This window comes from Bombus pascuorum, chromosome 7 (genome assembly GCF_905332965.1).
Source record: "Bombus pascuorum chromosome 7, iyBomPasc1.1, whole genome shotgun sequence".
Lineage (NCBI taxonomy): Eukaryota > Metazoa > Arthropoda > Insecta > Hymenoptera > Apidae > Bombus > Bombus pascuorum.
In genome coordinates this window covers 6,242,072-6,314,160 of record NC_083494.1, presented here as the reverse complement: position 1 = coordinate 6,314,160, position 72,089 = coordinate 6,242,072, and the positions used below count along the sequence as shown (strand labels likewise).

The 72,089-nt window shown below is 34.7% G+C and overlaps 5 protein-coding genes and 1 pseudogene across 6 annotated transcripts; 5 read left to right on the top strand and 1 right to left on the bottom strand.

The window, feature by feature from the left end:
• The first annotated feature begins 19,313 nt into the window (after nt 1–19,313).
• On the top strand, nt 19,314–20,789 carry LOC132909105 (glucose dehydrogenase [FAD, quinone]-like). Its single transcript, XM_060963695.1, has one exon. The coding sequence runs from the start codon at nt 19,314–19,316 to the stop codon at nt 20,787–20,789; it is 1,476 nt and encodes a 491-aa protein (XP_060819678.1).
• A 1,667-nt stretch (nt 20,790–22,456) lies between these two features.
• On the top strand, nt 22,457–43,927 carry LOC132909346 (glucose dehydrogenase [FAD, quinone]-like). Of its 2 annotated transcripts, none has more exons than XM_060964126.1 (4): nt 22,457–22,509; nt 40,766–40,978; nt 41,423–41,593; nt 42,196–43,927. In XM_060964126.1, the coding sequence occupies exons 2-4, from the start codon at nt 40,795–40,797 to the stop codon at nt 43,680–43,682; spliced, it is 1,842 nt and encodes a 613-aa protein (XP_060820109.1). In that variant the 5' UTR covers nt 22,457–22,509; nt 40,766–40,794; the 3' UTR covers nt 43,683–43,927. The 2 variants fall into 2 exon arrangements, with proteins under 2 accessions (XP_060820109.1, XP_060820110.1); XM_060964127.1 differs by lacking the exon at nt 22,457–22,509 and adding an exon at nt 39,759–39,785.
• LOC132909104 (glucose dehydrogenase [FAD, quinone]-like) lies at nt 23,475–26,324 on the top strand. The gene is made up of 3 exons (XM_060963694.1): nt 23,475–23,675; nt 24,153–24,323; nt 24,815–26,324. Exons 1-3 carry the CDS (start codon nt 23,501–23,503, stop codon nt 26,308–26,310), a joined length of 1,842 nt encoding a protein of 613 aa, XP_060819677.1. The 5' UTR covers nt 23,475–23,500; the 3' UTR covers nt 26,311–26,324.
• Nucleotides 28,552–31,517, top strand: LOC132909347 (glucose dehydrogenase [FAD, quinone]-like). The gene is made up of 3 exons (XM_060964128.1): nt 28,552–28,750; nt 29,217–29,387; nt 30,020–31,517. Exons 1-3 carry the CDS (start codon nt 28,567–28,569, stop codon nt 31,498–31,500), a joined length of 1,836 nt encoding a protein of 611 aa, XP_060820111.1. The 5' UTR covers nt 28,552–28,566; the 3' UTR covers nt 31,501–31,517.
• A 2,324-nt stretch (nt 43,928–46,251) lies between the features above and the next one.
• On the top strand, nt 46,252–50,259 carry LOC132909345 (glucose dehydrogenase [FAD, quinone]-like). Its single transcript, XM_060964125.1, has 4 exons — nt 46,252–46,330; nt 47,296–47,508; nt 47,980–48,150; nt 48,752–50,259. The coding sequence occupies exons 2-4, from the start codon at nt 47,325–47,327 to the stop codon at nt 50,242–50,244; spliced, it is 1,848 nt and encodes a 615-aa protein (XP_060820108.1). The 5' UTR covers nt 46,252–46,330; nt 47,296–47,324; the 3' UTR covers nt 50,245–50,259.
• Nucleotides 50,260–52,366: 2,107 nt separating this feature from the next.
• On the bottom strand, nt 52,367–52,954 carry LOC132909103 (uncharacterized; annotated as a pseudogene).
• Nucleotides 52,955–72,089: the final 19,135 nt, after the last annotated feature.

Genomic DNA, 72,089 nt, shown 5'->3' with positions numbered 1-72,089 from the left:
AATACTTATTAAATATTCAAGTATTGTCTAAATACCTCGATAGTAATGATTGTTTATGAATAGAATTAGAAAAAAGATTGGAAACCTAATCCAGAAGTCCATATGCTCGCAAAGTTTAATTTTTGTTACAATCTTTCAGCAGAAGGAAATAGCATCTCAAAGAGCACGTTACTTCTTTAACAGAGGATAATCTACAAGTTGTCAGTTATATCGTGAGTCTTCTGAGAATTGAAAATTTTTACCTCAAAAACGAAAGAAATTAAAAAAGTATAAAATAAAACCATCGTAATACTAGCAATAGTTTCGAGTTAAATTCACGAAACAAATTATATAACTTGTGAAGAAAGTAAATTTAAAAGGTCGTTAAACCATTAAGTAGCATTAAAAATATAATGGATAAAATGCAAGATATGAAAGAACATGATGTAAATTGGAAAACTATTTCTACACTGCATGGAATGTTAACCTGTAACGAGATTAGTTTAAACAAAACGATGACAAATTCCGAGAAAAATTTAACCAATAATGAGATTATTTTCGTATTTCGTACGTAAAACACATAATTTTGTTCGATTTTTTGCTACAATATAAATGTACATATGCAAATTAATCATTAGTCACATAAATTTTATAATTATATAATTACGTTATGTTTCATATATTTCTAATTATTTCAATAATTCATTCGCGTCTCGTAATTTATTCAAGTAATCGAAATTCTTCTCGAGGTTCAATATATAGCTACGCACGTTTAGTTTGCTCGGTTAAAGATCGAGTTCATATTAGCAAATTCTCGTTACCGTTGCCTACATCGATGATATCGCGAAAAAAAAAAAAAAAAAAAAAGAAAAAGAAAAGGAAATAAATGCTCTTTAACTTCGCAAGTGACTGTCGGATTGGGAACAAGTTTGAAGAAAAATGTTTGGATGCTTGGATCGTAATTCTAGTGACTCAAGTACCTGTATATCTATCTACCATCGGTATCGATGTAGCTTCGTACGAAAGCAATGCGAAGATATCGTGGCAGAGAACTTAATGCTGTTATCGCAAAGTGGAGAGTACGTATTAAAAAAAAAGAAAAAAAGTCGTCGTTCCAAAAGAACGACCGGAGAAAAATGGAAAATAGTTCAGTGGCCAATTACTGCTGGAATTTTTACGGACGATTTAACGCCGCTTACCTTCGTTCTGCAGCGAAGCTCCGTTACCATAGTGCTTTCCTTTCAGGAATCAACGAAGAAAAGAGAAGGAAACGATGAGAGGAAAATAAAGAAGAGACGGGAAAAATTAGCTTGGGATCTCGTGGAAATCTCGTGTCCTGATATTTGCATGTGATCTCTCACCGCAGGTTTTACGGAGAAGGAATGGGCTCTCGAGAAACGAAGGAAAACGCCAAGGTAGAACTATCGACTTTCCATTTCCTTTTTCTACGTGTGCTGCTAAACTTATCAGCATTTACTCAGGACCGGTAAAAGTTGAAGAGACAATGAAAGTGATAAAGCGATATCGATAGAATGCACCATTCTAAATAGTTCCAATTTCGTTGCTAAACGAAATTAATCAATATTGTATATATTGTATATTCCAGCGTGTGTATGTTTTCGCATGATGCTTCCTTTGGATTCATTATTATTTTAGCTTTAACACGTATATGTTTCCTGTTGTTTTCTCCCATCCTTTCTTTGTTTTTGATAAAATCTTGATACTTTTCTGAATTTCATACTTTTTGGATGTTCTGTAACTTGTTAATTTTTTATTATACTTGCTATGCTGATAATGTTCGTATGCTGTACATCGTAATGAAACACGCGTGGTATCGCATGACAGTAACGTATCATGACGGAATTGTATCTTTATATTCCTCTATGCTTTTATATTGCTATTTCGTTATTAGTATGAAAACTACATAGCAATTTTTTAACAAGCCATTCTAATCTTATAATTTTCATTTGCACGAAGTAAAATCTTCCCAAGACATTTCAAAATAGTGGTATTTCGTGTTACAGCATAAATTAAATCAACCTTGCTCTCGGAACATGAATTCTTCTCCGAACAGCAGTAAGAAAGAAAGTAAAATGTAAATTAATTTGAATCTCGGGAGAAGTTCGTGCCCTAATATTTCTATGTAAACTCTGGCGATAAAACTTAAATGAAACCAACTTTTCAGAGCCACTGTCGAAATAAGAATAGAATATTATGTAATACCTTTCGTGCAGGTCTGCAGGGATATATTCCATAAGCTTGCTAGTTGGCGAAAGACAAAAATAGAAATAGATCGTAATGAAAAATTGGGAAATAAAGAACAAAACTCTCGTTTCTTTATTTTTCCAAATCTGTTGTTTTCATACAGGAAAAGTGATAAAAATGAACACTATGAAGAATATAAACTATTATAGAGAAAACGATATGCAGCATAAAGCTAAGATTTTATGTCTCATAAAGTTAATTGTGTATTTCCATTTATATTTCCATCCGAAAATAAAACGGGCCAGATCTACGGAGAAAGATATAAAATGTGATGAATTTTTTTCTTATTGTTATTGTTTTTTGTTCTATATTAGATCATTATGTATCTTGAGGAATGTTATGAAAATATTATATGTACGTGGATCGTAAAAATCTTGAATAACTCACAGAATTCAATTAGTAATTGTTACAATAAGTAAATTTTATACGAATTAATTCAGGACAAATTGTTCAACTAGAATTCCCTTCTTAGGGATGTACGGTAAAATAATTAACTGTAAGAAACGAGGGAAAGATCGTTCGAATCTTCAAAGAGAAAAATATTGTTTGAAACCAGGGCAATAATAAGCGTTATGCATCACTAGAACTTGTTTGTACTCAAGTGTACCACGAATACCTCGTTGGTGGAATTTATCTTTAATCGGGCAAGTAATATTGCATCTTAAAACAGAAAGAAATACTTGATAGATTTCTGGAATATTTTCTCTTAATACAGAAATCTGGGTCCGCACGAATGTTTGAACAATTTCAGGAAGAAACGAGAAGAGCAGAAAACAAAAGAGATGGACGCGGAAGAAGAGAAATCGATTTGATTTCCCTGCACATCTGTTTTCCGGAATTTGCATACAAATTCGTGCCCAAAGATTTAAGAGAAACAGACATTCGCCGTCAGAAAAGAAAGTAGAGTTCGCTCCCTAGCCACGTGTCAATTGAATGTTTCCCGGCCTGAGAATTACGAACGAGAAACGCGGAACTCGAAAAGAGTTCAATATGTACTTACATACATCTATCAATGAAAATCAATAGAATACGCGACGAGAAGGAAATGCGAAACATAGAGAAAGAAAAACTGGGCGTGATTCTGTACTGAGCAGAGCATCTAAAATTTCCATGCAAATTCTTACTCCGGTATTTACGAGAAAAAGACATTGCAGACGAAGATAGAGAGAAAAGGAGAACGGTCCGAGATCTCCATTGCTGTGCACGTGCCACTGCAAAGTACGAAGAACTCTAGAGAAGAAAAGAAAATTACGGATGAAACGGTATACACGTATGATAACATTTATGTAATTAAAACTACAAGTGATTTTAAATAAAATTTTAACTTCGAAAGCGAGATCTAACTATTTATCAATTATAACACGAATAACAAGATTCTTCGATAGTACCATACGCTTTCGTAAAACTTTCAAAGACATAAGTGATTATTTTTTGTTCAAACCCAAATTCTATTCAGAGGTACGTATTTACATATACAGGATGTAGTCGAGTAATATGTACAAGTGGGCATGAGGTGATTTTTTATAAAAGGAAAAGTAATATATATAAATTAATATAAAGTAATATTATAAAATTTGTCCGTACGACGCTTCGTTTCTGAGGAAAGCGAGTTTAAAAATTTTCCAAGTGTACTTGAATATGGCTAATTACAGGCTGGAGTGAATAACGGAATGTTATTCTATACGTGAAAATAAGTCGAAAATGTAGAACAAAATATTTTCAGAAGATGTTTTGTTTCCGAGAAAGATAAATTCAAAAGTTTATATTACACGTATACTACACCAATTCTTAATTAAACGTAGAAAGCCTTAAGCGTATAAGTTTCACTCCACATTTTTTAGTTATTATCACATGTAGAATGACTTCCTACTAATTGCTTATTCATACTCAGTCGCAGTTAGCCAAGTTCAAGGATACTTGCATATTTTTAAGAGCGATATTCTTGAAAACGAAATGTCATATGAAGAAGCCTTATTGTATATTTTTTCTTCCTATTTTTTCATAAAGAATCACGTCACTGTATCGGACGATTGTACTCTGTATAATACAGAATATAATAATCAGCAAATAAAACATGTACGTACATCGGTTAAATAACAAAATAATCACAATGAATAAAAGATGGGAAATAATAAAAATTTTCTAGTAATAAATAAATTAACTTCCTTCGTGCTAAACAATTAATTTTATAATAAATGAATAAAACATCGCAGTTTTAATTTGTCACTCACGTTTAAAAATTCAACTTATGATAGTTATGCAAATATGCTATTTATACAAAACAAACGATGTCCATTAGAAAAAAATTACAGAAATTATTTTTATCACTCCAACAGATAGTTAAGTGTGTTAATTACTTTGATACTTAAACGAGGAGTCATGGAGACATAATGAATATTTAATTTGAAAGTCAAGTATAACATTATGTCAATCTCAAAAGCACATCTAACTTTTGGTAATGAAAGTATTTCGTATAAATTCGCTTACGAGATTTTAAGGTGAAGCATTATTATCGCGATTAAAATCTTTTATAAGATGTTTTACAGAGAATTTTTTATCAAAGTGAGATATAAGGAGGATTTTTCTAATGAGATGTAAGGATTATCCCATTCCAACTTAATCACTTTTGCACCTCGATATTAAGAGTTTCCATAATATTGCAGAAAACTTAAATTCTTAACTTTAATTACTAATTCTTAAGTCTTGAATTGGTTGGAAACTACAGATGTGAAAAATTAGCAATTTTCATAGCTATCAACGATTACCTTCGTTAATGAAGCTATTAAATAAGTAGACTTCACTTTTCTTTTGTTTTAATCGTGAAAAGCATGTCCTTCCCAATGAATTGTTTCTATATTTAAAAATTATTTTTACGATATAAGAAAAATAGGAATATGTATATTTTACAAAGTCAGCTTTCGATCCGGATGATTAAACGTTTTAGAAATTCTCTGTATTCCATCGTCTTCCCTCTGATTAAAATCATTTTAATCCACAGTCTGGATAAATGCTGAGATGCGCTTCCAGTTAAGTTAGTACAGTGTTCGGTCTACTGTTGTGAGTTGGTACAATAAAAAAACCCAAATGTTTCTTATGTAACAAATACGATTAACAAATTCGTATATAATACACTGTTAAATAAAAAGAGACCTACTGCAATCTCAAGTACTACCTTCAAAGGCGTTCTATTTTGATAATTTGCACGATATTGTTTTACAAATATACGTTCATATCGTTAAAACTTTAAGAATACTCCTACATTCTGCAAAATAATAGCTAACCTTCTTTCATTGTCATCTCTTCCTTTTTTTATTTCGTTTGCTAAAAGGAATTAACCGTTGCCACAATATAATGACGAAGTCATTACGCAATTTTGTAAATGTGTAATAGTTTTCCACTCATATTTATCTATTCTCTAGCTTAAGTTATCTATCTTGAAGGATAATACAAAAATAGCATAATTATATAATATAACTATTTGAAAGGCAGTTTAGCGGCTTAACGAAAATCACTTGTGTATCTGATACCTGAATAAGGAAGTGTTTATCGTTGTACTTTGATTATGAATTTAAAGTAATCGGCATTTAATTCAGAAACAGTTAAAAAAAGAAGTAAATATAAATTGCAGACTTATGTTTTTTACATTTCTAATCAATTTCTTAAATTTTGAATCGAAGAGCAAATTGACAAAATAAAAACACCTATTCCTAACGAATAAATACAAGAAACATTGAAATCCAGATGTTTAATTACAATTTGATAGACAATAAAATTTTGCAATTTCTGACTAATATCGAAATTAAAAGAATTTAGTTTAGTACAGCTAAACATTTGAATTTTATAAAAACTCTGTATAAAACATATTTCAATATTAGAAAATTTTCTAACAAATCAAGGAACAAAATGATCAATATGGAATAACTTGCAAATTAGTAAAGAAAAATATTAGGGACGTTGCTCGAAATGACGCAACAATATTTACATATCAACATTTGTCAAAAATATGCACATAATCTGCAGTATTGATCAAACCATGTAAGACCAAGTGAAAACAGACTGCTGAAAAAATAATCGAATTTGTACATATAAAAGTGTAAACAAAAATAAGAAATAAGTTATAAATTTAAGAAAGTAAAAGTTTAAAAATACGAGACATCACCTGAAGATTTTCTCTTAAAATGTATATTTGAGAATTTTCATATGAATTCTTAACTCAGAATTTAGAAGCAAACGAAGATAGGAGGAAGCAAGAGTGATGGAATGGAAGCCTATCCGCGTTCATACATATATCTACATACATATACATACTTCTTCATACATATGATACATACATTTACTCTGTAACCATACATCTAAACTGAATAAGTTAAAAACTTTGCTTGCAATACATATCCTGTAAACTGTAAAGGAACGAAGTAATTTTTCTCCAATTTTTAATCAAAATTTACGGTTACCCCAATAACTTATTGAGAGTCGTGAAATAAATGAAATATTAAAATGTTACCTCTCTGTCGAGTGTTTACCGGAAACAAAAATGTATAAAGCGAAATCAATCAAAGACAGACAGAGTATAAAACAAGAAAAACAAAGTTTTCAAATACACGCGTTCTATAATAACAATTTGCTTTTTCATAGTCTCGTCAAAATCAAATTGCCGATGAAATCCAAGCTGTTGCTAGCGGTAACAGTTTCACATACAGTAGCTCGCAAAAGTATTTGAAAACTTATCACAAACATTTTTTTGTATACATATATTATGTGCATTATACGAAACTTGGTAAAATTTCGTTAGCGCTATAATGGGACCCGACTATTGTGATTATTAATAGTAAAATGATTAATGTACGTAAAAGTTACAAAGCATTTATTGCAAACATAAACATAGTGAAAAGCTAATATACAGCATAAATAGTAACCTTCAACGTACAATTAGTATCAAAGCTAATCTCGCTATATATTATACCTTACTAATATAGTGACTAATAGACTTGTTCAAGTACTTCGATGATTTTCACAGAGTTTACACTTTTAACAAATATTTTATAACTTCTATGTACATTTTCAGATTCATTTCAAATTTCAAATTTTGTCAATATAATTATGATAGCCATCTCTCGTTACATAAGATTTCAAAATGAGATTTGTATAACATACATATATATATATATAAAGTTTCTAAGAGTGTTCAAATATTTTTGTGAGCCACTGTATGTATATATGAACATAAGTTATTATGGTTTAAAATCTCTGTATGTATAGTTGAGCCATACGACAATGTTCTGGTCGTGAAAAATCATCGTCGATCGTAAATACATCTTATCATCTCTTATTTAATAAAATCGTAAACGCACGTCGAGTAAAGAAAGGAAAGAAAGAATCAGTTAATTTTGTCATTGATCTAATAAATCAGCCTTTACATACGAATCGTAAAGATTGGATTTCAAGGGAGGAGCAGAGCCGGGCAGTCGTGAAAGAAAGGAGATAAGGTAGACAATCTCTCGCCTTTCGATTTTGTAGCTGTGGTATTTGTTTGGACGAGGAATACGGGGAATAAGGTGAAATAGAAGAAAGCCGTGTGGGTGGCAGATGTGCAGGCTTACCAGCAGATTTAAGAGGAACGCAAACCTAAACGCGCACGCGCATACATATACACACATTTTGATGTTCGGGGCTACGTGCGGAGCTTTTACAAATGGGAAGATAAATATTAAATGAAAGTTGTGCACGCCGCGCTTGTTCGAAGTGGCTGAATGTCCAATAATGAATCCATAATCTACTTTAATAATGAAACTTACGAATTAGTCGCGTACGTTCTCCCAGAGATTTAAGAATATGTTTAGGTCGATTGCAGTTTATTCAGTAGATACCTATTGCATTATATAATTGCAATATTGCTATAAATTAGATTGAAACTAATTAGATGAAAAATGTGATAGAAATTATCGAATGTGATTTTTAATTAAAAAAAAATAAATATATATATATGTATATATAATAATATATATAATTTATGCTAACTTACTCTATGCGCAGTCCCGAGATATACATGTACAATGGTGGCTCTGGGATATCTACGTGCGACATTGGATGCTATTTTCTCTGCATCTGACTGTAAAATGTAAACACATATACAAAACGAGTTGGAAAACTAATGAAACTTTCACATTCTTTTCGCAGAGAACGGCTGAATTGCGAACCACGGTTCCTTTAAAAACGAAGCAGTAAAAAAAATTTGATCTAGAATTTTAAGGTCAAGATCAATTTTGCGGCTACTTTTTGTTACAAATATCTAACGATCCAGAGGTGTAGAAATTATTTCCACTCTGCATATTGGCCAGATTCGAATATTGTTGACACAAATCAACGAAAGAGACCATACACTTACGGACGGTATTGCAAATGCTATAAGTTCCTTCTTTTCTTAACGTAACATAATAATAGAAATATAATGTTTATTTCAACGACGACGCAGCTTTAAATGTCATCTACAGCACTCAGTTCGACGCTATCCTGATTTCGAGCCACTTATAACAGGTATTTAGATTGCGTGTCAGTAAAAATGCAGATGATATTGTACAGATACACAACGATATGAAATATGATGATCGAATAAGTCAGATTTGCAGCTTGAAATTCGAGACTTTAATAAAACGTTGCCATTTATATCACGAGAGATTAACATTTGCGTAATAATATAATACTTAAAGGAAACTGAAGTAAAAACTAAAGTTAGCATCTATCCTATTTCGCTATGTATTGTAAGTTAAAACTACAGTTGACGGGGCGTTGTGACTAACGCAGTTAAGGTTTGAAAAGGGTGAAAGTTCGGAAAAATATTGGCGATCTAGAAAGGCTATCACGGTAGCTAGTGACCCGAAATCACGTAGCTATCGGATATCGAAGGTTTGATTGTTTAACGTGAGAGAGTTTGGGGATGGCAAGCGACCCGGTGCGACGCCACGTTGCGCTGTCTTATATTGTTTCTAGATGAACTAGCCTGGGGATGAGAAAAGCGAGGGTGATTCTGTCAAAAGAAATGTGAGGAACAGCACAGCACTTACCCAGGAATTTCGGAAGGGAACGGTAGTCGATTAATTCGGTCACGCAATAACAAGCATGTCTAATAAAAAAATTCCAACATACTTATAGTAAATTGAAAATACTTTTAGTGTCAAAAACTTGCACTGCAAAATAATACTCGAAACTCAAAATAAACTTAATAAACAAAAGTAACGCTCGAAAACAAGCAATTTACAGTAATTAATTATTGATTATTACTAGAAATGATTATGCCATTGTAGAAGTGTTGCTTTACGCTGTTTTCATGATATCGTGCTTTGGTACGCTCCATTTTAAAAGAGTGTTTTGTATGTTGTATTACGTATAATAGAATATTAATTTAATAATTGCTTTTTAGAAATGTTTTAGAGACTAGTATCGTGTCAATGTCATGTATAATGAGAAATGTGTTCAATTCGTTTGTACTTCCTCTTTTAGAATTTAATTAATTAAGAAATAGAATTGATATTCCACTATTTTTACTTTTACATTTTACATTTGCTCTTTTTTATTCAGAACAAGAGTTTCAAGAACACATCTAACGTTATATTAACTGTAACTGTTGGCTTAGTAAATTAATTTGTTCCTTGAATACAATTACGAAGATCTGTATATTTTTGGTTGGTAGGAAGTACGTATAGTGATGGAATTGTATCTAGCTTTGGCTAATTGTGCAAATGCCATTAGATTCATTCAATTGTCAAAGTAAATTATTGCTTTTATAATGCTGTTAACTGGGAAACTCGATCGATTTTTTATAGTGATTTGTGCCTCGGTTTCGGAAATAAATTTTATTGGAATTGCTCCCTGATAATATATCTTCTCCAATCAACTGGGTAATTATTCAACATTTTCTCTACAGGTTTTTATTGAATCCTCCGAGGTAAAATGTTTTTTAACGCAGGCCGATGTTTTATTACAGAAATTTTCAGTATGAATAAATATCCCGAAACTAGTACATTGAAGAATAAAGCTCATGCTTTTGCGGTTGAAATGAAACAATGATATTTAAAAATCTGTCAATATTCTAGATTGTTTCCTTATCTTCATTCCACCTGTATCCAAATCGTTAATTCAACGTGGGAACAAAACTACATATGTGTATGAGTAAATATTTACAAAACTAATGACTTACGCAGTTGATTACATACGTGCTGTGGAGATCTATCGTTCTATCTTTGTCATTTTGTATAAAGTCATTCTCGGTAACCGATGTGGATCTAAATCCTATAAAGTTCATTGTTCGTATCGTTGTTTGAGTCAATTCTGCATGACTAATTGCATGTGGAACCCAATGCTCGCTGATAAAGACAAAGTTGAGTCTATTCCTGAAACCCGTTGCTCCAGCTGATCTGTCTTAGCGATCGTGGGACTTTAAGTCCGTTTCTGAAGCCTCTTACTTCAGCTTAATCAGTGCTTTCGGTTAACTGTCTGTTCCTGAAGTTTGATGTTCCAAATGTTCGAACAGTTCTAACACTGGAATCCAATACTTCAACCAGAGACTTCCGAAGAAGTCTTTGATCATAGTCAGTGATTGATATAGTCACTTTCGTCTAATAAATTAATCACTCTACCTTTTAGTATCGTTTAGTTGTGTTCGTTGCATGTCTGCTAATTTTCACCTAAGAACATGAAAATTTAGTAATAACGGGAAATCCTCTGTACGTTTTGTTGGTTTCTATGAATACATAGCCGTTAGAAATACATTGCCTTTTTGAAAACTCCAGATTTGCAACGTACTAAAATGTATGACGATAAATAATGCAAAATCAACTGAAACCTAAGTTTTACGCATTTGTAGAAAATTTAAATGTGCAATGATACACACAGTGCACATATTACATAAGAATATACGAAATATCTAAAGTAAAGTACCGGTTATGATAGTAGGTTAGATTTTTTTAAATTATATTCATAAAAATATAAACTTGAATAAATGTCCGCAGACTGATAATGACCGAATCTGTTGCTTGATCAAATTATCCGCGTAAATGTAAAATTTCCTAAATTTCACTTTTATTCGTTAATGTTTCCAATCATATGATAAACCATATTAACAACGTGCCTTAAGACTGTCTATATCATTTTTTCTAAGTAACATTTTGTAGTATTACATTTTGTCTTTCTTAAATTCACACTACCCCTTTTCAAGTTTAATTATTTTCCAACAATATTTTAATGTATCGGTTTGGGTTTTGATCAGAATGTTATTTGTGCGGTCGTTTATATAACTGTTTACTCATTGCAGGCAATTTTCTTTCAAAATTCCCGTGAGCATCTGATTATTGCCTATGGTTCTACAGAAATCGGCAGCAAGTTTGGTTCTAGAGCTTGTGGAGAGGAGGTTATAAATATGAAGATTCCACTACGAAATACGAATTCAGCTACCTTTTTCTTCCTTCAGTTAGAATCTCGAACGTGTTCGGAGTTGGAACATGTTACTTTCTTCAAGATTTTTCGCTATTCCTATTTCTACGGTCAAATTGTTGTTTTGAACTTATGATAGCTTCTCTAATTATTTCTTTTTCTTTGCGTATATAATTATTAATGGATTAATAATGTACTGTGAGGTTTTTATATTGGTATCTAAGATCTTTCATGAATTTTAACGTATAGCAAACATGCAATATTTGAACTCGTGCTTATATCTGGAATGCAAATTTAAGTTGATAAATTGATATAAACACTCGGTTAATACATAGTATAATTACACCTCTTAGGCCCTTACCTACTTTGTTGAAGGGGTAGTTTCAGCAGCAACCATGTTTTTCTCCGAATTATATCTTTTCAATTAATGAACATGTTAACACGAAAATTGCTGGATGTATTAAGAAAGGATGAACTTGTTTCAAAAAGAGATTTAAGCACTACAGGGAAGAAGTTAACTTTACTAAAAGTGCAAAACGTGAATTTTATTCATATTTGATACAAATTTTAATGTCAAAAGGTGGTTACCTTGAAAAGGCAATTATGAATACCTATATATATATCAGTGATTTTATATGTTTGTTTTTGATAGACAAACGGAAAATTTGGATATAATTGTTGAGCATAGGCTCCCAAGGGATCTACCCATCATCCTCATCGGTACATCTGTTGGTGGTAGATTATTACAAAGTAACATAATTGGACACGCTATCGTCTACCTTCTATTTGGGAAAATGGAAAAATTGTCCTATCACAAGATTCTTAATCAACCCAGAAATATCGAGAATTATATCAACAAAATTTGCCTGACTATGAAGAAAACTATATCGTAATTAGAATCATCCTCCCTAAAATAACAGTTTTTATCTAACATTTAGATATAGGTATATTTTATTAAACAATCTAAGTTTCTGCTTGAACGTTTAGAAAATATAATAAGATCATACGACGATAATGCTGAAATCCGTCTAACCAATCGCAGTTTTACACCAAAATTATTATCATTTGCTTCTAATCAACTTTCGTCTCCCGCATTCCAGCCAATGATTATTTAAGCATGGCAGACATTCGGGATTAATACACTCACTAATATCATAAGTTTTAAAAATGTTTTAAAAATGTGTAATAACAGTAGCTGTGACAAAGTTAGTTGCAACGAGCCATCTGCGATTCTGTGTAGTTATGTCCAGTATGAAGAAAACCTGCTTTGCATTTATCACATTTTTGATTCTTCATTATACTTGCATTGGTAGTAATATATAATTACAGAATAAAATTTCATAATTATTATGTACATTAAAAAAGTATTTGTGAATTAAACTTTGAAAAAGTGAAAAATATTATATTCCTTATAAGTTTTTGCTAGAAAATAAAAAAATTAGAAATATATTGCACAGGTACATAAAGTCACAAATAGTGTACGTGCATACGTGTAAAATAAAAATGTACAATAAAGATATATTTTTACATACATACGTTTACAGTATACCATACCTAAAAGTAACTCGAACTTCGCGTAGGGTGGACAAAAATATGGGGTAATCTTCGACTTAGGGGGCGCAAAATTATTGACTTTGTTTCTAGTTTCTTGCGTGATTCGAGCTGAAAAAGAAGTTTTTAGGTGATGAATTCACTGGTTCGAAAGTTATACGTACATAAAATACAGTCTTTTAGCATATTTGACAGATTACTCTGACGCCATATTGGCATCTACCTATCATCTGTTTACTTCGCATAGATGAGTATTGAATCAAAGTTGGTCGAAAATTAGTTCTACCGGCGTAACCGGCCGCCGCGAGGTGGCTGAAGAGTAAAGAGACCCAAACCTAATCCAATTCAAAATCCCGCCGCAAAATGGCCGCCACCTACGTGCTAACTACTATCTATAGCCAGTGACTCCATTCGAATCATGGCTCAAAGCTAATATAACCTGTCAAATACGCTAAATAATAATCAACACAACTTCTCGAATACGCTAAACCTGCTTGATTCTATATATGCATACCATTTGCATCAATGGATTCAATACCTTAAAACGTGCATTTTCAAAGTTTACACATCGAAAATTACGAGATTGCAAATACGGAATACGGAAGTCAATAAGTTTACGTCTCGGAAAAGATGCTCAGAATATTAGTCTAAAAAAAGCCCACAAAGCAAAAAGAATGTTATGAAAAGATATCATTTATATCGTGTGACACACAAAATTTGGTGTCTGGGTAAAACATCAAAATCGGTCCCAATTCGGGCATAAAAGACACTCGCGCGACATCGAGGCGTTTATCGTTTTACTACGCACTGGAACCTCTTTCACGCCGAATGCGCCGGCCAGCCACGTGCGGGAGTCTCGAAGAGCACAGGTTCTTTGTCCGCACAACCGACAGAAATAATATCTCTGTCAACTCACCGTTCAAGGAAACCCCCACTGCACGGTATGCATCCATGAAAATCGTCAAGGTGAGATGAGGACTCTTTGCGGCGCTTCACTTTCTCGCGACACATTCACATTTACCGAAATGTCTTTTTTCGATCGAGAGCTCTACTTGCATTCGCTTCGATAATTGACCGAAACATCGATTACTGATCGAACCACAATCGCGGTGTGGCATGCTTGTTGATTCGCTTTCGCGATAACTGCCAGCGTTTTAGTAACTGGCCATGAGCCTACGACACGACGCAACGGCTTCTTACAATCGCAAACGAGGTACAGAAATAAACATGAAATTCAATGCCATAGAAATTTCAAAGATGTGAAATTTTTCGAGTTCCACGTTCCTCCATACCATTTTCATGCCGCATGCGACGTTATCGATATAGTACTGATTTGAATGGAAACTAAAGTCTTGTATGTAATTATAGATAAAATGTTGTATATTAATAGTTAATTTTATATAAACTTAGTAATACTGAATATTAATAGTTAAATGACTAGTTTAATTAGTTTTAACTAAAACTGTAATCTTTTAATCCTTTCTATTTCCATATTTATATCCTTAAATCAACTATTAATTATGTATTATCAAATATAGGTAGTCCGACTCACAATCAGAAACTTGTAACTCAATTTATCGATAACTGAAACAAACAAATTATGCCCAACAAAAAAAGGAAAATAGCAACTAAAGGAATAAAGGAACAATGAAAGGAGCAAAAGATCACCAAAATCATACTTTTGTGAATAAACGTACATCAATCAGATACTCGATTTTTACCAATATACTAAAACTAACACTTAAAATATACAACAGGATATAAAATTCAAAACTTGACGATAAAACTTGACTTAAAACTAAGTTGCATCTTTAGTGAAAAAGAGGCTGCCCAGGAGGAGGGCTCGTTACAGGGCCTATGTGTCCTATGCCTTGGGAAACGTGTTAAATATTAGATAGAATAGAATAAATCAATAATTTAATTGTTACAGATTAATGGTATTGTTCTACATTAATAGCTGCATTGTTTTCAACTAACGACATCATTATTATAAATTAATAGTATAAATGTTATAAATTAATAATTGATATAAATTAGTAACGCAATTGAATTAAATAATTTTCTAATTTTTAATAGTAAATCGGCGACTGATAATTCATTACAATAATCATAACATTTCTTGCTCTCTGCAACTAAATTTCTTGTTCTCTTCTCTAAAACTAAATTTGCATTTCACGTATTCGCTTCACACGAAGTGTGAAGAAGAAATCGGCGAAAATTCGAAACAAAAACATCAAAAGTAAGTACAATTACACTCAACGCTCTGCCTAGTTTTGAGGTCTAAGGTCAATTCAAAATCATCTCATTACAGATCATTGAATTTTTCCTTATCAGCTCCAACGTGGAACTTAAAAAAAGTGCATTGAACTTGGAACAACTCAAGGTTACCTGGATAACTCAGAAAATATGATACATGAGAAAATCTAATTGCTACCAACCCATGAGTTCCGTCAAATGCAATACAATTCATACAAAACATTTTTTATTACAATCATTAGGTAAGGAGTTATTTTGGATGATATGTAGTTCTTATCGCTTCGCCCTGTACATTTATGAGTAATACTCACAGTTATTTTTAATTAGTGCAATATTCTAGTTGTCTTGGTGCATTTTTAGCAACTAATTTTGACGCGAAATATTTCCAATTTTTATTTTTGGGCTCAGAATTTGTCCGGAATTTTAGAGGCCCCGGAGGCTTTAAAACCGATAGTAAACAACGGAGAAATTCCATAGCTGCGGGACCATATCATCTTACTAACATACCAGGAAAGGAAATTTGCGTGACAAGAAAAAAAAAGGAGGTACGACGATAACCATCCGGCGAGTGCAAATATTTCGTGCCCGATTCCAATATATGTCTCTTAAATATTTGCCTGCAAATCACATCAGCTATCGCATGTGCAAAGTTCATAGCGGATAAAAATAGCGACATTCGAATGTTATTCCAACGGCAGACTTTATGTTTCAACAGCGTTTACCTTCTAAGGAAAGCATTTGAAAATGAGGAAGAGAAAAGATATATTTGCGTCATTTCGCGTCGCTCGAATTCTGGAAAGATGTAACTGCGGAAACTGCTGTAAAAATATTCAGGATGTTTACCCCGACTATTTACCAGCTTTTGGTACAATAAAAAAAATAGTTTGCGCAATTCAGATGTGCATAATTCCAACTGGACGAGCAGCTACGCTTGGTCGACTTTCTTTGATAGACGATGATATTGTGCTCCATTAATTGTAAAATAATTTCCGAATTTCAATTGAAGAAGAAGCAGAGAAAATCTTTTTTATATGAAGCGCTGCTGCACGCTCTAGATAAACATCGCAAATATTTTTTCCGGTAATTCCCACCGTTACAACTTTCCTTCAAGACGCAAATGAATATTTTCCTCGGTCATTGTCTTCAAAATCTTTTTTATCTATATCAAATTCTTCTTTACAATGCGTAAATTATCAAAGCACAAAAGTTTTTAGCTGGAATAATAATTGAATATCGCTACTTTTACCCGCTATGCAGTATGCATATGTAACAACAGATACGACATGCAGAAAAATAATTTAGTGCATCAATTAGAGTCGAATACAAACCTTTGCAATAACCCAATACTTATCAAGCAATATTTAGATAAAGAACCAAACTCTTTTCACAATTGTTGCAATCTGAAATACTTCAAAATATATTGTCAGCATCTCTGTATATCTTAGATAAGACACATACCGTGCCCTTTACATATTCATGAAATTTTCGATGAAGCACAATAGTTGCTCAGGATTTAGTATTTAAGCAATCGCCAGTACGAAAGCGCACGTCGCCTTGATCTACATCGTATCGGGTCCACTCTTTTACGTTCGGTGTCGAATTCATGTATGTATACTCCAAATTTCTGTATGTTCTCTACTACTTGATTTTTTGGTTATTTATAATCTTCTAAATTCCAAGACATAATATCCACATATCCATCCTAAGTTTATTGGTATCTTAAGATATTATCAGCCATTTGCGTCTGTGTCACCACTATTTCAAATAGCTTTTCATTTTTCTATCAGTTGTATAAATAAAAATAATATAGTTAGTCAAACAAGGGAACATCTCATCTATTTCACTGAGGCTGAGATATTTCATTAAAATCAACATTCTGAACGACTTTCTTTTCAACCGCCGCTCGACTTTAGTTTCCAAATTGTAGAACAATTTATGTTTAATACTAGATGTATTATTTAATAACATATTTTACGAATTTTTGTACAGTAAACAGATTTTCAGTAACGGTAGGTATATTGCTTATATTTTTGACGAATCAAAGACGAGAATATAGCGCAACATTGCATATATCAGTCAATTCATTGAATATTACTTCACGCTAGCGTGACAACAGAATGCCTCAAGATCATCCAAATTGGCGAGATTTTACGATAATAAAAAAATAATTACCAAACAAAAAATTCTCTCTACGACAACCCACAAGACAAAGTAGATTTAACGAGGTAAGAACCCCTTAGCATCCGAAAGGACAGATGATGGTACTATGCGTTTATTAATCTTTCCTGTTACTTCGTCTTATGTTACAAACAGATGGTTCGTAAGCTATGAAAACTTAATATTACAGATTGATAAAGGATGTCAGAGAAATACAAAATGGATGTTGAACGGATTATTTTCGAAGGAATAAAATCAGACCCGATCATATCGGTGCTTTCGATGCTCTTAAGTCTGTCGCTATATATCATATATTCGATTGTTCCTTACTCCTCAACGAATGTTCCTTCCAAATTACTATTGCCATCTTACGATTTCATAGTCGTGGGCGGTGGTTCTGCAGGTATGCCTTTTCATATTGTCCACACGAATTTCGGTCTTAAATCTAATAAAAATGTGACAAAGATAAACGCGCCCGTTTGTTTCCATATGAGAAAGAGCATATTATTTCTCGTACGATTAATTGACACGAGAATTTAACAACTTACGTATTTTGATATTTTACCAACGCAAATTTCATATAACGTATAGTATCATGTATATATAGTATATTAATGACGTTATGCATCGTTTGTATGTATTAACGATTAGATTTTAACTTTCTCATATAAACATATTTTAGGATTGTTTTGTAAACTATTTTTAATTTATCGCCAATTTCATTTCATAACTTGGACAATTTATCTCTTTCTCGGTGTTTTGAAACGAAACTACATAGTCTTAATTTACAAGTATTTATAATCTTTAATTAGATTCAATTATTCAATTATTTATTAGATTCAATTATGCTCAATTTATAATGCTCTGTCAATTTACACGATTACAGGAGCCGTTATAGCGAATCGCTTGTCCGAAATAGAAAATTGGGACATACTCCTCCTGGAAGCAGGTGGCGACGGAAGTCCTATATATGATATTCCTTCTTTTGCCGACAGTGTGCAGCTCTCCGAAATCGATTGGAAATACAGGGTGGAACCTAGTAAAAATTTCTGTCGAGGTAAATAATACCGAATAATACCTAACTATAATAATGATAAGTATTTAATTACAAAAGAAACACTACAATCATCCTTTAAGCGTCTGGGTCAAACGCTTTATTTCTATCGATGTAGAAAGTAAATTAAAGAAAGTGAAGATAAAGTCATGTTACGCTTGGAAAGAATTATAAAATGCAATCTATGGCAGCGTAAATAAATGAAACGAATAAATAAGTAAAACATTCCAGAACATTGATACATCATCGTCTTTCAATTCCAATAAATTCTACATTAAAACTACCTAAAGATAACAAAATGACTAAGAGGATGAATAAGAGATTCTCTTTTTTACAGTTACTAGAAACATACAGATATTTTGGCCAAAAATAACATAATTTCCATTTTGATGGAGTATAATTGTGGAATATATTTATTTTAGTAATATCGCGTGAATTACACTGAGTTTCATACAGATAGAACATTTAGGAACATTAGGCGGATCCTTCTTAAGATAAATCGAAAAATGTATTGCTGAATCCAAGCAGATATAAATGAGAATCAATAATCAACCTAGATCAATATACCACTACAAATTATTCGTAATGCATTCGGTGTACTTTACGGTAAATTATACCCACAGCGATGAAAGACGATCGTTGCCTCTGGCCACGTGGTAAAGTGCTCGGAGGCAGCAGCATGGTAAACACTATGCTATACGTTCGTGGTGCCAAAAAAGACTACGACATCTGGGAACAACAAGGCAATCCAGGGTGGTCCTACGAGGATGTCCTGCCTTATTTTCTGAAATCCGAAGACAATCGAAATTACAGCTACGCCAAAACACCGTATCATTCGACCGGCGGGTATTTAACCGTCGAAGAACCACAATGGCACACTCCTCTGGCCGCTGCGTTCATTCAAGCAGGCCAAGAGATGGGTTACGAAAACAGAGATATCAACGGAGAACGACACACTGGGTTCATGAACCCTCAGGCTACCGTCAGACATGGAAGCCGGTGCTCCACGGCAAAGGCCTTCCTGCGGCCAGCCAGGACACGCAAGAATTTACAGGTCGCTATGAATGCGCATGTTACCAAAATTTTAATAGAACCGTCGTCGAAGAAGGCTTATGGCGTAGAATTTGTTCGAGACGGGGAGACATTACGCGTTCGTGCCAAGAAGGAGGTGATCGTTTCCGGAGGAGCCATCAATAGTCCCCAGTTGTTGATGTTGTCGGGAATAGGACCTAAAGAACACTTAATGGAACACGATATACCAGTGATTCAGGATTTAAGAGTGGGCCATAATCTTCAAGACCATATAAGTACAGGTGGCCTTACGTTCATGGTGAATGAAGAAATTTCACTCGTACAGAGTAGGTTGTATAATATTAGCAACGTATTAGAATACTTCACACTCGGGGAGGGTCCTTGGACCAACTTAGGAAATATCGAAGGAATAGCTTTTATCAATACCAAGTACGCGAATTCCTCCGACGATTTCCCAGACATACAACTGCATTATTATTCATCGGGACAGAACAACGACGTCATTAGAGAGATTCGTGGATTGACCAGAGAATTCTACGACGCCGTGTACGGAGATCTTCAGGATAAGGACGTGTGGAGCGCGTATCCTACGCTTTTAAGACCAAAAAGCAGAGGTGTTATCAAGCTTCGAAGTAACAATCCTTTCGATTATCCATTGATTTATCCAAATTATTTCAAGGAGCCAGAAGACATGGCAACATTGGTCGAAGGAGTAAAGTTTGTGCTCGAGATGAGTAAAACTGCGTCTTTCAAACGTTACGGAAGCGAAATGAATCCGAAACCATTCCCAGGCTGCAAGCATGTTCCTATGTATAGCAATCCTTACTGGGAATGCATGATCAGATTTTATCCCGCGACTATATTTCATCCCGTGGGTACTTGCAAGATGGGGCCTAAGTCGGATCCAAAAGCCGTGGTAGATCCTTGGCTTCGAGTTTACGGAGTTACTGGACTTCGAGTCATAGATAGTTCGATTATGCCAAATTTAATCAGTGGCAATACCAATGCGCCGACTATTATGATCGCAGAGAAGGGTTCCGATATGGTAAAACAAAAGTGGTTGAAGTAACGGAATGTAGGTGAACAGTTATAAATTGATTTAAGGTAGATGGTAGTTCTGTATTATTATTACATAATAGAAAGTTATTGTCTCTAATTGAGAAAGATTTTTATTATGTATCTCGCACAGCGGACCACAAGTCAGAATATGGTCATATTGTGTAAAATTGAACGATCAAGTGACCTTGTGTTAAGTGATGCTCGATCGCAATCATATGAAGAAACCTAGTTCGAATAGATTATTAATGTAGCTCGACGTTTCCAATGTGGATGTTTAGAAATGTAGCAACTCTAAATGAATACCCTGTATTTAGCTGTGATGGTATTTCTGCCGAGAAACAATCAACTACCACTTAGGTGACCAATCTAATAATTTTTGGCTAATTTTACTGTTAAACGTTCTTTGGAGTTTGCAACCCGGCCTGACTGGAGTATTTTCATACTATGGTCTCTCTTTCTCCCTTTCGTATAACATTCAAAAACAACCTTTATCTATTTTGTTTCGATACAGTTCTTACCTCTGGACATCCAGTCGCATGTTAATTGTCGTCTTTTATATCTGTAGATGTCCTCTGCTTTTGAATCTGTGGCTAACATTAGGAGATTTCAGAATTCAGCATCGAGCCCCTGTTTTACATACAACCTTTACTATAAGCAAGAAAAAAATTGCTATCCAAGCACTAGGCGCCCTGAGCGTCTACATGATCATAGAAAGAAAAGCCTGTCTTCGTAGTGTACAGACGCTCTGGAAGCGTTCCTATATTCCCTTCTTTTAGAGGGACAGAAAAAGAAATGTAAGCTACTTATTCTGTAAAATCTGGCAAAGGACTGTGAATTTTCTGCTCATTCTGCAGTTTTTATAATTGTACATAAAACAACTTTCCTTACTAATGCAACTAGTGTAGTCGCCTGTTTTACGGAATGACCTCACGAGTATACGAATAATGTATATATAAGTAATTGACTAACCTTGCTTCTTACTATTGTACGACTTCATAATTTCTGAAACATTCGCAAATAGCTATTGATATCATTACAACGGCAGCGGACCTGTGTAGTAAGTCACCGTAACCAAGCTCTCATCTCTTGTTTATAGCATATTCCAATGTAAACCCTTGCGATTTTATAAACTATCCTGAATTTAATTACTACGATTTATTATTATTTATATATGCGAAATATACTTTTGTGTTCAACTTAAAAACAGATTCATTGAAAATTATTTCAGGTGATCTATACCGGTCTCATATTACGTTAGCTCAGTCCTTATCCAATTCATATTCATTTTTATGTATGCCTTATCTCAATTCGCTATCTCTCTCGTCAATGGTTTATGCTAAATTCCTTAGGTTGAATTATATCGAAACACTCCCACCTACTCCGTATTGAGGTGATCCTCCGTAGTTTGATCACTAATCGAATTCGCTCGTTTACTATTTTTATTCCTGTATCCATATATGACTAGAAGTGTTTTTTCTAAGTGAACTTCTGGACACTGTTCTGTTGATACAACGAAACAGTCGTGTGCCAAATAGCTATTTTTATAAAATTATGTTAATTGTTTAAACCTTGGAAAAATTTCTGATGTATCGATTACGCGATTATGCCGTTTTTCATATGACGCAACAATTGCTCAGAATTTAGTATATAAAGGATCGCCAGCAAGAAGCATTCGTCGTCTTGGGTTACGTCGCATCGGAACTCTCTAGTACGTTTGGTGTTTAATCCACGTATGTATCGCATAAATTTCTGTATATTCGCTAACATTTTGCTATCTCATTACCTCGGATCTACTTGTTAAGAAATAGTATCTACATCTATACTGTAAATTTATTGCCGTCTTATTCTTTTCTCAACCATTTATGCCAGTGTCACCACAATTTCAATTAACTTCTTATTCTCCTGTCATCTGCATACACAAAAAAGAATGTGATTATTCGGAGATGGGTAAACTTCAAAGAATCCGATGACATCGAAATACTTCGTCAAACTCACAACATTGAACTTTTTCCCATATTTATAACCGCCGTTCAGCGTTGCCATGCAAAAGACAAAGCAATTTATGTTGAATGTCATGTGTTATTTAACAATTTTGTAATCTTTTCTTTAGAAAATGATTTTCTTGTGACAAGAACTGTATTTATCACATTTTTGAAGCATTGAAAATCAAGTAAAAGTACAACAGCCGATATAGCGATCTATACATCACAAATTGTTTCATGATACCTTTTATTAGTCTAGTACAATCTAGAAACTCTCGCTTTCTCTAATTTACTTCCACGTCATCGAAAATAGTTGCCTCTTTCATCAGTGAGTTAAGTTTAAGTTGCTGCATTTAAACCTACATTAAGATGATGAGGTATAATCACATAAATCTAAATGAAGTATTTTGTGAATATAGTTAAATATAAGGCTGTGCAGCGTTGCAGCGGTTGCAGGTATAGGAAAACATTGCTGAGAATGTTAACATGTTTTTGGCAATTAAAATCGTTGCGATACACTCATTAAAAAAATAAATATTAGTTTCGCTAGATCCTATTCGAAAAAAGTAGCTTTAAGAATGAAAGAATCAAAGCCCCTTACGGCCCGAAAGAACAAATGATGGTAATATGCATTCAGTAATAATTCTCTGACGCGTTGTCTTATATTGCGAATAAGACGTTTGGTAAGATATCAAACCTTAATGTTACAGATTGATACAGAAAATCGGAGGAATATAGAATGGATGTCAAACGCATCATTTTCGAAGGGATGAAATCGCATTCGGTGCTATCGATACTCTTAGGCATTTCGCTGTATGTCATCTATTCGATTATTCCATACTCTTCGTTCAATGTTCCTACCAAATTATTACTGTCGACTTACGATTTTATAATCGTAGGCGGTGGTTCAGCAGGTATGTCTTATCACAATGCCAATAGAAAGTTTCGTTAAATATTTAATAGACATGTAACTAGAACAACCGCAGCTGTGTATGTGCGTGCAAGGAAGAAGTCATTGTTACTTGTATGATTGCGTAACACCAAAAATGTTACATACATACTTCCCATATATCGATTTTTCCAAATTTCATTTTCCGACTCTATCTATCGTAGGCATTAGCGATCATGTACGCTATTTATATGCAATAATGAAGAAATTTTAATTTCTTATTCCATTCATATAAATATGCTATGGGGATATGCTCACTGTGCAAACATATTGTAAATTTACCGCGAAGTACTATTTCTAATTTCTATAATTTTACTCCCGTTCTCTATGTGTTGATGCGAAACTACAAATTTCTGATTTGAAAATATTTGTAACGTTTAAAAAGAAGAAATTTTCTTAGACATGTTTTGTTAAAATACTCTGTGAATTTACATCATTACAGGAACCGTTCTGGCGAATCGCTTGTCCGAGATAGAAGATTGGGATGTACTTCTGCTAGAAGCAGGTGGCGATGGAAGTGCTATGTATGATATTCCTACTCTTGCCAGCAATCTGCAACGATCTGAAATCGATTGGAATTACACAACGGAACCGAATGAAAATTACTGTCGAGGTAAATAATATTGAATAATTATTGTAATTATTTAATTATAATAATGATAGGTACTTAATTACAATAATAATATCAGACACTCTAATCATTAACGTCCAACGCTCTATTCCTTCCATTATAAAAAAAGAAATTTGAGAAAAGATAGATAAAATATTATCATGCTCAGAAAGGAATATAAAGTGCTACCTATGACGATGCGAATAAATGAAGCGAGTAAATAAGTAAAACATTCTAAAATCTGTCTGCATCATAATCTTACAATTATAATGAATACTATCACTAAAAGACGTGAAAATATTGGACCAGAATTATTTTTCTAATACAATAAACAGATATTTTAAGTGCACAATTCTAGTGCTAACATAAATCGAAAAATGAATTTATCGTCCATTGCAAAGAGAAGTTAACCTGAATGACCTTCCGAAATCAATATTCGATTACGAATTATTCACAATGCTTTCAAAGTTCTTTACTGTAAATTACGTCAACAGCGATGGAAGGCGGTCAGTGCCTCTGGCCACGTGGCAAAGTACTCGGAGGCAGCAGCGGAATAAACTACATGCTCTACGTCCGTGGTGCCAAAGAAGACTACGACATCTGGGAACAACAAGGCAATCCAGGATGGTCTTACCAGGATGTGCTGCCTTATTTCCTAAAATCCGAAGACAATCGAAATCACAACTACGCCAAAACACCGTATCATTCGACCGGCGGGTACTTAACCGTCGAAGAACCACAATGGCGCACTCCTCTGGCCGATGCGTTCATTCAAGCCGGCAAAGAAATGGGTTACGAGAGTAGGGATATTAATGGAGAACGGCACACTGGCTTTATGATTCCTCAAGGCACCACCAGAGATGGTAGCCGCTGCTCCACGGCGAAAGCCTTCTTGCGGCCAGCCATGACGCGTAAGAATTTACACATCGCCATGGAAGCGTATGTTACCAAAATTTTAATAGAACCGTCGTCGAAGAAGGCTTATGGCGTAGAATTTGTTCGAGACGGGGAGACATTACGCGTTCGTGCCAAGAAGGAGGTGATCGTTTCCGGAGGTTCTATCAATAGCCCCCAGTTGTTGATGCTGTCAGGAATAGGACCTAAAGAACACTTAATGGAACACAATATACCAGTGATTCAGGATTTAAGAGTGGGCCATAATCTTCAAGACCATATAAGTACGGGTGGCCTTACGTTCTTAGTAAATGAAGAAATTACACTCGTACAGAGCAGATTGAATAGTATTAGCTATGTACTAGAGTACGCTATATCTGGAGACGGTCCTTTGACAACCTTAGCATTTAATGAAGCAGTAGGTTTTATTAATACCAAATATGCAAATGCCTCCGACGATTTTCCAGACATACAAATACATATTTGGTCAACGGGGGACTACACCGAGGGCAGTAGAAAGGTTTTTGGATTGACCAAAGAATTCTATGATGCCGTATATAGGGATGTTCACAATAAGGACTCGTGGAGTGTATACCCTACTCTCCTAAGACCTAAAAGCAGAGGGATTATCAAGCTTCAGAGCAACAATCCTTTCGATTACCCATTGATTTATCCGAATTATTTCAAGGAGCCAGAGGATATGGCCACGTTGATCGAAGGAGTTAAATTTGCACTCGAGATGAGTAAAACTGCTTCGCTTAGACGTTATGGGAGCAAACTGAATCCGAATCCATTTCCTGACTGCAAGCATATCCCATTGTATAGCGATCCGTACTGGGAGTGCATGATTAGATCTTTCCCCTTAACTATATCACACCCTGTGGGTACTTGCAAGATGGGGCCTAAGTCGGATCCAAAAGCCGTGGTAGATCCTTGGCTTCGAGTTTACGGAGTTACTGGACTTCGAGTCATAGATAGTTCGATTATGCCAAATTTAATCAGTGGCAATACCAATGCGCCGACTATTATGATCGCAGAGAAGGGTTCCGATATGGTCAAAGAGAAATGGATGATGGAATTGGACGTATATCAGTAGCTACTGTTGTAAATTAATTTTATGCTCCTACTTGTACTATTACATGCACTTCTTACATAAGCGAAATTATTTTAAGTAAAATTTGATGGGAGTGATACTTCGGTATTTTAAAATGATTCCAGGGAAAATGATTTCGATACGACTTAGTGAATTGTTAAATTATTTCTCACTTACCGATATGAGTTGTTCTAATCTCAATTGACGCATCGTAAACCGATGCGAGTCGTCAGGAAGTCGATGAGGATCTGGGCTGCGTCCCCTTGTTGCCGCATCAAGGTTATCCATCTCCTCCCAGAGCAACTATTAGGAAGACGTCGGTTTTGGGGAAGCGTCATCCGATTTGAGCAAGGGAAATAACGCCTACATTTGCGCTAACATACAAAAATGAGTGTGATGAGTCTTGTATGGGATTTTACTGCGATATATCGTCTTGCGATATATTGTCTCGCAGGGTATTGTCTTGAGAAATATTGCTGTGATAAGTATCGGTGGTGAAACTGTAGAACCGTTTAGTCCACACGGATTTCGATGATTTTTTAATATCTTGTCATTTTATGATCTTGAACAACTAGCAAAAATCTACAGACACCACTACATTGAATTCTGCCTATAATTATACGCCCGTAAAATCGTATGCGTTAGTATTTGTTGTTGACAGCTGGACTGAATTACCTGACCTAAAAACCTAACACTTATCTTCTGTTTATGTATACAATCGAGGATTGAACGAACTTGGATAAAGATTCGTTCAGAACTGTATATGCGGGACTATGAGACAAGTCTGCTATAATTAAATTAAAGGTCAATATCATAAAAGAGCTGGGTTTGAGTTTGGTGTAGGCTTTACAATCTGGGCATCGTGAAGCTGGCTGGCAATATTTGAATGGTGCAATAAAAATTGTCCCATTTTTTAAATTAATATCAATTATTCATGTTCCTATTAATTTGATAATTAATTTGTACTTATCTGCACAAGCGTTACTTTTTCAGAAGCATTTGAAATTCGGGGATTACTTTGCAATAAATTGAGCACAATGTCATCATCTACCAGAGAAAGTCGGCCAGAGTGTGGCTGGTCCTGCAGCTCGAAATCACCACGTCTGAATTTTGCAAACTATTTTTTTTTTGTGGTAGAAAAGCTGGTGTACACTCGTGGTAAACATCGTGAATATGTTTGCAATATTTTGCACCGTTACATCTTCCCAGAATTCGAGCAATATGAAATAATGCGCAGATAAACTTGTTGCTCGCTTATTATCAAAATCTTTTATTGCATTGTAAAAGCTGGCAAAACACGAATGTACCAAAATATAAATGTCCGTTGTTGAAATAACAATTGAATATCACCATCTTTATCTCAACGATATATGACACTTTTAAACAAATAATTTATCTTTTAGAATGAGGCACGACCTTTTTACACTGATCCAATATCCACAATTTGGACAAACCATTTAAATCTTCTCGCAACAATCAAGATCTGAAATGTATCCATGATAAACATAAATTAATCATACCTTTGTTTACCTTAGATAAGAAACGCACATATGTATATAATTCTGACCTGACGCAATAGTAACACAGAATATAGTATTTAAGCCATCACCAAGAAGCATTCGTCGCCATTGTTCACATCGCATCGAAGCTCGCTCTTAGGTATGGTAAACATAATCACCCATATATGATTTCTAAATTTCAATATTTTCGTTAATACCTGGCTATTACATTATTTCTGATCTTTTACATTTTACCACATAATATCCACATCTATGCTATAAGTTTACTGATATCACATAGATTTCTTTTCTGTATTTGTAAAGTGTTAAAAATAGTTAGTTTACTCATCAGTAAGTTAAGTTTAGGTTAAGCTGTATACAAATGAGATTGTGTACCGCAAGATGAAGAGTAATCATAAGGTGAATTTTATTGAATTATTTTGCGAATATCTATCTTGGAAACTAAAGTCGAGCATCACCGCGTCGGTGGCATGTATATGAAAAAGTTGTTCAAAATGTTAATTTCGATAATGTGTATTAAGGTCATCAAAATTAATGAGCTATACTCTTCTTAGAATAATTAGCGAACAAGATATTTGTTTCTACAAACTTTACTACAAACCATTGCAGTATAGTAGATTGAAGAATGTAAGAAGCAAATACCGATCGTGTCTGAAGAGATAAATAAGGATAATACATGTTTATTAATAATTCTCTGTTACTTAATATCATAGATTGATAGGGGAAATATAAGTACAAAATGGATGTCAAACGCATCATTTTCGGAGGGATGGAATCACAACCGATCACATCGATCATTTCGATGCTCGTAAGCACGTCGCTATACGTCATCTATTCGATTGTTCCTTACTCTTCGACGAATGTTCCTTCCAAATCGCTATTGCCAGCTTACGATTTCATAGTCGTGGGCGGTGGTTCTGCAGGTATGGCTTTTCATATTACCCACGAGAAGCTCCGTCCTAAATCTGATAAAAATGTGTCAAAGATAAGTGCATCGGTGTGTTTGCTTGCGAAAAAAGTCACGTTATTACTTCTAATATGAGGGACCCACGCAAAAATTTAACAATTCACAAATCGCGATTTTTTGTCAAATTCCCTTTCACAACTCTGTCGTTCCACTAAATGTATTAGCAATGTTGTACGTTGTTTCTATATCCTAACGCTAAGATTTAACTAATTTCCATTATCTAAATATATTTTCCGTTTAAGTCGTAAATGTATTTTTGGGTTATCGCGTATTTTGTTTCGTAATTTCGACAAATTATCGCTCTCGATATTTTGAAATTAGGCTACGGACTTTCGAGTCGAAGATATTTGTGAAGTTAGACTAGATAGAGATTTTTCAGATATATTTTATTTAAACTGCTCTGTAACTTTGCACGATGACAGGAGCCGTTGTGGCAAGTCGCTTGTCCGAAATAGAAGATTGGAACGTACTCTTGCTGGAAGCAGGTGGCGATGGAAGTGCTGTCTATGATATTCCTTCTTTTGCCGAACATCAGCAGCTCATTAAAATCGATTGGGATTATAGGACGGAACCCAATGAAAATTATTGTCGAGGTAAAAATTGTCGAATTATACAGACTTATAAATAAAAACAGAAAATAGTTAATTACAAAAACAATATTGCATCCCCTAATCCACATCTAACGCTCTATTTTTTACGTTGAAAAGAAGGAGAAGTAGATAAAATTATATCACGTTTGGAAAGGATTATAAAATATAATCAATAGCAATGAAAATAAACGAAGCGTGTAAATAAATAAATCTTTCTATAACATTGGCAAATCATCACAACTCATTTCTAACGTACATTCTTACGAAACTTACCAGAGAAGTTAAAACAATACTCAATACAGCAGTGTTAAACAGTACTCAATGGTTTCGAAGACTGAGGAAGCTAAACACTAGAGATGATATGCTGTTTTCATTGAAGTAGGACCCACTTCAATAATTGCCAAAATTAATATTGCTTTTTTTTTTAATTTATAAATGTGCAGAATCATTAATTTCAAGTAACACCACTTGAATTTTATTTCTTAGTATTTCGAATCAATAGGTAGAGTTACGCATACCTGTATCGTCGAACTCAAAGATATATAAATATGAATTAATAACCCAACGACAACAATATTCGTTTATGAATCATTCGCAACGCTTTCGATGTGCTTTAATGTAAATTATACCCACAGCGATGGAGAATGGTCGTTGCCGCTGGCCACGTGGCAAGCTGCTTGGAGGTAGCAGCGGAATAAACTCCATGCTCTACATCCGTGGTGCCAAAAAAGACTACGACATATGGGAACAACAAGGCAATCCAGGATGGTCGTATCAGGATGTCCTACCTTATTTCCTAAAATCCGAAGACAATCGAGAACACAGCTACGCCAAAACACCGTATCATTCGACCGGCGGGTACTTAACCGTCGAACAACCACAATGGCGCACTCCTCTGGCCGATGCGTTCATTCAAGCCGGCAAAGAAATGGGTTACGAGAGTAGGGATATTAATGGAGAACGGCACACTGGCTTTATGATTCCTCAAGGCACCACCAGAGATGGCAGCCGCTGCTCCACGGCGAAAGCCTTCTTGCGGCCAGCCAGGAGGCGCAAAAATTTCCACGTCGCTATGGAAGCGTTTGTTACCAAAATTTTAATAGATTCATCGTCGAAAAAGGCTTACGGCGTAGAGTTCATTAGAAACGGGGAGACGTTGCGCGTACGTGCCAACAAGGAGGTGATCGTTTCCGGAGGAACTATCAATAGCCCCCAGTTGTTGATGCTGTCAGGAATAGGACCTAAAGAACACTTATCGGAGCACAGTATACCAGTGATTGAGGATTTAAGAGTGGGCCATAATCTTCAAGATCATATAGGAGTGGGAGGCCTTATGTTCCTGGTGAATGAAGAAATTTCATCCATAGAGAGCAAGATGAATAATATTAGCTATATCCTAGAATACGCCATGTCCGCAGATAATCCATTGTCTACCTTGGCAACAGTGGAGGGAACATGTTTTATCAATACCAAATACGCGAATGCCTCCGAAGACTTCCCAGACATACAACTGCATTTTATGTCATCGGGATTCAACAACGAAATTTTTAGGGAAGATCGTGGACTGAGCAGAGAATTCTACGACGCTGTATATGGAAAGCTTAACGGTAGGGGCTCGTGGAGCGCGTTTCCCGCGCTTTTAAGACCAAAAAGCCGAGGTGTTATCAAGCTTCGAAGCAACAATCCGTTCGATTATCCGTTGATTTATCCGAATTATTTGAAGGAGCCAGAAGATATAGCGACATTGGTCGAAGGAGCTAAGTTTGTGTTCGAATTGAGTAAAACTGATTCGTTAAAACGTTACGGCAGCGAAATGAATCCGACGCCATTTCCTGGCTGCAAGCATATTCCTATGTATAGCGATCCTTTCTGGGCATGCATGGCCAGATATTTTCCCGTGACTATATATCATCCCGTGGGTACTTGCAAAATGGGGCCTAAGTCGGACGCGAAAGCCGTGGTAGATGCTCGACTTCGGGTTCACGGAGTTGCTGGACTTCGAGTCATAGACGCCTCGATTATGCCAAACCAAGTGAGTGGTAATACCAATGCGCCGACTATTATGATTGGTGAGAAGGGTGCCGACATAGTGAAAGAGGATTGGTTGAAGAAATAGGGTTCGGATTGATAGTTACTTTTGTAAATTCATTTTATGCGTCTACTGGTAGTATTCCATTACATAATAAAAACAAGCGATTTTGAATTGAAAATAAATTTTCATTATATATCGCGTAAGGTGGAGCGCGATTTAAAGTACAGCTTTCTTTTATAAAATTGGACGATAGGACGAAGCTGACGTAAGTGAAGTTCGGTCGTAATTATATGAAGAAGCCTCCTTCGAATATACCTATATCGTAAAATTCCATCCGTCCGTTAGATATCATATTGTTTAAAGTAATACGATTGCACGTACTTTGTTAGGATAAGAAAAATGTTTCGTACATATATAATAGTATAAACTATGAATGTATATAAACTATGAATATAAACTATGTGACGTGTTATGCAATAAAATTGTTACCACAATAATTTGTCTTTGATTTCGTCATGTGTCATGCGAACGTTGATTTTGATATAGTCGCTCCTCCAAGAGAAAGTGTAGTATAATAGAATACTATAATCTGTTCAACGCATCGAAGCGATAAACGTAAGCAAAACGAGAGTGATACAGTTGCAACTGTTGGCTGCCGACTAGTGACATTCGGGAAATTAACATTTTGAGTAACTTTTCTTATACATGTATCTGTTGGTCGGAAACTATAGTTCCTAAGGGAAAAAAACTATAGTTGCAAATATAGTTTTCGAAATATTTGCAAAAACCATTGATCAAAAGTCAGTGGTTTTTGTGCATGAAAACGATAAACAGCGCTTATATAAGCGTATCTCTTTTCTGACCTGATTTTCGACTTTTAGCGAGTTCTGTGTTGAAGCAAATTTATCGGATGATAGAAGTAGTTGTATTAATTCTACCACCCCATTTGCGAATAGAATTCGGTATCTGATGAACAATACCTGGACAAATGGAGAGAGCAAGACGGACAATGCTAAAGCCATTCTTGTATTCAAATGTAAGGAGATCATTATGAACACTTCTTAAGAAGCTATGCACAGAGAGTTTGTTAATATACAAATTCACTGTAACTCGAATGCGAGGAAAAATAGGGTACGTGCTTGCAAAAGACGTGTTTCATGTGCAGAATCCACAGCCGATTCCCTGAATACGAGAAATTCTGCATAATTACGGAATACAATTGTATAATCATTATAGAGATTAAATATACAGTATAGTGAAGTACAGTTTGAAAAAGTGAAAAATACTGTATTTACTATAAAATTTCCTAGTTTAACTAGAAAGAATGGAAATATGTAGTAGAGGTACATAACACCATATATCTTGTGCACACATACGTGTAAAATAAAAATGTACACTAAACAAAAAAAATATATTTCTGCGTACATTTACAGTGTACCATACCTAACCGCAGTTCGAACTTCAGGTGAGATAAATAAAAAAATTCACAATCACTATCGAAGTCGGAAGCTGTATTCTACTTATTTTATTTACATTTATTTAGCAAAAATCCAAAAAGTAAATAAAATTACGGAACGATGTCATTTATACACATTTTTAGAGCCGTTGTCGTTGGACTTCAACGCCATTTTTCTAACTGTTATCAAATTTTCATTTCAGTTATTAGGAGGTAGAGAACTATGAACTTCCAACTGTTATGTTTTCAATACTAATTTTATTGGTCGTCTGGATAACGTTCCTTGTCGAAGTAAAAGATTAACAGCGGTAGTTTTTCATGACTACTGGACTAAACCCTAGAGATTCCTACATTTTTCAATCGCTGTCGTCTGATTCCGCGTCAATCGATTTCGATAAAATTGTCAGCATATATATATATTTGACATTTATATGTAATTGATATAACTATTTCAACTTACAGGCGCAGATGAAAAACTTGTAACAAACGACCTTTAGCTTTGTCTCCTCAATTCCGATCAACTGTAAATTTCCCAAAATTTTTTGTAGAGCTCGTATAGTAAACTAGTTGTTCTAATTTCCCAAAAGATATGAGGTCGTTCCATGAAATTTAAAAAAAAACTGTTATCATCTTTTAAAGGATATGCGAATGTCTTTTTTTTTTGCACCGAATATATTGCAAAATAATTTTTTAAAATAGCTCGTTTACGTAATTATCAGCAAAAAAGCACTCGTCACTTTGCGTTCCATTATATCGTTGCATAATCTTACGTTTAACGTTTTGTCGATATTACAAGATATATATATTTTTAAAACAAATTTACTAGTAGTATAACCTTTACCAACCAAATTTAGTTGTTATATAACCTTTTATCAAGGACAAATTTAAGGTAGAAATAATTTCGAAAAAATAATAAATTGAATAAAACCGTGACACTTATGTGTAATGAATCGTGAAAGTCGACCAAGAGGTCTGAAAATATTTTTCGTAAGTATCTACATTAATTTAAAGACACGTCAGCATCACCCAAATGTGTTCATTAATAATTCTCTATTACTTCGTTTTATTTTACGAATAAGGTTATTGTGAATGTATGATAACATAATATCAGAGACTGACAAAGAAAATCGGAGAAGTACAAAGTGAATATCGAAGCATTTCGGAGGGATGAAAACAGAACCAATTGTACCGGTGCTTTCGATGCTTTTATGCGTATCGTTTTATATCATGTATTCTATTGTGCCTTACTCTTCGACGTCTCTTCGACGAGTGTTTCTTCCAAATTACTGTTGCCAGCTTACGACTTATTAGTTGTTCTTTTTTCATGACGTCGTTAGAAAATTCCATTTTAAACATGATAAAAGTGTGACAAAGCAAGCGTATCCGTGTAAATGCGTTTGAGAAAGAGTATGGTATTGGTCTTATGATCGACTGATACGAGAATTTATCAACTTACACGTCTCGATACTTTTACCAATACAAATTTCATATAACGGCTCTATCTTATGTACAGCATCTTAATGACGTTATGCGCCGTTTCTATATGTTAACGACTATATATTTTAACATCTTGTTTTCTTCATATTTTTATTTCTTTGTTTTCTTCAATATGTATTTTAGGTTTGTTTTGTAATCATATTTAGAATTCATTGAGAATTTCATTTCGTAATCTCGACTAATCGTCTCCCTTTCTCAATATCTCGAAATCAAACTACATACTCTTGACTTAAAAATACTTATAACTTTTAATTATTTTCAGTTGTCTCAACTACGTTCTATTTATAATGTATCTGTCAATTTGCACGATTACAGAAGTCCTTATGGCGAATTGCTTGTTCAAGATAGAAGATTGGGACGTACTCTTCCTAGAAGCAGGTGGCGACGGAAGTGTTATATATGATATTTCTTCTTTAGCGAACAGTGTGCAGTCTGAAGTCGATTGGAAGTACAGGGTGGAATCTAATGAACTGCAATTCGTTAGAGACGGAGATACATAGCGCGTTCGTGCCAACAAAGTGATCGGAGTTATCGGTAGCTCGCAGTTGCTGATGATTCTCGTATCCGGAATAGGACCTGGAAAACACTTCTCCGAACACTGTATACCTGTGATTCAGCATTTAAGAGTGGGCCATAATCGACAGAACCATATAAGTGCGGAAATGGGTTACGTTCTTGATGCATGAAGAAATTGCTCTCGTACAGTGCAGGTTTGTGATATTAGCTACGTACCAGAATACGTCACACTCGGAGAGGGTCCTTGGATCAACGTAGGAAATACCGAAGGAATAGCTTTTATCAATACCAAATACGCGAATACCTCCGACGATTTCTCAGACATACAACTGTATTATTATTCATCGGGGTAGATTTCGGACAACATTAGAGAGATTTGTGGATTGACCAGAGAATATCTACGACGCCGTATATGGAGAGCTCCAGTACCTGTGGAACACGTATCCTACGCTTTTAAGATCGAAAAGCAGAGATGTTATCAAGCTTCGAACAATCCTTTGTAACAATCCTTTCGATTATCTATTGATTTATCCGAATTATTTCAAGATACCAGAAGACATGGCGACATTAATCAAAGGAGTTAAGTTTGTGCTTGGGATGAATAAAACTGCTTCGTGCAAAGGTTACGGGAGCAAAATGAATCCGAAACCATTTCCTTGCTCCAAGCACATTCTGATGTATACCGATCCATACTGGGGCGACATGATCAAACTTTATCTTTCGACTATATTTCACCCCGTGTAAACTAGCAACATGGGGCCTAAGTGGGACTCAGAAGCTGTGGTAGGTCCTTGGCTTCGAGTTTGCGGAATTACTTGACTTCGAGTTATGGGCTGTTCGATTATGCCCTATATAGTCAATGCCAATGCCAAAGCGCCGACTCACATAGCCGCTGAGAGGAGATCGGATATGATAAAATAAATATGGTTGTAGAAATGGGATCCAAATCAATAGCTGCCTTTGTAAATTAATTTTATGCTATTGTTACTTTTGAATTTAAAATAAATTATCATGACGTATTACAAATAGCAGAGCCCCTGTCACAATATCGTCATGTTTGATAAAATTAGACGATCTAACGAAGTTAACAGAAGTGAAGTTTGGTTGTAATTATACGAAGTTGCTTTTTATATTATTAATGTTATACTATTTTCGTTCGCTAGTTTAGGGTAGACAAAACGAAGTGCTCTATCGCGTGCCCGGCCCCGCTTCAACGTCTCCTCATGTTGCAGAAAGTATTTAAGGTATTTTCCCCAAAACAGTCGCTCACAAAAGTATAGCGCGCGTAGGCGTAAGAGAGCGTATGTCAGCACATGTGGGAGAGAAAGAAATTGTTTGAAAAAACTGAACGCGCTAGCTGTACGCTTTTTGTAGACTCCTATGGCAGTGCTATAACAGTGCAAACTCATGCTTGTCATTCATTCCGAATTTAACCTAATTAGATACTTTGTATTTCTTTATCAGAAATATAGTAGCATGGTGCCTTGCCGCTAATTGATGTCAAATTCCTAACCGGGGTTTACATCAGATATTAGCATTTTGAATAAGATCTAAACGAATTTTAGCTATAACAAATGAACATGTCATCTTGGCGACGCGTTAACACAACGCTAAAATTTGACGAGATTCCTGAGAAATTCATATTCTCAAAGAAATCCGTTTAAATAGCTAGAAGAATATGAGAGATGGGGGAATTTGAGGTGTCACATTTATATTCTTGCAACATTACGGGTCTTATTCTCAACTCTTCGAATGAGGCTTCTTCATATAATGGAGATTGAAATTCACTTATGGTAGTTTCGTTTGATCCTAAAATTATATTTCATCCGCCTCATCCTCGACGTTACCTATGTCATTGTCTAGTGATGTAGCAACTCTGAATGAATACCCTTTATTTAGTTGTGATGGTATTTCCGCCGAGAAGCAATCAACGACCACTTAGGTGACCAATCTGACAATTTTTGGCTAATTATATTGCTACGCGTTCTTTGGGGCTTGCAATCCGGTCTGACTGGAGTATTTTCATACTATGGTCTCTCTTTCTCCCTTTCGAATAACATTCAAAACCAACAGTTACCAATGTGATTTTGATACAGGTCTAACCTCTGGACATCCAATCACATGTTAATTGTCATCTTTTATATCTGTAGATGTCTTCTGCTTTTGAATCCTTGGGTAACGTTAGGAGATTTCAGGATTCAACCTTGGGCCCCTGTCTTACATACAACATCCTTTATTATAACCAGGACAAAAAATTCCTACCCAAGCATTAGGCGCCTTGAGCGTCTACATGTACATAAGAAGAAAATCTTGTCTTCGTAGTGTACAGACGCTCTGGTAGTGTCCGTGTATTCTCTTGTTTCAAATGGACAGAGAAAGAAATATAAACTACTTATTCTATAAGATCTGGAAAAGGACTATGAATCTTCTACTTATTCTGCATTTTCTATAGTTATACATAAAACAACTTTCCTTACTAATACAACTAGTGTAGTCACCTATTTTACGGAATGAGCTCACGAGTATACGAATAATGAATATATAAGTAATTGGCTAACCTTGATTCTTACTATTTATTTTATGACCTCGAAATAAATACTTGGTTATTACAGAAGGCAAACGTGAAGTATTGTTTTTAAATTACGGTTTCAGTTACACGTGTATTTGATATATGGTACCACTGTGGCACCTCGAAAAACTCGATAAGTCTTTAATAAGATTAACAAAAGTTGGAAATTATCAGGGTCTGAAGATTTAGCAATATCTGATCTATTTATTTCTAAACTTCTATGTGTAACATAAATATTATTAATTTATATTCGTTATAAAATTGCTTTAAATTTACCTCACTAACCGAATTATCTTATTTATCTTATAAACCTTATTAGCGAGGCTCCACGCTTCGCAGAATTTATATTCAATTGGTGAAGGTACGAAGTGCGTACAGAAAAGGTGTCTACCTTATCTCACTTAGACGACTAAGCAGATGTTGGTGTTCGAAAAAGAATATTTTCATCGAAAATTGATCTGGAGACTGAGGTGAGCAGCGTGATGCTTACATTTCCGCCAACATACAGAACGAAATGTGATGAGTCTTGCCAGGAATTGTCTTGCGAAATATTGTTTCGTAGAGTATTGTCTTGCGACGGCGAATCTAGAGATGCTCTTAAGCTGGAGAAACTCTTGGATATCGTTGACTTTTGAATTTGTTGTCGGGAGCAAGATCTTGAGCAACTTTTTTCTGTACATGTAAGTCTCAGTCGGTCATAGATTCCGAAATATTTGCTAAAAACTATCGCTACCACTACAGTGAACTTTGTCCATAATTGTGCTTCCGTAACAGCTTACGCAATAATATCGGTTACCGTATTCCAGGTAGCGAATGCATATAGTGAGTCATCGAAACCAAGCTCTTGTCTCTTGATTACGGCACATTCCAATGTAAACCAAAATTGGGCAACCTATAGTAAAATCTGTACACAACTACATATGCGATACTTGTTGAAGTGATCGCCACTTCTAAGAAAATTCTACATCTAGTCTTCGGTTTTCTCAAGCGCTAAGGTCATCAATAGCGCATAGACAAAAGAATGCGTCGATGACAGACCATAAGCGGTACACGTGCGACGTTGGCTTCAGGGTTCTTTTAGTCTCAGGGTAACATTGCTAGCGTGCGGATCTGGACCAGCTTACATTGTATTCCACACTTTGTACTTTAATATTTACAATATATATATACTTACAATACCTTACAATTTACCCACGCGTTTCTTTAATTCCACATACATCGAATAACCTTAACAATACTGTTACAAATGTCTGTTATAGTTCAATTTATATAAAGAAGAAAATACGTGACTGACTTCGACGATCCCGATGTGTGTTGTTATGTTCGAGATATTCACAGAAAATGTCAATTACCATTAGGTTTCCATTACCTCTCAACCTAGCATGCAGATGGCCCCTTTTTTTGTATAGGTCACCTAAGCTGAAATAAATAATACTATCCATCTTTAATGTCATTATACGCAAAAAGACAAACTCATGGGTTAATGGTTGGGTTCTATTCATATCTTGTCTTTGTGAAATGGCCGGTAATGCTAGCATAGCTATTGTAAATTGCTATTTCATTCGGTTTTATCAGTACATTCTCAATTCAATTACCACGATTATTATTGTTCACGTTTACGAAACGTGCTTTAGAGTTCGACTTAAAAACACACCATGTATATTTGTCATTAAGTGTGCAAACAGGCAAATAAAATATAATGCAATGTTGCACATATTTATAGATTCATTGAAAATTGTTTCAGGACATCAGTGCCGGTCTCACACCACGATAGCCCAGTCCTTATATAATTCATATAGATTTTTATCTCTGTGTTATCAAAAATGGCTATCTCTCTTGTCAATGTCATACGCAAAATAACATATGCTGAATTATGTCCAAACAAGCCCATCTACTCCATATTCAGATGAAATGGTAAAATAGTTTGATCACTAATCGAACTCGCACGTTTATTATTTTTATTCCTATCTGTACTGTTGAAAGTATGTTTTAGTCATTGATATTATTTTGAATAGAGTGCGCTCTTCCTACCGCCCTACAAGTCTACTTGAGTCTTAATACTGCAAACGTAGTTTGCTAAGTAATTTTTTTGAAAATTAGTCTGTAGATACAACGAAATAATTGTATGTCCAAAGATATATACTTACAAAGTTGTTTTAAGTACTCAAACCTTGAGCAAAATTTTTCATGACTCTATTATATAATTATGTCATTTTTTAAATCGCCCTATAATTGCTCAGAATTCAGTACATAAGCGATCGGTAACCAGAAGCATTCGCCGTCTTGGATTACGACGCATCGGAACTCTCCTACGTTTAGTGTTTAACTCACGTATGTATTGCACAAATTTCTGTATATTCGCTAATATTTTGCTATCTCATTACCTCGGATCTACTTGTTAAGAAATAGTATCTACATCTATACTGTAAATTTATTGCCGTCTTATTATTTTCTCAACCATGTATGCCAGTGTCATCACAATTTCAATTAACTTCTTATTCTCCTGTCATCTGCATACACAAAAAAGAATGTGATTATTCGGAGATGGGTAAACTTCAAAGAATCCAATGACATCGAAATACTTCGTCAAACTCACAACATTGAACAACTTTTTCCCATATTTATAACCGCCGTTCAGCGTTGCCATGCAAAAGACAAAGCAATTTATGTTGAATGCCATATGTGTTATTTAACAATTTTGTAATCTTTTCTTTAGAAAATGATTTTCTTGTGACAAAAACTGTATTTATAACATTTTTGAAGCATTGAAAATCAAGTAAAAATACAGCAGTCGATATAGCGATCTATCCATCACAGATTGTTTCATGATACCTTTTATTAGTCTGGCACAATCAACAAACTGTTGCTTTATCATCAATTTTACTGGCACGATATCGAAGATAGTTGCCTCTTTCATCAGTGAGTTAAGTTTCCATTGCTCCATTTAAGCCTACTTCAAGATGATGAGGTATCGTCACATAAATTTAGATGAAGTATTTTGCGAATATCGTGAAATATAAGGCTGTGCAGTATCGCAGCGGTTGCAAGTATAGGAAAACATTGTTCAGAATGTTAACCTCGATAACATGTTTCAATTGCAATTAAAATCGTTGCGATACACTCATTAAAAAAATAAATATTAGTTTCGTTAGATCGTATTCGAGAAAAATAGGATTATGAATGAAAGAACCAAAGCCCCTACGGGCCCGAAAGAGCAATTGTGGTAATATGCATTCAGTAATAACTCTCTGCCACATCGTCTTATATCGCTAACAAGATGTTTGTTACAGTATCGAACCTTGATGTTACAGATCGATAAAGGAAATCGGAGAAGTGTAAAATGGATGTCAATCGCATCATTTTCGGGGCGATGAGATCGCAACCGATCGCATCAACGTTATCGATGGTCATAAGCGCGTTGCTATACGTCATATATTCGAATTTTCCTTACTCTTCGACCAATGTTCCTTCCAAATCGCTATTGCCCGCTTACGATTTCATAGTCGTGGGCGGTGGTGCTGCAGGTATGATTTTTCATATTATCCACGCGAAATTCCGTCCTAAATCTGATAGAAGTGTGTTAAAGATAAGTGTATCAGCGTGTTTGCGTGCGAAGAAGGTCGCGTTGCTGTTCCTAATATGCGTGATTGACGTACAAATTTAACATTCACAAATCGCGATATTTTGTCAAATTTCCTTTCACAACTCTGTCAATCCACTGAATCTATTAGCAATGTTGTACGTTGTTTCTATATCCTAACGCTAAAATTTAAACTTCTAATTTCCTCCATCTAAATATATTTCCCGTTTACTTCGTAAACGTATCTTCGCATTATCGCGAATTTCGTTTCGTAATTTTGAAATTAGGCTACGCACTTTCGAGTCAAAGATATTTGTGACGGTAAACTGGATTAAGATTTCTTAGATATGTTTTATTTAAAATGCTCTGTAACTTTATTCAATGACAGGTGCCGTGGTAGCAAGTCGCTTGTCAGAAATGCAAAATTGGACCGTACTCCTTCTCGAAGCAGGTGGAGATGGAAGCGTTGCCTATGATATTCCTTCTCTTGCCGACAATCTGCAGCAAACCAAAATCGATTGGCAATACAGGACGGAACCCAATAATAGTTACTGTCTAGGTAAATAGTATCGAATTATATCTACTTATAAAGACGGTAAATACTTAACTGTAAAGACAATACTGCATTCCCTGGTCATCCACGTCTAACGCTCTATTTCTTACGGTGATAAGAGAGGGTGGTAGACAAAATTATATCACGCTTGGAAAGGATTATAAAATGCAATTTATGGCAATGACAGTACATAAGGCGAGAAAATTAGTAAAGCTTTCGGAAACACAGGCAACTTATCACATATCATTTCTAACGTATATTGTCGCTGAACTCACCAGAGAGGATAAAATGACAGATCTGAAATTTTTTATTTCACAATTATTAAAAACATATAGCTATTATTGCCAAAATTAATATTGCTTTGTATTAAAATATATAAATGTGCAGACTTATTTACTTGATGTAATACCACTTGAATTTTAATGATATGTATATAGAAGCAATATGTCGATTTAGGCATACCTAATGTCAAATCTAAATCGAAGAATGAATCTATAGCCGAACCGAAAGGTATATGAAAGGAGAATTAATAACCGAACAACAACAATATTCGTTTATCAATTATTCACCATGCTTTCAATGTGATTTAACGCAAATTATACCCACAGCGATGGAGAATGGTCGTTGCTTTTGGCCACGTGGCAAGCTGCTTGGAGGCAGTAGCGGAATAAACTCCATGCTGTACGTCCGTGGTGCCAAAAAAGACTACGACATATGGGAACAACAAGGCAATCCAGGATGGTCGTATAAGGATGTGCTGCCTTATTTCCTAAAATCCGAGGACAATCGAGATCAGAACTACGCCAAAACACCGTATCATTCGACCGGCGGGTACTTAACCGTCGAACAACCACGATGGCGCACTCCTCTGGCCGATGCGTTTATTCAAGCCGGCAAAGAAATGGGTTACGAGATTAGGGATACTAATGGAGAACGGCACACTGGCTTCATGATTACTCAAGGCACCACCAGAGATGGCAGCCGCTGCTCCACGGCGAAAGCCTTCTTGCGGCCAGCCAGGTGGCGCAAAAATTTACACGTTGCCATGGAAGCGTATGTTACCAAAATATTAATAAATTCGTCATCGAAGAAAGCTTACGGCGTAGAGTTCGTTCGAGACGGGGAGACGTTGCGCGTGCGTGCCAAGAAGGAGGTGATCGTTTCCGGAGGAACTATCAATAGTCCCCAGTTGTTGATGCTGTCAGGAATAGGACCTAAAGAACACTTATCGGAACACCGTATACCAGTGATTGAGGATTTAAGAGTGGGCCATAATCTTCAAGATCATGTAGGAGTGGGAGGCCTTATGTTCTTGGTGAATGAGGAAATTTCGTCGATAGAGAGCAAGATAACTAATATTAGTTATATCCTAGAATACGCCATGTCCGCAGATAGTCCATTGTCTACCTTAGCATCAGTGGAGGGAACATGTTTTATCAATACCAAATACGCGAATGCCTCCGAAGACTTCCCAGACATACAACTGCATTTTATGTCATCGGGACCAAATACCGAAATTTTTAGGGAAGATCGTGGACTGACCAGAGAATTCTACGACGCCGTATATGGAAAGATTAATGGTAGGGGCTCGTGGAGCGCGTTTCCCGCTCTTTTAAGACCTAAAAGCAGAGGTGTTGTCAAGCTTCGAAGCAACAATCCGTTCGAGCATCCATTGATTTATCCGAATTATTTCAAGGAGCCAGAAGACATGGCGACATTGGTCGAAGGAGCTAAGTTTGTGTTTGAATTGAGTAAAACTAATTCGTTTAAACGTTACGGCAGCGAAATGAATCCAACACCATTTCCTGGATGCAAGCATATTCCCATGAGTAGCGATTCTTTCTGGGAGTGCATGGCCAGATATGTTCCCGTGACTATATATCATCCCGTAGGTACTTGCAAAATGGGGCCTAAGTCGGACGCGAACGCCGTGGTAGATGCTCGACTTCGGGTTCACGGAGTTGCTGGACTTCGAGTCATAGACGCCTCGATTATGCCAAACCAAGTGAGTGGTAATACCAATGCGCCGACTATTATGATTGGTGAAAAGGGTGCTGACATGGTGAAGGAGGATTGGTTGAAGAAACAGGGTTGAGATTGAGGGCTACTTTTGTAAATTCATTTTAAGCGACACTCGAGGATGATATCCTGCTGGGGCTAGTAATCCACATGTTATTTAACAAATAAGTCAGAAAAATTTATCAAATGTCTATCTGCACAAATTGTAAAGTACAAATTAAATAATAAAGAAATAGTAATTTTATGGTACTGCTAGTAGTATACCATTACGTAATGAAAACATGCGGTTTTCAATTGAAAATAAATTTTCATGGCATATTACGATCAACAGAGACCGTCTCACAATATCGTTTGGGCTAGCACGACCAGTTATTTCAGATAGTTTTTTTCTCTCCCATATAAACTGACATGTGCTCTCTTACGCCTGCGCGCGCTATATTTTTGTAAGCGACTGTACTCGGCAAAATGCTTTAAATGCTTTCTGCAACATGCAAAACGTTAAAGCGGGGCCGAGTAGAAGACAGAGCGCTTCGTTTTGTTTACCCTAAACTATCGAACGGAAAGAGTATAACATTAGTAATGTAAAAAAGCAACTTCGTATAATTACGACCAAACTTCACTTATGTTAACTTCGTTTCATCCTACAATTATATTTCATCTGCCTCGTTCTCGACGTTACCAATGTGGATGTTCAGAGATGTAGCAATTCTAAATGAATACCCTTTATTTTGCTGTGATGATATTTCTCCCAAGAAGCAATCAACGACCAGTTCGGTGACCAATCCCACAATCTGAGGATTATTTTACTGCTAAGCATTTCTTGGAACTTGCAACCCGGTCTGACTGGAGTACTTTCTTAATAAGGTCTCTCTTTCTCCCTTTCGAATAACATTCAAAATCAACCTTTACCTATGTTATTTCGATGCAGATCTAACCTCTGGACATCCAATCACATGTTAATTGTCGTCTTTTATATCTGTAGATGTCCTCTACTTTTGAATCCTTGGGTAACATTAGGAGATTTCATGATTCAAACTCGGGCCCCTGTCTTACATACAACATCCTTTGCTATAACAAGGGAAAAAATTCCTACTCAGGCATTAGGCGCCTTAAGCGTCTACATGAACATGAGAAGAAAATATTGTCTTCGTAATGTACAGACGCTCTGGTAGCGTACGTGTATTTCCTTGTCTTGGATAGAGAAAGAAATATAAATCACATGTTCTACAAAATCTGGCAAAGGACTATGAATTTTCTGCTCATTCCGCAGTTTCTATAATCATACATAAAACGACTTTCCTTCCTAATGCAGCTAGTGTAATCGCTTGTTTTACAGAATGAGGTTATGAGTATACGAATGATGAATATAATGATGAATTGGTTAACCTTGCTTCTTACTATTTGTATTAAGACCACGAAATAAATACCTGGTTATCACAGAATACAAACAAGAACATATGTTGTACATCTGATATTTGGCACCTCAAAATTCTCGATAAGCCTTTGATAAGATTAAAAAAAGTAAGAAATGATCAGAGCGTGAGAAGTTAGCAATATCTAAGTTCTTTATTTCCAAACTTCAATGCGTAACGCAAATATTATTAATTTATATTCGTTATAGTATCGTTTTGCATCCGAAAGAATCCCTACTATCAACTGCTACAGTGAGGAAATGCAAAATTTTATACCTGCCCACTTGAAACTAAACACATCGATTTGTAAAGCTACAGATTCAAATGTCTAGATGTAATCCTTGGCAGCGGACGGGCATAGTGAGACACCGAAACCGGGCTCTTATCTTATGATTATAGCACATTTCAATGTGAACCATATTTAAGCAATTCCATGTGTCTGCTATAATTCCATTCATGTAAAGAAGAATATACGTGACCGACTTCGATAATCCCGATGTGTGTTGCTATGTTCGAGATATTCAAAGAAAGTGTCAATTACCTTAGATTTCCATTACCTCTCAATGTAGCATGCAGATGGCCTCTTTTTTTTGTATAGGCCACCTAAGCTGAAATAAATGATACTATTCATCTTTAATGTAATTATACGTAAAAGGACAAACTCATGGGTTATTAATTGGGTTATATTCATATCTTGTCTTTGTGAGATAGTCGGTAACGCTAGCATAACTATTGTAAATTGCTATTTCATGTGGTTTTATCAGTACATTCTCAATTCAATTCCTACGATTTATTATTGTTCACATTTACGAAATGTGCTCTAGTGTTCAACATAAACACACACCGTGTATATTTGTCATTTGGTTATATGTGCAAACAGGCAGATAAAATATAACGCAACGGTGAACATATTTATAAATTCATTGAAAATTGTTTCAAGGCATCAGTACCGATCTCACACTACGCTAGCCCAGTCCTTATATAATTCATATAAATTTTTATCTCTGTGTTATCAAAAATGGCTATCTCTCTTGTCAATGTCATACGCAAAATAACATATGCTGAATTATGTCCAAACAAGCCTATCTACTCCATATTCAGATGAAATGGCCAAATAGTTTGATCACTAATCGAACTCGCACGTTTATTATTTTTATTCCTATCTGTATTATTGAAAGTATGTTTTAGTCATTTTACATGTTGCGCAATAATTGCTCAGAATTTAGTATATAAAGGATCGCCAGCAAGAAGCATTCGTCGTCTTGGATTACGTCGCATCGGAACTCTCTCGTACGTTTGGTGTTTAATCCACGTATGTATCGCTTAAATTTCTGCATACTCGCTAATATTTTGACATCGCATTACCTCTGATCTACTTTTTAAGAAATAGTATCTACATCTATACTGTAAATTTATTGCCGTCTTATTCTTTTCTCAACCATTTATGCCAGTGTCACCACAATTTCAATTAATTTCTTATTCTCCTGTCATCTGCATACACAAAAAGGAATGTCATTATTCGGAGATGGGTAAACTCCAAAGAATCCGAGGACATCGAAATACTTCGTCAAACCGACCATTTTGAGCAACTTCTTCCCATATTTATAACCGTCGTTCAGCGTTGGCATGCAAAGGACAAAGCTATTTATGTTGAGTGCCATATGTATTATTTAACAATTTTCTAATCTTTTCTTTAGAAAATGATTTTCTTGTGGCAAGAACTGTATTTATAACATTTTTGACGCATTGAAAATCAAGTAAAAGTACAACAGTCGATATAGCGATCAATTCATCAAAAATTATTTCATAATACCTTTTATTAGTCAAGCACAATTTACAAACAGTCGCTTTTTCTAATTTACTTGCACGATATCGAAAATAGTTGCCTCTTTCATCAGTGAGTTAAGTTTAAGTTGCTGCATTTAAGCCTACATTAAGATAATGAGGTATCGTCACATAAATCTAAATGAAGTATTTTGTGAATATAGTTAAATATAAGGCTGTGCAGCATCGCAGCGGTTGCAGGTATAGAAAAACATTGTTCAGAATGTTAACATGTTTTTGGCAATTAAAATCGTTGAAATACATTCATTAAGAAAATAAATATTAGTTTCGCTAGATCCTATTCGAGAAATGTAGCTTTAAGAATGAAAGAACCAAGCCCTCAGGGTCCCGAAAAACAAATGATGTTAATATTCATTTAGTAATGATTCTCTGCCACTTTGTCTTATTTTGCGAATAGGACGTTTAACATGGTATCATACCTTAATGTCACAGATTGCTAAAGGAAATCGGAGAAATATAAAATGGACGTCATTCGCATTATTTTCGCGGGGATGGGATCACAACCGATCCAATCGATGTTATCGATGCTCATAAGCGTATTGCTATACGTCGTATATTCGAATGTTCCTTACTCTTCGACGAATGTTCCTTCCAAATCGCTATTGCCAGCTTACGATTTCATAGTCGTGGGCGGTGGTTCTGCAGGTATGGTTTTTCATATTACCCGCGAGAAGTTCCGTTCTAAATCTGATAAAAGTGTGTCAAAGATAATTGTATCAGTGTGTTTGCGTGCGAAGCTGGCGTTGTTGCTCCTAATATGCGTGATTGATGCAAAAATTTAACAAATCACAAATAGCAATTTTTTGTCAAATTTCCATTCACAACTCTGCGAAACCACTAGATGTATTAGCAATGATGTACGTTATTTCTATGTACTAACGCCGACATATTAGCCTTTAATTTCCTTCGTCTAAATATATTTTGCTTTTACTTTGTAAATGTACTTTTGCGTTATGGCGATTTTCGATTCGTAATTTCGACAAATGGCCCCTTGTTCTCGGTGTTTTGAAATTAGGTTACGGACTTTCGATTCACAGATATTTGTGACGTTAAACTGGATTACGATTTCGTGGATATGTTTTCTTTATAATGCTGTCTAACTTTACACGATGACAGGAGCTGTGGTGGCAAGTCGGTTGTCCGAAATAGAAGATTGGAACGTACTCCTCCTCGAAGCAGGTGGAGATGGAAGCGTTGCCTATGATATTCCTTCTCTTGCCGAGATCCTGCAGCAAACCAAAATCGATTGGCAATACACGACGGAACCCAATAATAGATATTGTCGAGGTAAATAGTGTGAAATTACATCGACTTATAAAAACGGTAAATACTTAATTACAAAGCCAATAATGCATCCCTTAATCATCCACGTCTATCGCTCCATTTTTTACGGTGAAATAGAGGGAAATGGATAAAATAATATCACGCTTGGAAAGGATTATAAAATGCAATTTATGGCAATGACAGTACATGAGGCGAGAAAATGAGTAAAGCTTTCGGAAACACTGGCAACTTATCACATATCATTTCTAACGTATATTGTCGCTGAACTCACCAGAGAGGTTAAAATGACAGATCTGAAATTCTTTATTTTACAATTATTAAAAACATATAGCTATTATTGCCAAAATTAATATTGCTTTATATTAAAATATATAAATGTGCAGACTTATTTACTTGATGTAATACCACTTGAATTTTAATGATATGTATATAGAAGCAATATGTCGATTTAGGCATACCTAATGTCAAATCTAAATCGAAGAATGAATCTATAGCCGAACCGAAAGGTATATGAAAGGAGAATTAATAACCGAACAACAACAATATTCGTTTATCAATTATTCACCATGCTTTCAATGTGATTTAACGCAAATTATACCCACAGCGATGGAGAATGGTCGTTGCTTTTGGCCACGTGGCAAGCTGCTTGGAGGCAGTAGCGGAATAAACTCCATGCTGTACGTCCGTGGTGCCAAAAAAGACTACGACATATGGGAACAACAAGGCAATCCAGGATGGTCGTATCAGGATGTGCTGCCTTATTTCCTAAAATCCGAGGACAATCGAGATCAGAGCTACGCCAAAACACCGTATCATTCGATCGGCGGGTACTTAACCGTCGAAGAACCACAATGGCGCACTCCTCTGGCCGATGCGTTCATTCAAGCCGGCAAAGAAATGGGTTACGAGAGTAGGGATATTAATGGAGAACGGCACACTGGCTTTATGATTCCTCAAGGCACCACCAGAGATGGTAGCCGCTGCTCCACGGCGAAAGCCTTCTTGCGGCCAGCCAGGAGGCGCAAAAATTTCCACGTCGCTATGGAAGCGTATGTTACCAAAATTTTAATAGATTCATCGTCGAAGAAAGCTTACGGCGTAGAGTTCGTTCGAGACGGGAAAACGTTGCGCGTACATGCCAACAAGGAGGTGATCGTTTCCGGAGGAACTATCAATAGCCCGCAATTGTTAATGCTGTCAGGAATAGGACCTAAAGAACACTTATCGGAACACGGTATACCAGTGATTGAGGATTTAAGAGTGGGCCATAATCTTCAAGATCATGTAGGAGTGGGAGGCCTTATGTTCCTGGTGAATGAAAAAATTTCATCCATAGAGAGCAAGATGAGTAATATTAGCTATATCCTAGAATACGCCATGTCCGCAGATAGTCCTTTGTCTACCTTAGAAACAGTGGAGGGAATGTGTTTTATCAATACCAAATACGCGAATGCCTCCGAAGACTTCCCAGACATACAACTGCATTTTTTGTCATCGGGATTCAACAGCGAAATTTTTAGGAAGCGTCAAGGACTGACCAGAGAATTCTACGACGCCGTATATGGAAAGCTTAACGGTAGAGGCTCGTGGAGCGCGATTCCCTCGCTTTTAAGACCAAAAAGCCGAGGTGTTATCAAGCTTCGAAGCAACAATCCGTTCGATCATCCGTTGATTTATCCAAATTATTTCAAGGAGCCAGAAGACATGGCGACATTGGTCGAAGGAGCTAAATTTGTGTTCGAATTGAGTAAAACTGATTCGTTAAAACGTTACGGCAGCGAAATGAATCCGACACCATTTCCTGGGTGCAAGCATATTCCCATGAGTAGCGATTCTTTCTGGGAATGCATGGCCAGATATTTTCCCATAAGTATATCTCATCCCGTAGGTACTTGCAAAATGGGGCCTAAGTCGGACGCGAAAGCCGTGGTAGATTCTCGACTTCGGGTTCACGGAGTTGCTGGACTTCGAGTCATAGACGCCTCGATTATGCCAAACCAAATAAGTGGTAATACCAATGCGCCGACTATTATGATTGGTGAGAAGGGTGCTGACATGATAAAAGAGGAATGGTTGAGGGAACAGAGTTTGGATTGATTGTTACTTTTACGAATTTATTTTAAGCGATTGCTAGTTGTATGCAATTACGTAATAAAACATTTGGTTTGAATTAAAAATATATTTTCATTATTTGTCACGTATGGCGAAGCGTGATTCAAGATAGAGTCCCCTTTTATAAAATTGGAGGATCAGACGAAATTAACGTAAGTGAAGTTTGTTTGTAATTATATGAAGAAACCTTCTTCGAATATACAACCTAATACTCCATCTGTCCTCTAGATATCATAAAGTTTAAAGTAATCTCATGCACCTTGTTATGATAACAAAAAAGTTTCGTACATGTATTACAGTATAAACTAAATGTTATGCAATGAAATGATAGCTTAATTTGCCTTTGATATTGTAATGTATCATGCGAACGTAAGTTAATTTTGATATAGTCGCACCTCCACGAGGAAGTGTAGTAGAATGCTATAGTCTGTTCAACGAAACGAGACATTAAACGTGAGTAAAACGTAATTGATACAGTTGCAACTGTTGGCTGCAGACTAGTGACATTCGAGGAATTAACATTTTGAGTAACTTTCTTTATACATGTAACTGTTGGCCTGAAACTGTTGTTCCTAATGAAGGAAACCATTGTTGCGAATATAGATTTCGAAATATTCTCAAAAACTATTGATAGCACTACAGTGAATTTTTCCTATTATCGGCAAACTTACAATAAATTATACTTTTTTCAAGATTTTTTATGTAGAAAGACAGTTCAACATCTTTGTTATTTTTGCTCATACAAACAAATATATGAGGGAAAGGTTCTAAAAATACTTAAGAATGACATATTTTCATCATCGCATTATTGTGGCTAGTAGAAAATGGATTTCAATCACGTAGATTGACGTTACTCTTGAAATGGGCTTGAGCAGAAAAATTAATAATTTGTAGCGAAGTAAGAAATTGAACGTTTTCATATTTCCAGCCCAAATTTTTATTATTTTGCAAGAAATGTTCTATATGATCTATCATTACTTTGAAACATTCCAAATAACCCGAATAAGTATCTCGAACTACGCAAGTGTTACAGAACCCATAAAAATAATGAACTGCACTGAACTACGTATTGTCGAACAGAATCGTACCGTGAATTGTAAATAAAACACACGTTGCTGTGTCTTGTTCACATTGTTGCCATGTGATGTTATTGTTATTGTTAGTGCAACGAAGTAGCTGTGATTCGATGTAGCAAATGTGAAAAATGCCTGCTCTGCACTTATCACATTTTTGATTCTTCATTACACATGGCACTGATTATAATATATAGGGCGACTCGCAGCATCGGGAAATGGTTTCATCGGTGGATTTTCCGCATGAAAACAATAAACAGTGCTCATATGAACGTACACCCTATTTGACCTGATTTTCGAGTTTTAGCGAGTTCTATGTTGAAGTAACTGTATCGGAAGATGGAAGTAGTTGAACTAATTTCATCTATCTATTATTCATTTCAATTTCAATTTCACCTATCTATTTGCGAACGGAATTCGGTATATCATAAACAATATCTGGACAAATGGAGAGAGCAAGAAGAACAATAATAAAACGTCTGCAATCTCGTTCAAAAGCAAAGAGTTTATTATGAACACTTTTTAAGACGGCATGTAGATAGAATTTGTTACCTTATTGTAAATTTTTATTTAAAAATTTAATTCACTGTAACTCGAAAACAAAGAAAAATAGGGAACGTGTTTGCAAGAACATTTTTTATCGTTCTCATGTGAAGAATCCACAGCTGCACCTGTTCCCTGATGCTACGAGATACTTTGTACAAATAAGGAATACAACTCTATAATCATACAGATTGATTATACAATATATTGAAGTACAGCTTGAAAATGTGAAAAATATTACATTCATTATAAGTTTTCCTAGTTTAAGTAGAAAGATTAGAAATACATTGTGGAGATACATAAAACCACATATGACCTACATACATACGTGTAAAATAAAAATGTACACTGAACAATAAAGCATATGTTCTTATGTACAAACATTTACAGTGTACCATACCCAAACGTAGTTCGAACTTCGGCTGACATAGGTAAAAAAAATTCACACTCAGTATCGGATTCGAGAGCCAAGTTTGCTCTGTATTCTATTCTTATTTTAATAGTCTTTCGATCAGTGTCGCCACATCATCGAAACAGTTTGGATAAATCAATGAATAATCGAAAGGATTGTTGCTCCGAAGCTTAATAACATCACTGCTCTTAGGTCTTAAAAGGGTAGGGTACACGGTCTACGCATCCCTATCCTGAAACTCTGCATGTATATACGACATCATAGAATTCTCTGGTTAACCCAAAAATCTTTCTACTGGCGTCGGAGATAACATCCAATGAGGTAAAATGTAGTTGTATGTCTGAGCAGTCTTCGAAGGCATTCGCATATTTGGTATCGATAAAAGCTACTCCTGCAATAAATGCAAAAGTGATCAAAGGACCGTCTCCGGATATGGCGTATTCTAGGTTATATGGTAGCTAATGTTATGCAGCCTTTTCTGTACAATTGCAACTTCTTCATTGACCAATAACGTAAGGCTCCCCGCACTTGTACTTTCTTCCAGATTATGGCCTACTCTTAAATTCTGAATTGTTGGTGGCTAAAAAATGGATTCGGATTCATTTTGCTGAATCTTGTTGCTAAATACTGAAAATGAAACAGTTTTACTCATCTCGAATACAAACATTTTACCATTATTGACAAAAGATATTATAATAGAAAATTTTACGGTATCCACCTACTTTATAATCAATTTATAGTTCTTTTAAATTTAATTTAATTTTTGATTTTTTAATTTATACCTAATTTATAGTTTGCCTTATAATTGAACTAAACGAAATTAGACGTAAGTAGCATTATATTTTGTGCGAGAAATTAATGGAAAAATATCAATTTTTATTATAATTTTTCAATAGACATTTTGAAATACAGTTTATGTAGTTCAATTTACCACTAAAAACAAGCAATTTTTTGCATGCAACGTTTTTTTTCTACTACACAGAGTTATATTGAGTAAAATATTGAGAACAATGCGTTTTCATCTCCAACTTCAGGGACTGTTTCATCCTCCAAACGTGAATGATAGCCGATAATAAAAACACAGGTCAGATATTTTTTCGAGAATATTCCGTATAAATTTCATCAAAATCGTTTTGGAAATCTCCTCTGCTAGTGTTATTTATGCAAAAATGCCCGTTAGGTCAGATCAAATTCATTCATATAGCTCTATTGAATAAACTAATATGATGTTCTATAAAATTACACTTAAAATACCTGTTAAAGGCTAAGGCTAAGGAGGCGATACGATTGATGCAATAAAGAAAGAATATTTTCATATTTAAAAAAAAATAGTACCATTCGTTTCTTCTCCGTAACATTTTTTTCTAATATCAGCCGAGAAGAAGATATGGCTTGCTACAATTACGTGAATTAACCTATGTACCAGGATAATAGGATACCGGATAATCGAAGAGAAACGAATTATAAGATATACCAAAAGGGATCCTCTTTATCCTACTCAAATACATCGATCTACTTATTTCGATCGTTTGAAAGAATAGATAAATCGAAGCGAAATTTGTAACATTTCTATAAAACAAAGCATCAGAGTATCTTTATTGTATTTATTTTCTTATTTTCTTCTGTTATTTTTTAAATTAATCTTAAATTATCAATTTGTTTTAGCATTAGTTTCCTTATTTTCAAAGAATCGAAGAAGTTATTGACGAATGAAAACAAGTATTAAGCTCCTATCATCCAGCTCGATTCATCAACTTGAAGACTGTGAGAAAAAGACTAAGCTTCGTCATCTTCGGTTGTCTCCGTGTACCAACCGATCTAGCAACCTTTAACTTTTATCACTGGTATAAAGCCTTTCCTTCCTGTTCGTGGTTTCCTTTCTTTCTTGTTTCTGTATTTCTCTAGATCTCCGTTCTCGTTTTATTTTTATTTTATCTTTAAACGTCACCATTAATACTACGGCCTTATCTCGTTCTTTCCCATTGTTTTTCCTCTTATCCCAATGCTGTCATTCGGATATTTTTGTTTCATTCCATTTCATTTTCTTGCTACTTAATTTTCCTTTTATTTATTTTTTTGTTTTATGTTTCCCTTATTTATTTTTTTTTTTTTTTTATAATTCCCTTATCTCGATTTTGTTCTAACACGTTTTCGAAAGTCGTTCTCCGTTTATTATTTCAACATTTTCGTTGAAATTCATCTCAAGTGATTCCAGAAGGGAATCTCGTAATAAATCACTACGCATTTTGTTTCCCTTGTCTTGATTAGTTTCGTTGCAATTTAAGAAGGAAACGAGATCTTCGAGCCACATAATATACAGAAACGTAACCATCGCGATTAGAAGTTTCGCGGTTCATCCAACGTTGTTAACGCGATCGGCGTTATCTTGTTTCTATAAATTACTCCTCCTGCAATTAGTCACGTCGTCTTCAAAAAGCCAGATATTTTTGCTGCGTGTTTTAAGAAAATGTTACAAAATGACAAATCATAGAAAATATTCTTAACACATTCGCAGCCGGCAACGTGGTTCTACATCATTTCAAAACCTGCGGCTAGTTGCTGTTAACACGGTTCTACCATATCTTGTTTCATATTCACAATGAGTTACGCGCACCTTGCGATGACTAGTACTTTACTATTTGTTGTTACATGCTTCTCTAAATTATTAATGCTATAATATCGCAGTCATAAGCCGCATAAGGTGCATTACATGGCAGTTTGGAAACTGTTAGATGGCCTGGCAAACAGATCTCTACAAAGTTATTTTATATCATACTATGATATGACACAGCAAAATTTTGCATATTCGCTAGCAATCTAACAGCGAAATTCTGCGACGCTTCGGCAATGGGCTCTTGGAAATTGTAAATGGCAAACAGCTAAGGCTCCCGTGTCAGACTCATCGGCTGTGAATGTGTTAAAATGTCTCTTTTTCTTTTTTACAACTAAAAGAATTACGTTTGAAATAGATAAAGAGAACTACGGAAATATATAAAACTATTATAAATATTTCTTTCTATCTCTTTTATTTCAAATATTTATTCAATAATAATATCGTTATCTTGATGGAGTCTGGTAGATTTTTTCTGTATTTTAAGCTTTCAGTTTGCATTTACATTCCCGTTCGCCATTTTATTTTTCCTTGCATCAACGTAAATTCATGTCTGCATGTAGCAGTTTCGACATAAATCGATGCCGGCGGATTTTCTGATGGCGTCATTCTCTGATCGCATCGTAAGTGGAATTTATTACACTAGTTGTAAGATATATAAATACCTATCTATCCTGATGAATTAATGGATCCTTTATCATTAAGCCGAAGAAACGTTTAAAACAATATCCAGCGTGTTACGTTAAATTGTAGTTCCTAGAAAGATATATTACATCATATACATATACACATATACATACATATACATACATACATTTCGTTTAATAATGAAATAATACACGCACAATGTTTTTTGTTTTATATTAATTTATTGAATTATGCACGAATATAATAATAGAAATAGAATGAAATAGATCACACCTAATTCAATAAAATAATATAAAACAGAAATTGTTGTTCATCTATTATCACCTTATGAAACGAAAGAAACTTTTCGGACAACCTAATATATATATGTACCTATGCTCTAAACGTTGAAACGTTTTATCGGTCTTAAAAATTAAAGAAGGCTATATGAATTTTTATATAGCGTGTGTATGTATACCTGTGCGAAGTATATAAAAAGAAAACTACTATGATTACCGTTTCAAGAATCTTGGGGTTACGATAAATCTATATGAAAATTCTCAAGCGCATATTTCTTTTAAGCTCAAAGTCACCTGCTCTTATATGTATAACCTGTATTCTTGCTTTCCATATTTTCCACGCCGCAAAAGCTGCTTGTTTCTCCTCTGATCATATCAACGCTTGTTTGCATAAAGCAACGTTGTTTACTGTTTTTATTTAAACATCCGAGATTCAACATGTTTTCGACAAAAGTCCATAATGTTTGTTTCAGCTTTCAGAATACATAAATTTCAGCATGCGTATAATCCAACTGATTAAACATGCACACGAATTTCATATTTCTCCCACGTTACTCAATTTTTGATGTCCATTACGCAACACCATCTATCATTACGCACTCTCTAATGCCTGATTCTGGTCTTCAGTTTCAGCGAAACAAATAACTATCAGCAGTGTTTTTCAACGGCTAACTATTAATTCGTTATTTCAGGCTTATAAAGGTTTATATTCTAGCTGTTCTAAAATTTCACTTCTAGAATAAATGAATTTTTTGAATCCAATTACCACAATCGTTCGATTTAAGACGTTATCTTTATTGTATATTTTCTCATAAGATGTTCATCTTATTGTTAACAGCTTATTCTATAACAAAAAATCACCAGCTTTGTTGAATTTCACCAATGCATTGAATCGTTTTAACGTTTACACGAACTTTTCTAAATTCTAAATTTATAGTTCTTTCAACTTCTGTGATAGTTCTCCCAAGTTGTCTTGAAACTCCTGAATATTTTTATTATTAATAATGGTTAATGACAGAGCTCATAATATTTCTATTTTCCTTAGTGTTTAATTACTCTGTATTATATTAGTCTGTAATTAATAGTTGCCACTTGCAATAAGACATCCAATTTTCTTTTAGTGACAAATGATAACAAAACAAAAATGTATGAGTGGTACTGTTTTACCAGTTTCAAACTTAGGGGATACGATATTTTATACGCATTATCGTTCTATTAAATATCATTATCTCGTTGTTCTGTTCATAAAACATAATTAATTCTTTTCGCAAAGATTCCTTTCTCCGTACAAAAATGCTTGCCTGGTAATTCCATCCCCCTTTTCACATTTGGAATAATCTTCTTTACTGTATTTTTATTTATACACATTGATGATTTTTATTAATTTATTAATTTCTTTATTATCTTATTATGCTCCACTTCTGCCAATATATATATGAATGTGTGTGTGTGTAAATTCTATAGAATTCAAACTACCTGCCAGCTGACATTTTTACTTTTGTTTTGTTTTACCGACAGTCATTTGCTGAATAGAATAGATCATGAGAGAAGAATAGTAATTTAGGACTTAGAAAATCGGTTCTCGATTTTCCAGGTAAAATTTGTAGTAGATTTGTTATTAAATGTTATTGTACTTAATTTAATTATTTCTAAAATAAATTCAATTTCCAGAATCAATCGTCTGATTTACCCTAGGGATCTATGTGTATACATATATATATATATGTAATAACTTAAAGCACCTTAAAATTAAAAATTAAGAGAAATGGAAAAAGATACGTATATCATTATACAAAAGGTGAATTATAATCATATAATATGATTATAATATATATATAATATATATATATTATAATATATATATATATATATATATATATACCATATTGCCAGTATATTATCATGCACCTTGTGCATTATATGACTGTAATTCACTTTCAGTCTGACAACGATGTATTTTTTCTCTCCTTTTTGGTTTCTAATTTTGAGCACCAAATACCACATTGTTTGCACATCACTCTATGAACAAACGATAGCGTTAATTGATTTTTGTTTTCTCAACCTAGCTTTTAATGTTTGGGAAAATTAGTTGCACAATCGACATTTTTTCCGTGCCAGTTTCCTCTAAAACGAAACTAGATTTTCCAAACAATCTCTAAACACAAAATGACATCTGATTTGAATTGCGATCGCACCATATAAATTATTTCCCTTCTTAGTTGTAAATCTCAAGTTAACCATCGTGATATGTGATTCTTTCACCATTGGTTGCTCGTCAAATATATATCGGGTAACTGTTTCAATACCGAGAGCGGGTGGAAGATGTAATGTATTGTGTCATCCCAAATGATGGATTATATCGGAGGCGTGACTTCAATCGATTGCTGTCGAAATACGAACTCGAATGATTGTCTGCATCCAGTGCGACTAACTCCTGTCGCATGATTGATTCGAACGATAATCAAGATTCTAAGAGATAATAAGTTTTAGTAACAATTATATTTATTAAATATTGAATACTATTTTAACGATTTATGATACAAACGGAGTCGGGCAGATTCTGTCGCCTCGAAATAATGTCTTTGAAAAAATCTAATTTGAAAATCTCTAACATGTTGTTAAATAGTCAGAGTATAAGTAATGCTAATACATGAGATTGAATGTTACCTTTCGAATATTTATTTGCGAGTGTTACAAATAATATTCAACTACGAACAATATTTGTTCGAATTCAGCATTTCATCATTTGACAGACGCTCATAGTAAATAATTCCTGTCCAATCTCGCTAAGCACACAACAGAACTTAATATCGATTACCGGAGACGTTACGAGCTTTTCAAGCAACACCGATATATCTTCCATTGTATTTTCATACATTTTATTCTATTTTCTACTAATTATTTATCGATTGAGAAACAAGCATCTAAATGGAACAAACCTAGCGCATAAAGAATAAAGCCCACGTTACGTTGCGAACAGAGAAACAATGAAAATCGGAAAGAATTCAACTTCGACTGCCAATTTATACGGTGGAGCATTATAATCGGCCAAATACGGAACCAAATTCTTAGAAGAGTAACGGAGATGAAAAGTGGAGCTGAACATAAATGGTTGAGCGCTCACAGAGAGCATATAATGGTAGGATGAGGTGAATTTTAGATGGTCACAGCCGTAATTGAGGTGCATCGCATCTTATCACACAGAATATTACCTAGACACAGTCTCTATCCCTATATTCCGACGTGCAGGAGATAATACCTTTCAAATTTAAGTATTTATTATTTATATCGATAGTTCATCGATAGATAGATTATTAAAGTTTATTTAAAAGTTTGAAAAATAGAAGAAATTTGTCTATCGGAGGAAAGTATGACAACACTAATTACGAAAGACTTTTTAATGAGAAACTGCGATCAGTTAACACAGGTAAGATAACAATTTCTCGTCGACAATATGTTCCCGATTGTGCGTTAAACAGATCACGACCTGAATGATACGACAAACGAGTAAGAAGCGAGCAAGACAAGCATCGCTACGTTAACCAGGACCACGTTCTTCTTTTTTCTCGATAACAATCTGCGGATAGAAATGGCAACAGTGTTGACCGGGTCTGGCTTTCAAAGCTGCTTCCGGAACTTTCAACGCGAATCAGAAGAGTGGCTGGGTTGACCGAGCTCCGCTGCTTGACCATGGATCATTGGAGCGGCTGAAAGTTGATCAGACTTCGATATTCGAACCGACTCTTGCGTTCAGAGCACGAAATGGTTTGACGTTCACCAGTTCTCGAAATATCCTGAATTCGTATCGTGGGTCGATAGACCGACTGGATGTTGTTCTAATTCCATCCGACTAATTCTATCCGAATCAATCCAACACGTTTAAGGTACGAAGTGGTTAGTAGTATGAGTGGCGGAAGGTTCGCTGTTCTTCGCTTGAGTTGTTCATCGAGTCACGTTGCTGGAAGACAACGCCATAAAGCAAGTAATATCGAACCCCTAACCGCTGAACATTATCTGACACAAACCAAACATGTACAAAATATCGAGTACCGAGTTTGCAATTGGAAACGTTTTGCAACATCGAGAACATGCTATTGCGCTAAACTTATTTATTAAATGACAAACCTTCAGTAGTTAAAGGAAAGGTCATAGGCAATGAACCTTGACAGCTATTGATCTTGATATCTCCAAACAATTCTGATTGTGAATCTGCATTAGTGCGGACACGTGGAAATCCATGTCACAAATTTTCCTAAAATGATACAGTCCACAAAGTGTTGGATTTTCGACCCAACTTATCTCATCATTTTACGAGCTTAATATCAGCAGCCAAATATAGTGAACGAATATAACGAAAGCAGTTGTGGCGGTACAGCGGCACGGGAAAAACCGTTGGAATTACAACTCAGACCAGCGAAATCCTCGAATTAGATTGTGTTCCTTCACCGAGAAAGATCGAGCTCGGAATACATACTAGAGGACCGGTCAACAGTCGGACAATCAGCGCAAATTTTACCTTCCAGGAGACAACCTTTAATTTGCATACACATCCACATTATAGAGTCCCTTAGTTATCACATTATTCATCGTATAAATATCCTCTAACCCATTCTACCTCCCCTCCTTATTCGTTTATGCTTCCTTCGAACCGTTCTGATCGCAAACATTACCAAATTCTGAGTATCCGACACGAAGGACCATTTACTAAAATCATCCTAGACAAACTGCTTCACTTTAACTCATATATGACACTATTCGTTGTTCGAAAAAATATTACAAATAGAACTTATTCCGTTTTGAGGGAGGTACCTGTAATAGCGGCAAATCTATAGAGAGTTTGAGATGAGCGTTGTTTCTTTGATTGGAATTACATGTATGTATATCCTCCTTTAGCTAGACATGTAATTAATTTCAAGTCTAATTTATTCAATCGTTATTAGGATTCTTAAAAATCTCCCATGAACTAAACATCCTAACACTATGCCTTCGCGTGATATGCTAATTATTGGATTTCTTTTGATGTATAAATGCAGATTGATGATAACGTCAGCTTTGATCTTTCGCGGTATCGCCACTAAGGTTTCTCTACATTTGTTCAGTCCATACATCATTCTATTACAAATGTTCTATCATCAAGCAGTAGCTGTTCTGTTATGAAATTGTCAGATTTATTATTGCTATGTGGCACTGATTCTTGTTCTCTCGTTGTTCAGTGTCCTATTTTGGACAAGACCGCGCCACTGCTGCGTTGAAAGATGTTTCAATCTGGCATCTAAAGGTGGATTTATATTATCTGCTCAGACACGGAACGGTTACAGCACGATTCCGTTCCGGCAAAGACACTTAGCATTTGTATCATCTATTCAGACACGGAACGGTTACAGCGTGGGGACATGGACTGTGCATATCAGTTTGTGCTTGACAACGGTACATATAAGAACGGTGGTAGATATTTCTGCTATCGTTCGATAATGCTCTCACATTTATCTTTAGAAATTGTAGTATACATAGCACTATTGTTAAAGTGTACAAAATGATCGTAGCTTTCGAATGATATATGAAAATATTTCGAATGATAGTAATATAGCAAGTATATGCAGGAGTTATAAAAAATACTGTAAGTTGGAAAAAAAATTGGTGACGTAACGAAGGAAAATGCAATTCGACGTAGAATGTATACACATGGTAAAACCATGTACTTAATCTATTTAGTGGCAGTCTAATAATTATTAAATAGAATCTCTTCAAAACTAGAGAATTTTCTGCATTGTAGATGAGAATTACCTTCGCGTCATCGATATAACTGATCTTTCCGCGTCATGAATCGCAATAGTGGTTTGCAGACACGAGAAACGATTAGTACGTATGAAAGATGGTTTATCCGAAATTTGAAATTGACAGGTCAATACCACCCATTAAATTTTGATCTATTGTCAATTATTGTCAGCCACATTAAAGTATCCAGCTACTTCGCTATAATGCACATATATTAAGAAGTTAACAAGCTTTCTAATAGAAATATTGAAACTTCGTTATGGACCATCATGAATAATTAAAATATACGCGTAAACTTTTTATATCACTTTAAACTCGGGGAAAGTATCACAAAAATTGTTCGCAACATTTTAGCATTTAAAGAAGATTATGAAAATGTTAAGACAGTCCAATGTTTAAGTTTGATGTAAAGTGTAAGACTCGTAATTTTTCATAAAAAAAATAAACCAACGAATTTAATAAAAATACTTTACGTATAAATCGATGCACACATGTGCAACTGGCGGATGATTCTTGTCATTCTTGAACTTTTATAGAAAAATATCTATAATGTTATTAAATTTTCATGTACACACCAGCACGCGGTCAGATTTTGATGTTATAGAAAGTAAATCTTCCAAAAACAAAGCGAATGCATTTTGTTAATTATTATATGTACGGTTAATTAAGCCAATATGCTTCTATCTAAAATTCGTCTATTCAAGAAATACAACATTCTGTCATAGAAAACGACATTGATATTCAAGCAATTAAGTTGTGCAATAAAAGAAAAATACGAGGGAAAAGAGAATAAAAAAAGGAGGACGTTACAACAATGAGGTTTCTAATTCTTTCCAGATTAGATAAAATTTAAGAGACTCGAACGACTAAAATGACTAGTCGCAGATATTAACGGGTACCATACCGTTTATGCTGGTGATGTGTTTATGCGATACACAGCAACGCAGAAAAATAAATCACAATTTTGCATCTAGCGACTCTACGGTTCTTTATTTAACACGTTGTTTTACCTTTCCATATACATATGTAACAGCGCATTCCTAGTTGACTTAATATTGAATGAAATTACAGTAAATTTTAAAGCAAATCATAAAAAATGGTAAAGTCTCATCCCATACATAATTAACATTTTATCGAGAAAATCTGACTTACACAAACGAAGCGAAGCTTGTTGAAACAAACTTTCATGCAGTTAAATTTGAAGGATTAAAGTAACAAGGATCAAACGATAGAATACAGTTTCAATTAGCATTGGAAAAATCATTAACTGGCTAATGAGCTATCGCCGATTCGAAATGTTTATAAGGGAGACCGTATCATATATCGATCATATATCTTTGTAACATATCGAGATTACACCGCATTACATAAATATTGTTCGTAACAGAAATTTATATGGTCCGATAAGCATAGCTAATTTCACCTATAGAATGTACCGTGAAAACTAAATTTTCAACATCGATTTGCGGGTATACATTTAGGTTAATTAAGAGTTACTTGGGATTTCGATAAACGTCGGGTGAGACTGATTCAACCGATAATTACGGTAGTTAGGAACTTATAAATTATCAGGTAATTTAATTTTCGATATTGATCGGACCAACACTACAAATTTACTAACTTTAATTCGAGTTAACCGCACGAACCTATTTGTCTCGTAGCCAGTTTTTTCAGCTTCGTGCCACCGAGCGAAAATACATCACATCCAATTCCATTTTTCACTTTGTCGCAGCAAAGAGAATGCAACAAAGCTTCGTTTTACCTGCGAAAGCTTGCCCATTAGTAACCACATCGGGAGTAAATATTTTCCTTTTACATTTAAATTAACGAATTGCTCTATCCTATGTATTACTAACAACGAGCACGCCCCTTCTATTGACACTCGTTAACTTCCACGAAATTGCATAGAGCTGAAGCATCTAAAACTATCGAATATGTATGTCTTTTATTATGTTTTTTTATCACGGTTTATATTTAGAATATGGAATTAATACTTTTAGTATTAGTTAGATTAGTTGCTATAATTTGTATATAGATAGAAATGGAGATAGTGTTTAATAGGAAAAAAAAGAATATTAAAAAAAGGAGAATAATGCGCAAAATCTTAGGTGTATTATCTCTCAATTTTCGAAAAATATCAACAACAAGAGAGAAAGCAGATATACTACAGTTATAGATATTATTATTAAATAATATACATATTTATGTAATAAGAAATTGCAATCTTTTCTGACTTGTTATCGTTATAACAGAAATAGTTTCTTTAATATCATATATAGCAATCGTGCATTGTTATATACATTCCACAATTTAATAACTCCTCAGGATACATGCAGTATCATTTAGCCAATGATCACCTATTTGTCAATTGAAAATTATTACTCAAACTTCGATATTCGATACACTAAACTAAAAAAATTCCATAACGTTTGTCTTCGTGACTCACAAGTCGAAAATATGAATTCTAAATTATTTAACATCATAATATCTTAAAAAAACAATATTTTGCGTTTTATTTATACACAGATTATTTATGCTTTGTGCATACAAGTTGTAAAAGCTCGATTTACATTCAGACGAAAATACATAAGAAACTACGGAGATAAGAAAAGGATAGACAGCTGTAAGATGATCCATAAGTGAAATTAAGAAATTATATGAAATTTGCTTTTGAATGATTTATACGTTATAGAATTACAAACGAATATCGCGATTTACTTGAGAGCTTTCAGTGTTCCGTATGATACTACGTGTATTAGATCGCCTCTAACATTTACGATGTCTAATTAGTTATAAATATTGTAAGTGTAAATTCAATGTACAGATTCGTAATATGTCAAAACTATTTGTGGGAAAATAGGTATTTTTAAATATGGAAACGATTCATGCGAGAAAATTTGGATACCAAGAAATATAGTGATCGTCCTCCAATCCACAAAATAAATTGTTGAAGTAATTACTTCAAGAAAAACTCTACATATTTACTTTTGTATATCCGTGACCTGGAGACCGCTGTTACGAAGAGAATAGAATTTAGTAAAACAAAAATACCAAATAAGGAGAGATCCATATTATTATGCCCTTGAATATAAATTATGTTTTGGATTACAAGGTCTAGAAGGAAAAGAGCCATAAATAGATTGTTATTGCTGTTTCTTGTAGTCTTCAGCTAGAGCTACAAGGTTAACTTTCTGGTAATGTTCTTTGCTATAAACATATGAACGTGCTCTCTATCATAGCTTCTTCTATTGTATTGTAACACTGTAAGAGTGAGGATCTGGATCAGCATACACTATACTTATACTTATACCTTTATTTATTTCAATATATTTTTCTATTACAAATGCACCCACTCGTTATTCTATCAGTCAACCTGAACATAAATTTCTATATGTTTCCTCCGTACATACAAACTTCGTAAAATAGATTTTTATACGCTTTTGTAAATCTCAGTGATTAGATATTTGGTAAATTTGTAATAGCGTATGGAAAGATCATTCATATCATCGCGTAGCATAGAATTCTTTTTCTCAATTCCTACGAAACGATCTGATCGATATATTCTATCATTTTTAATATTATACTCACAGGCGCACGTTCCCACGCGTACATTCCACAAAGCATGGTATCGATAAATAATAGAATAACGTCGTTCCTTTCAACGAAACGATACACGCGACTTGTTAGTATCTTTTCATTTAATAAGAAGATGATGTATGTTTGCGTATATTTTGTTGAAGTATCAGTCTATTTTTGACAATATTAATTAACCTGCCGCAACAAGGGCTTCGCTTGCAATAGCCACAGACATGTACTCGACATTTTCGAAGAATCAATAAAAAAGCAGCACCACGGCACGTACAATCGGAAGCCAGATGTAGAGGAAATTCAGCAGCGTTGCCAAAGAACTTTTCAAAGACCTCACGTTCGTTTAGGTACACAGTAGAATCTCCCATATCCAAACTAATAAAGACAAAGATGTTCGGATAATAAAATTTTCGAACAGTTAATAGAACAATCGCTTTTCTCGTATTAAATTTTATTTGTTTCAAGGGAGATCAGAGAAATTGTCTATTTGTTTTATGGTAATATGTAAAGGCTGCGTACGTTTTGGTCGCTTAACTACATAAATTTTCGGCGAAAGACGGCGCATCCTCAACATTTTCATTTACTGTTTGTACTTTGATAAGTATAATAATAGTGTATTAAGCAGAAAAGGGCATCTGTTACTAGTAGATTATTCTACTTGGATAACAGAATGTTCAGATATGAAGGTATTCGGATAATAAAGGAAAATCCATATCTTCTTCGTACAAAAAAATGAAATAGCGATCGGTAGACTGCGAAATTTTATTCAAATTTATATTTTCTCGAAGATGGTATTCCGCTGGGGACAGCCATCCACGTGTTATTTAGCAAATATGTTAGAAAAATTTGCCAAATGTCCAGCTCGACAAATTGTAAAGTACAAATTAAATAATAATAATAAAAAAGAAAATTTATATTTTTATGAGCGTAATTTAAAAAGTGGAACTTAAATACTACACTATAATATCACACGAATTCCTTGTATTTTTGCAGCTTGAAATGTTGTACAAATGCGTAAAAATCCGCAGTCTAGTGAACACAATACCGTTGAAGCTTGTTGATTGGAAAACCAATATTTTGGACATGAACTAATCTACATGTGTTTTTTTCAGATAATAAAAGAACCACGTTCGGTCTCTCAAACGACAGTTTGTTATATTTCTGGTAGCCACGAATCTTGTTCCAATTCTCGGTGAATCATATTCAAACTCAAAACAAAACGATCGAAATTAATAATCGATTAACGGGAACTTGCATATCGAGCTGTATAGTTCATCACTCATCTGATTTTCCAATGACATCTATTATCTGTGACGTAACAGAAATAACATCTGTGAATATTTTATGTTTAAATTTCAGGTATACTGATTAACATATTAAAAAGAAAAAAAAGCAGTTGTGAAGTAAGTTTGACGTACGTAAAACAAAAAGAAAAAAAAAAATCGAAAGTAATATATTCAAGTGAAATAGATGTTTGTTACAAGTTCGACCAACTGGTAATCGAATAGTTGCAAAATTTCACTTTAGAAACAATTAAATCCAACGAAACTGTCAGTTTCATAAAGATATTGTACTTATTGTTAGATATCTTACTTCAAGTAAAGTCCACTGACATTTTGGAAATTATATTATTATCAGTAAATTTCGCATATATTAGGTCGTCCGAAAAGTTTCTTTCGTTTTATAAGGAAATAATGGCTGCACAACATTTTGCGTTTTATATTATTTTATCGAATTACGTATGATCCATTTTCTTCTATCAAAATAAAGATTACAACGTTCGACAGATTAGCTTTCATGTTTGTATAAAGATGCATCGTTGTAAAAGACGTGTCTGTAAAAGAAAGACACTTCTCGGACAACCTAATATATGACGATGAATCACATTCAATAAAATCACGTAGCAGATTTATCATTTATCAGAGCGAGTACATTTATAAGATGTAACGCCATTAAAGTTCTTTTCTTTTGGAGGAGGTTAAATAAAGATGTTCACCTATAACAACGTATTATTTCTCGAGGCATAATGCACGAGATTAGTAGAGTTTATGGTTTTATTCTACACAAATTAATAAAAAAGGAAAAACATTATCAATTAATAAATGCTCATTTTAAACGAAGTGATGAATATTATTTAAACCATTTATTAATACACACAAGGAATTTATTTACTATTTCAATATTCAAAAGTGTCATGTAATTACAATTTTTATAACTACGTTCCTACATCTGCTGCAAGATTTGAATATAAAAAATGTATCAGCTGTGTTGAAAAATGTGGAAAGAATGACTCCGTACAAACAATTTTTCTTGTATATTCTCTCTTTAAAATCATTCAAATTATGTCTTGCATATTTCTGGATATAATAAAACATATCAGGTGGACAGCGTGTGCACAGTTTCACAATGGCCATACTCTGGTTTACAAGTGGCCTCGCAGGTATTGTAACTTGCATAGACCAGTTTCGAAAGAATAGATTTCCACGACGAGAGAGAAATATTGAGAGAGCTATTTCAACGAAGTACTTCGAATACTTTCTTTAATTAGTAATTAAATTCATTTACACAAACATTAAAGTTAATGTTGATCAAATAACTTAACGTATAGTTAACGTATATTTATTGTCAGTTTAATTTGATTTAGTTTACTTTAGTTTTATAACTTCCCTTGTTCTTTTGCTTTATTTCATGCAGGATTGTACCTATGAATATTACTATGTAATATTTCTTCGTGTGCATCACGTACGTTATACGTATAGTGTACATTGTGCTTGTTATTTTTCCTTTTTCAATTACATGAGCAAATTCGAGAACTGAGAGAAACATTAATAACCTCCATTTGGAAACTGCTTTTCGTTCTTTTATGAATTTCTCCGAATAAACAGATTTAACGTGTAACACAGAACACGGTTTTCTATGGAAGAACAGGATCGTTTACGACGAATGTCATAGTCTTCTACTTTACGACTTATACAAGGTACATAAGCTGCCACTCATGTGTCGTTGGATTTCAGGATCACCGTGTTCCTCGTCACTTAGGTTGACCTAGATTCGCTTTGTGCAGAGAATTCGTGGGCCTCGGGGATATTTTGATTGATCTTTAAATGTCAATAACTGATAAACAAAGCTTGGAACGTAATTATTCTTCACTTTACTTTGTACGAACATCTCTTGAAGTTTTTGATACTTTAGTCCGAATATCATATACATAGAATGTCGCAGGTGTTTTCCATAAAACTTACTCTGTGAATAGCAATAATAAAGAAAGATGAAAGAAAAGGAAAGAGGAGCATAAAAAAGACGGTGTATCTTGTTCAGGACCTGTAGTGGACTCATTAGTATCTAGACTATCTAGTAGATCTGTACTTTATCGTCATACATCGGAATATCACGCTGGATATCAGACCAGGCACGTAGAAAAGAACAGTGGAACGAATGGTTGCCAGAATTATGTCTCGGGTCGAGAGAATGCTTTATTAAAAATTAGAATGGAGATACGGAATAAGGTACGAACATGATTTTCGTTTCATAAAGCACAAAAACAGATTGACGATATTTAAATTACATACATTTTCAAGTGTCATCTTCAGTATACACCAAATTTACATCTACGAAAACTTATATTTATTATAATTACGAATTTCTCATTGGTTTTCCATAATTTTGACGCATTCTCAGCATTATTTCCTGCATAGTAAATAATCTTTTCCTCTTAGAAGTAAAAATCCGCAGCTGTGGTAATTTGATAATCTTGAGGACCAATCGGTTTTCTCGACTTGTTCTTTATTTTCGTTAAATTCTAATTACGTCAAAGAAAAAACCAATATAACACTTGTAGATTTGATTGTAACTTCCTAATAGCGCATTTGTAAGCTCGTATTTATATGTATGCACGCATGTATGTAGAATGTGTATAAATACATACGTAAATACATTCTAACACTTTTGATGCTGTTTTGCGAAAAAAAACCTGACATTATATATCACATGTTCGATATAGAAAGTAGTACGAATGCAGTCTCTTATTGTTAACAAATTTTTACCTTTATAACGTGCAAGTGTTTGCATTTTGCTCACTGGAAGTATTTTAGACTAAACACCAGAATTTGTGATTCTGCTCACAGGTACAAATCTAACAACGAAGAAGTTCAATCCATCGTAGTCTACTATGTTCTCTCTCTCTCTCTCTCTCTCTCTCTCTCTCTCTCTCTCTCTCTCTCTCTCTCTGAGACGTAGATGACCAGCGCAACAGCAATACAAAGTTCGATGCTAGATGGCGAGGAGTATCGCACTTCTCCCGCTGAGAAACTTCACAACGGGTGTTAATAAATCCCACGAGAATCAGTTTAGTCACAAAACCTGAGGTATAATACGACTACGACTTCCAGCTTAAAGTAGGTAGATGTTATCCTGTTTCTGAATTAAAGAAGTAGGAGGAAGTAATCCGTCTTGATCCCGCTCTTCGTTGTTGTTCGGGTGTAGCTGACATCAATTCCTTCGTGTATCACAAGATAGCTGGTTGTCATCCCGAACTTTGTGATTCCGATTTTAATATATCGATATCGAACACTGAAAAGCTTGCGAGGATTTCATTTTTAATGATTTTTAGTATGTAGCGTCAGACGAATAAATGATGTTAACCGAGTTTTGTGATTGCGAAGGCACGCCGAAGTAGAAACCATTTGTGTGCCAATGACCAGTAGAATTTATGACACCACACGGCAGTGAAACTATTTCCGAGGAAGCCTGTTTTCTATTCGTCGCTACAATTTGGATTGCGTGCATGTACTTTCTTTTTTTTTTTTTTTTTTTCAAAGTTTCGTTGCCAGCCTCAATTGCGTTCGCGAGAATCATAAATCTCGAGTTTCTAAACAGCCCACTTGTCGAAAGTCTAGCGACCAGTGACAGGGTATATCAAGTGTTTAGGACTCCGGAAAAGACCCGTTGCGTCACCGGATGTGCAGTAAACAGATTTCCCCGCAAAGTCGCGCTCCATTCTTGAAAAAGCGTGCAAACGATGTAAGAAATAGGAGATGGGATAGAGCGATAAACGGAAGTCTAATTGACTGAGCTAACGTAGGAGCTAACCAATCAGGGAAAAAAGGGAATGTGTCCGATTTAAATTTATTTTGCAAGATGTACGTATATTATAAAGATTTATATATATATTTAATTAATAAAATTAAAAAAACAGTATATAATTATATACATATACACACTCATAAACAATTAACGAAACTTAAACAGCTTTTCCCGAGAAAATGGTTGCGACCCTTGACTCGTTCGACAAACTTGTTTCTCGTGACGAGTACACGATGTAATAACAAAAAATTCAACCTTGAAATTCGAAGTCGGGGACAATTTTACGATCACTTTTATGAAAGTGTTAATTTTTTAGTTTTTTAAGAACGAACATTTAATGAACATGTTGAAGTATGTATCACAGGATTTATCCTAATACTATCAACGGCTTTTATTACAAGAAAAAATTAATTTTTCGGTTATTATCATTTACTTGAGATTTCAAAGTTATTATTCATTTTTTTTTTTTTTATTATTCAATTTGTACTTTACAATTTGTCCAGCTGGACATTCGGTAAATTTTTCTAACTTAATTGCCAAATAACATGTGGATGGCTACCCCCCGCGGGATAGCATCTTCGAGTTGTTACTTATGGAGATATTTTTTCTTTTTATTATTATTATTTAATTTGTACTTTACATTTTGTCCAGCTGGACATTTGGTAAATTTTTCTAACTTAATTGCTAAATAACACGTGGATGGTTATCCCCAGCGGGAATAGTTTGACTATTTTATTTCTTTAGTGGGGTCAGTGCGGTGTTTTCTTTTTAGTATGGAGTTATCGAAGAGAATTTACAATCTCTTTCGGTGGTGCATCACCATGCATATTTGTGTTTAATATTTTATGATATGTATATCATATGAAGCGTGTATGTACAGGAAAAGGTATGTGCATATTGTGGGCTCTCTTTTATAAATTATAATAAAGGAATTAAAAAGCAAAGAGATTCGTCGAAATCCAAGGTAACTTTCAATTCGAAATTAAAACACAACTGAAATATTCCTTCTAATGTTCGTATTTTTACAAGTATTGAAATATAAGTACACGAGGAGCTAAAGTATTATGAAAATGCAAGATTTGAATTCCGATAGCTTCTCCCGACGCAACGATTAACAGTAATTGAACGTTCGGTTTCGTTAATGGAACTTCGATAACGACTGGTATCTGATTTTCCACCGTTTCATTTTATTGTATACAGTGTATTAGGCTGTCTCGTTTTAATATATTAATGCAAGTATCACGAGCATTATGTTAATTAAAGGACAATATCTTTAGTTAGAAAACTTTACTTTAAATACTTCAATTAAAGAAAAACACAGTGGGCGTAATAGTAGACATGGACGATATTTACTTTTACTTTGCTGCAGTCATTAAATTAAATAAGAGTTAATTATGCGTTAAGTGATACATAGTAAGCGGGGTTTTTAGTTCATAATTAGAAGTAATAAAACTCCTTCATATATACCATTTTCTCGAAAAATTTTTATAACAAAATATCCATTCTAAGTAAATGACAAATTTTTTCATAAATATCAACAGCAACTTGTGACAATCTTAAAAAAGAAGACACAAATACGTATTAACATTCCTATGCGGTGTCATTAAACGTGGAAATATTTTAAAAAATCCGTAACTCTGATTACCTTATTTCGTTATACGCACGTTATTTGATAAAATGATACACGAGATATCACAATTGAATATGTCATATATATATTTGTGAACTATACAAAATGTACTTACGCGTAAAATCACATGGATGATTTTCATTCATATTTTCATAAAGAGATCTCTTTTTTGTGCATCTGTAATATCTTA

Excerpts from the sequence above, each read along its gene's own strand:
- LOC132909105 (XM_060963695.1), top strand. The coding sequence starts at position 19,314 with ATGAAAGACGATCGTTGCCTCTGGCCACGTGGTAAAGTGCTCGGAGGC.
- LOC132909104 (XM_060963694.1), top strand. The coding sequence starts at position 23,501 with ATGGATGTCAAACGCATCATTTTCGAAGGGATGAAATCGCATTCGGTG. Across the intron at positions 23,676-24,152 it reads CGTAGGCGGTGGTTCAGCAG|GAACCGTTCTGGCGAATCGC; the intron begins GTATGTCTTATC and ends ACATCATTACAG. Across the intron at positions 24,324-24,814 it reads GAATGAAAATTACTGTCGAG|CGATGGAAGGCGGTCAGTGC; the intron begins GTAAATAATATT and ends TTACGTCAACAG.
- LOC132909347 (XM_060964128.1), top strand. The coding sequence starts at position 28,567 with ATGGATGTCAAACGCATCATTTTCGGAGGGATGGAATCACAACCGATC. Across the intron at positions 28,751-29,216 it reads CGTGGGCGGTGGTTCTGCAG|GAGCCGTTGTGGCAAGTCGC; the intron begins GTATGGCTTTTC and ends GCACGATGACAG. Across the intron at positions 29,388-30,019 it reads CAATGAAAATTATTGTCGAG|CGATGGAGAATGGTCGTTGC; the intron begins GTAAAAATTGTC and ends TTATACCCACAG.
- LOC132909346 (XM_060964126.1), top strand. The coding sequence starts at position 40,795 with ATGGATGTCAATCGCATCATTTTCGGGGCGATGAGATCGCAACCGATC. Across the intron at positions 40,979-41,422 it reads CGTGGGCGGTGGTGCTGCAG|GTGCCGTGGTAGCAAGTCGC; the intron begins GTATGATTTTTC and ends ATTCAATGACAG. Across the intron at positions 41,594-42,195 it reads CAATAATAGTTACTGTCTAG|CGATGGAGAATGGTCGTTGC; the intron begins GTAAATAGTATC and ends TTATACCCACAG.
- LOC132909345 (XM_060964125.1), top strand. The coding sequence starts at position 47,325 with ATGGACGTCATTCGCATTATTTTCGCGGGGATGGGATCACAACCGATC. Across the intron at positions 47,509-47,979 it reads CGTGGGCGGTGGTTCTGCAG|GAGCTGTGGTGGCAAGTCGG; the intron begins GTATGGTTTTTC and ends ACACGATGACAG. Across the intron at positions 48,151-48,751 it reads CAATAATAGATATTGTCGAG|CGATGGAGAATGGTCGTTGC; the intron begins GTAAATAGTGTG and ends TTATACCCACAG.